This window comes from Candoia aspera, chromosome 1 (genome assembly GCF_035149785.1).
Source record: "Candoia aspera isolate rCanAsp1 chromosome 1, rCanAsp1.hap2, whole genome shotgun sequence".
NCBI lineage: Eukaryota > Metazoa > Chordata > Lepidosauria > Squamata > Boidae > Candoia > Candoia aspera.
In genome coordinates this window covers 73,233,771-73,305,859 of record NC_086153.1, presented here as the reverse complement: position 1 = coordinate 73,305,859, position 72,089 = coordinate 73,233,771, and the positions used below count along the sequence as shown (strand labels likewise).

The 72,089-nt window shown below is 39.9% G+C and overlaps 1 protein-coding gene across 1 annotated transcript; it reads left to right on the top strand.

Moving 5' to 3' along the window:
- The first annotated feature begins 24,907 nt into the window (after positions 1–24,907).
- Positions 24,908–59,317, top strand: KCNK1 (potassium two pore domain channel subfamily K member 1). Its single transcript, XM_063306734.1, has 3 exons — positions 24,908–25,813; positions 50,871–51,266; positions 58,401–59,317. The coding sequence occupies exons 1-3, from the start codon at positions 25,459–25,461 to the stop codon at positions 58,658–58,660; spliced, it is 1,011 nt and encodes a 336-aa protein (XP_063162804.1). The 5' UTR covers positions 24,908–25,458; the 3' UTR covers positions 58,661–59,317.
- The last annotated feature ends 12,772 nt before the right edge of the window (positions 59,318–72,089 follow it).

Genomic DNA, 72,089 nt, shown 5'->3' with positions numbered 1-72,089 from the left:
CTTTGATCAGTCCTAGCACACTAGGTGTCTTATAATGAAGTAATATGTCAGTGCCAGCAGCCACTGCATTCACTGGCTTGAAAGAGAAATATGTCCTTGCAGGCAAGCTGTGCTTGGAGTCATTCTATTCATAGGTGCATTAGGATCAATTAAAATTGGGCCCTATTGTCTTTTCCTGAAAGTAGTATTTTATCAGACCATTTCTGTCTGGAAACATTTATTTGTGTGGAACCTGTTATACAAATATATGCACTGGAGGGTTAAAGTGAAGAATGTTTGTATCACTTCGTTTGGCATGAATATTTGGTGTAAACTGAGGCCACTTGCACATGTCAGTAATTACTTTCCCATGTGGCTTCAGCCCATATTATTTGCAGGTCCATCTATGCCCATACAGACCACTCTACTTTCTTAGATCTTCAGCAATGCACCTTTTGCTGATCCCACCATGATTATGGGGCCTAGATTTAGTAACAACTTGCTGAGTAGCTGAGACTGATCCCCTTCTTGTTACAGTTCAGAAAGGGGGTTGAAGTTTTTTTCCCCTACCCAATACTTTTTCAGTTTTTAAGGGCGAGAGTTTTAGCATTATGGCTTGCCAACATTTAAGTAAGGGTCCACTGGAACCCTCAAAATTTGCGTCTGGATTTTGACTGAAGAACAACTTCTATTTGTGCTCTTAACTTAATAAAAAAACTTAAATTAGCTAGTATTAACTATAACATGTTAATACATTTTACTCATTTATCTATATATTTTGCATTTATAACTGTGACCTACTTTTCCGGTCACAGCATTTATTTAGGTCTCTCTGATGTTCATGTACAGAGAAGCAAAAGAAGATAGGAAGCATGCAGCATGAAGAAATGGTCAAAAACGTACGCTGAAGGTTTTTGTACACCTCTTCATGCAGATCTGTGATAATGTTTACTGTAAAGTTGCTACTGTGCTTGGCAGTGACCAAGAGATGGGTCTGTGATCATATAAAAGAGCTTTTATCTTCTTTTCTCTTCCTCTATTTTTTCTCTTTTTTGTATTTTTGTAATGGTTTTTTTATAACTTTTTATTTGTAAGCCACCCAGAGTCACTTTTATAGTCAGATGGGTGGTATATAAATTAATAAATAAATAAAATACAAATACCTATGAGCACCACACTGGGGATACTAGGCTTCCATGATCCTTCCAACTCATGGGGGACCATAGCAATAAAGGAGGTAGATCTAAGTTGCTCATCTCTGTTCTCCTCTCCTTGTGTGCTGAATAAGCCAATCTATAATGGCTGAATAGGCTACAGTACTAAGCATTCCTCATATATGTACTTCATGGCTGGAATGTGCTTATGTTTAAACTATATATAAGCTAAGGAATGAATGAAATTTAATTCTTATATGAAGGAATTAACACTTATGAAAATAAGTGAAATGTTTTCTACCTAGTTTATATCTACTGTGTTTCTAATTATGGTATAATTTTTTGCAAATGTTTTGTTTTAAAATGTTAATGAAATTGAATCCTTCCTTTGAAATGGTTTTTAACAATTAAAGTTTAAATAATTACATATTAGTTCATTATATTGTAATGAAATAATAATTGTATTTTCATACTTGCATGGAAAAACACAGTAACAAGTAAACGTAAAATGTAACCAATAGATGTAGTTATCTGGATTCAGGCTGCATATCCATCTACTGTATAAGGACAAGGATTATTATGAATAAAACTATTAATATAGTTTAAGTTTATTCTACACTTACACCCAGAAGAGCCCATATTAATTTATAAGAAGACAGATAAAACAATCTTTCAATTCTAGATTAAAAAATAAATAAAATCTACCATAGAATACCTATTGTGTATAAATTTTCTAATATATGTTTTGGCCTAATGATATAAACATCGTGATAAAAAGTGACAAAGGCAATATTGTTCAAGCTCTTGATTTCCTTTTTATGAACTACCATCTTGTTTTGGTCAGAAAAGAAAATGTTGGATTCAGGAATTTTGAGCAAGTTTGCAGTTTCTCAATCACAAGAAAAAAGTAAGAAAACCACTTGGAACTAGAGTTAATGCCCGTTGCAAAAAATAAAAGGATAATAGCATGACATTTTGCTAACACAAAAGTTGAATTACAAAACATTCAACTGAACTGAGTCACATCTGAGACATGGTTTTATATCTTCCATTGATGCCCGTACTTAATCTTGACAGCCTTAAATTTCTGTTCAGTTACTTTCCATTTTTTAAAAATATTATGTAACTCCTGCAGTTTGGTGACCTCTATTGCTCTGATCAATATTAATTCCTCACCAATGGTACTTAGTAAATGCTCCCAAAGTTGAAATTATGGTGGGTCTTTTGTTAACACTTATTAGAGCTGGCCTTCATCACAATTTTTCAATACTGAAATGTATTTACTCTTCTGAGTATATTTTATGTTCTTTCACTACATGCTGTTGATGAAGTATAAAGGGTTATTAGTATTTTAGAAATAAAAAATTAAAGGGCTTCTGGGGGAGGTATGGTGAACTGAAGGTGGCTCTGCAAAAGCGGAGCTGGCTACCATGGCAAAGATCAAGGAACTGGTGAGTAGACTGGTCCCTTGGAACCTTTCTGGATAAGGAGAGGATGGGAGATTGTCCACATGTGCTCTGGATGGCTGCTCCTCACAAGGAGACCGCAGAACAATGGTTTCTGCAGGTCTGAGCACCAGGAGATGACAGGATCAGCCATCTTGCTTGCAACCACAGCGGAGACTTTTAAAGGACACTAAGTTCACAAACCTCACTTTCTACTCACTTTCAGAAATTGTCTATTAACTATTCTAAAGCAATTGCCTATTAACTATTCTAAAGCATTCTGAAGGTTTTTCAAACCTTCAGAATGACAGGTTTGAAAAATCTTCATCAGGTGAATTTATCTTCAACTCTGAACAAAAGAAAGATTAATTACAAGCTTAAGAACTTAAATGGACTTAAGAACTTAAACACCATGGAAAAGAAGGGGCTATTATGTGTGGGAGGTCTCCTGAAGAGAAGTCGGAGTTTTTGAGGGGGGCAGTTGGGCTGTTTGATTTTTTTTAAGAAAAATGCTCTGTGCACATTGTGGGGATATGTAAATGTTCTGGTTTTAAGTGGGATAAAGGTTTGAGAATATTTATCTGGATTGCTTTTAGGGTTTGGCTGATTTCATTTATCTTTAACGATTTGGATTAAGATTATTAAGGTATAATAAAAAAAATTGGTTTGGTCTGGTTTTGGGTTTAATATGGTTAAGATTATTAAAATTGTTCTATTATCAAGTACAATGGCAGACAAAATATATGTTTTTTAGTTCTTTATTATAGTAGACAGGAATGTATAGAATAGTAATAGGAAGGAAATAATTAAATAAATATTATCTTTGGGGGTAAGTTGATTAGGAGGTTTATATTTTTTTATTTTCCTTTAATATAAGGGAAGGGAACAACTGTATTCAGTGATTTTTATAATGTGCCAATGGAATGATTTCTAGAAATAATGTGATTTTGGTTTAATATAGAGTAAGGGATTGATTATGGAAATTTTTGTATATCCTTGCTGTTAAAAGTTGGAAGTCACCTCTTTTTGTAAATTTGAAAAATTTTCTCTTGTGTTTCTACACTTTTTTTTAGTTTTTTTCTTTTTTTCTTTGCAGTTTTTTTGTTTTTCTATAGCTTTTAACTTTGCTTGAAACTTAATAACATTCTGATTAAAAAAATAAGAATTTTGTTTTTCTGTAGCTTTTATCTTTGCTTGAAATTTAATAAAATTCTTATTAAAAAATAAACTTCTTGTGGAAAACAGACTTATTTTGGTTATCCTGGCAATTGCAAGTCATAATAAAACATAAGTGATGATTTTAGAAACTGGACACTAGAGGTGACTAAAGATTTTAAGCAGAAGAAAAAAATACAAGCCTGATGTCAGTTAATACTGGGACTTACAGAATGATACAAAACATTATAACATTGGAAATATTAAAGGAAATCTCTGAAGGGTCAGAACCCACAATCAAAGAAGTGTTAAATCATTTCATTGTGCTCTCTTGTAATGATTGCCTATTCTAATATACATCAGACTCATAAGCAGGAATTCAAAGATATCTGATTTATTAAAGAACAGCATGCAGGATCACAAAGAAAGCTGAGAATGGTGAAAGCGCGGCAAATTCAAACTAAAAACCCTCGGTGCAAACGAAATCCCTCCCCCTGTAGAATCTTCTCAAGTCCACAACCACAGGTGCTCCTAACGGTTTCTGATGGTCTGCGGGAAAAGGCCTTGAACAGAGAAAACAACCCAAACACATTCCATTCTCCTGATTCCACATACAGAGCTTGGTACAAGGTCTCACAGCAGCTCCCTCCCAAACAGAAACATGCATCAGCGCCATGGCATGTGAAACGTTACGATGTTTGAAATACATTAAAACAGTGAACATGACATCTCTGCCATTGAAGCAATGCGTGTCAAGCTCTGGGTGGGAGGGGTAGAGATGCTGAGAGTGAGAAAGAATTATGTTTCGTCTAATGGCAGGGTCCAAGGTCATATCAGGTGGAGATGGCCAGAGCTGGAATGCTGAACTGTTGAAGGAAAGGGGGGATGGAATGTGAAGGGGTTCTGATGTGCCTGTGTGCTTTTAATTAGGTAGTTCACATGGGAACTTTTTAGTCGTGGCTTTTTGCTTTAATCTGTACACATCATCAATAAATCTGAAATCTGCATTTCACCTGGATGCATGAGTCAGAACCTTATTGAGTCAACTGTGTCAGATCCTTACATGAAGAATGGAGCCAGAAGTTAGTAATTGCAATATCAACACTGTCAGTAATGGTGTCCACTTCTATGGATAAACTATGTTTAAAAGATGTTAATGAAGGAATGACAGATGTGGAACAAATTTTATCTGATAAGATAGAGAAAGTACAAAATGTGAACTACAAGTGACAGACCAAGAGAATGATTTGGAAAAGGACGCTTTACTGAATATACAAAAAAGAAAAACAAAAAACTGGCTGAAGTTTTAAAAATTAAAAGGGAAATACAAATGATAAACCAAGAGAATGATGTGGAAAATGTTTTCTTATTGGAGCTACAAAAGAGGCTTGTAAAAGCCTTGAAGAAATCTGTGTGATGGGATAAAGAAGAATTGAAAAGAAATCAAATCCTCTAACAATATTTAATTGAATTAAAGATTCAGACTGTTAGAAGTAAAAGGGAGGAATATAAAGTTGCTTTATTTGATCAAGGTTAAAATAAGATATTTTTTGCAATGTTCTGGCAACACTTTATGGACATTTTGCTGACACCAGGATTGAAAAGTTGTTTTATGGATTTGCTTATAGATAAGGGATGGGATCTGGGATGAACCTGTTTAACCTTATAGGGGGTGAAGAGTTATTAAATTTGTTTATACTTGTGATGAAGGTTGGAAGTAACTTCTTTATATATTTCTTTTCTTTTTCTTTATTATATTGATTCTTTTCTTCTTCTTTCTTTTTCTTTTTTCCTGCACTTTTTCCTCTTTCTTTCCATTCTTTTATCTTTTTTTAAAGTTTATTTTATTAGTTTTACTATTATAATTAAATTTCTTAATAAAATTATTTTTTAAAAAATTAAAGATTAAAGACTGAGATGAGCCATAGATATTCTTGATGTAGTTCTCTCATTTGTACTGTATGACTAGAAAGGCCATGAAATCTAATTATACAGACAAAGAGAGTACAGCTAGATTGAAGACAGAGTAGTGTGATAATTGGAACCAGTGGTGTCCATGGCAAGATGATAGACAGAGTGTTGCAATGCAAGTCCTATCCCTTTAGAGTCATGTACTTACACTGAGAGCCTCTGTCCACCATCTTGCTGATTTTGACCCCCTTGGGATGCCATTGGGTGAAATGGTAAAAATCACAATGTTCATTGGATTACTTTGACTTATACTAACCTACATTGCAAGGCTTTTAAGAGAATGGAGTGGGTGTTGAAGGAAGGAAGGAAAAGTTGAATAAAGTATAAAAATAACCATTTATTTCTGAAACTCAGTTCTGCTTTATTTATACCTCATTAAAAGTATTTCTTTCCTACTGTCATGGACTGCATGGCAGTTTATGCAAGGTTCATTCCATTCAACAGAGGAATACATTATAGATTTTTGGTTATAAAGCCTTATGTTTATCAATTCAAAACCTTATGCCACAATAAATGTCCTACCCCTGGATTCAGAGTTAACCATATGCAGAGTCAATCAACTGAAATATTTTCTTAAGGTTTCAGAACTGAAATGCAATCTCAATAATTTAGGGAGATCTCTAAGATATTATCTCTAAGATAAGACGCGGTGGCGCTGCGGGTTAAACCGCTGAGCTGTCGATCGGAAGGTCGGCGGTTCGAAACCGCGCGACGGGGTGAGCTCCCGTTGCTCGTCCCAGTTTCTGCACACCAAGCAGTTCGAAAACATGCAAATGTGAGTAGATTAATTGGTACCGCTTCGGCGGGAAGGTAACGGCGTTCCGTGAGTCATGCTGGCCACATGACCCGGAAGTGTCCTATGGACAACGCCGGCTCCAAGGCTTTGAAATGGAGATGAGCACCGCCCCCTAGAGTCGGACACGACTGGACTTTACGTCAAGGGAAACCTTTACCTTTTACTAAGATATTCATTGGGTTTGCTATCACCACCAAACCCTTTCCTAATTTAGACATTCTTTTATTTTTCTTCTTTATTTCTCTCTATATGTCAGGTAACTTGACTTGGCAGAAGATGGGGACGGTATAGAACCTGTTGATTTATTTGCCCTAGTTTCTTAGCTCTCACAGGAAGATGACTCCTGGTGACTTACATTGGGCACAATATTTATAGGTGTAATGGGCAGTAGGAATAACCTTGAGGAACAGGAGGAAGACCTGCAACCAAGCCAATAGTCAGATAAAAGAAATCTGAGTCCAGGGCAGAAATGTAATTTGAGAAAGCATCTCAGACACGACCCTCCCTAGTTCTCATGAAGATAAAGGAGGGAGGCAGGAAGCACATTCAGATTTGCAAGATTCTGTTACTGCCACCTTATAATAAAGTAGTATTAGCATTCCTAACTCTGGTATCCTATCCTGGTCTACCGTGAAGGGCTGACAATAGGCTGGTCATCTTTACCTTCCCTGGCAATAAAGAGCTATATATTCTCAAGGCTGTCGTTCAGACAGTTGGAGGATTTCCTTGGGCAGGACTCCAAACTTGTACTTCTATAATTCCCAAATCTCTCTCTCTTCAGCTCCCCTCCCTCTGGAATTTAAACTGGAAGGTGGTGCCTTATGTTACCATTCTTTGAATGACAGTTCTAAGAGCCAGTCATCATCACAAGAGGACTTCCTATGCAGTCATTTGAGAATCCCTGTTCATAATACAGGAAACAAAACTCCTGCAGGAAACAAACTCCCTTCCCTCTCAGTTCCAGATGAAAAACAACTTCTTTCTCCATACCTTTAGTAAAATGTGTGCTGCTGTGACTTTTTGTTCATGTTGCCTTGATCTTATGATACTCTGATTTTATTATTTTGATCCAATTTTTCATTCCCATGCTAATGTTATTGTGTTTACAATGCAAAGCCTGCACATGAATAGGGAAGGGCACACTTTGAAAGTTATTTGGAAAACATGCCTCAGATCTTGCACACATATGAGCATAGCACTTCTTTGTTGTTCATTAAAGTAGCCCATCTTTTTTCAGGCTCCTGTGCAGGCTTTTATATGTGCATTGAGGCACTGCACACACACAAACACAGGACGGAGCTTGCATTGCAATGCCATTTTAATGAAACCAGCAGATTCAGTGGATGCCTCTGGATGCAGTTGCATTAAGAGTCATCTTCAGTCAACTCCTTATGACGTGGTTGGGGATTTGAATTCAGCAGGAGACCTTGTGAACATAAGCAGAGCACTTGAAAGAATACTGAGTAAGTAATGTTCGTAATATAGTTGTCTTGGATGCAGAATATGGATTTGACTACTAAATGCTAGCAGATGTTTGTTGTATTTGAAGAGAAAGCTACATTCATTTAAAAAGACATGAGTACAGAAAGAAAAACCTCACTTCTATCCAAACTACATTTGAAATGAGAGAGAGAGAGAGATAGGAGGAGGAGGAAGAGGAGGAGGAGGGGTTCCCTTTGCATCTTAAACACACAGAAACTCATTTAACAAGCAACAGGCCAGGTAAGAAGTAGATGCAGAGACTCCATTTGCCCTAGCAGTCAAAAAGTCTCATAGGTACAAAGAGATGTTGCACAGCGGCACCTCTTTCTGGCTCATGCAGAAGGCTAGAAAATGGCAGCTGCTTTAAGCAAGTGAACAGAGGTGTTGAACTTGTGCTTGATTGAGGACTGAGACACTTCTTTTGAATCATCTGCAAAGGTTGTTGAAACCTAACAATAAATATAATAAATCTTTGAAATCTGCAATATTTCAGATTGTATTGTTTGCTTGCTGCTATTACAGATGAATAGGATGAACCCTCTTAAATACATAGAAGCAGAGAGATAGAAGTTGTATCCTCAACACTCTTGGCCCAATTACAGGTCATTGTACAGGAGCTGTACAAGTCAATCTTCAATCATTTTCAACTCATTAGGTAAGAAATTGAGGATGAAGGAAATCTAGCCCTCTGGTTTCTACTGTGAAATCATGAATGTGCTCAGAGAAACTGTTACTTCAACATACCTTAAAGCTTTTTGAGTTTCTTCTGCACCCTCCACATATTAAAAATCCCATACCGTGAAGGGGAAAACTAGCTCATTTAAAACTCCAAGGCCCATCTGGAGGCCCATCTTGACTTTTTTTACCCCCACCCAATGGACATCTCTGTCTGAGGGGTGGGCTTTTTACAACAAACCCAACCCTCCTGGGGCTGTGGGTTGCGTGTTGATGAAATAGTGTCATCACCAGTAGGGGTAGCTCTGAAATTGATAGTTCTTTGGGGGGAATTTCTGGAGAATTCATATATTCATATATTCATATATTCTCATATATGAATATCATTCAGAATATATATGGCCTGGAAATTGATAAAAGGGGGTGATCAACTAAAGGCAGAGGTCCCTGCAGAACAGGTGATACCATGGATGAAAGGCTGGTTTAGCGAAATGGGGCTGACAATACTGAAAAGCTAAGCAGAATCTGACCTGGTTAGTATTTGGATGGGTGACAAGATCCTAGACCTGTATGTTAGACTGGACGGCAACAACCACCAACCCAGAAAAGACAATGACAAGCCATCTCTATATTATCACCAAGAAGACCTCATGGATGTTCCATATACTCATCAAGAGACCAACACTGACTTTACTTCCTATGTTTTGTTTCTTAAAATGAAAAATCCTGCCACTCAGTTCAAAATCTTGTTACCTGATTTCAATAACACTCCACGGGGATCCAAGATTAAGCCATGACATGCCCATTCCTGGTCTCGGGAAAGGTTTCCCTCAGATCACTTTCCCTTCTCTATTGCTACCTGTCCTGTAAATTCCTACTATATTTTACTACCAAAGAAATGTACTGTTTTGCTCTTATTTCATGCTATAATTGCTTCTGATATTTTTGTCATCAGTCTATTTTAAAATGCCTTGTAAACTGGACCGTGCAAGTGCCTTTTAGTCAGGAATCTGGAGAGCCTTTTCTTATTTCAACGACTAGCCCTAGCAATCTTACCTTTTTAGTTGCTTTCACAGTGGCAGATTCACAGTAGATTGCTTTTTCCTCTTCTCCAAGGCCAAAAGAGAGAGATGGGGAGAATGAAATAGAAAACAATTGCTTTCATTATTGAGCTTGGCAATGTAAGTGCTGCTGAATCCTAATCTCTGGCTAGGATTTTTTTTTAGTGATAAAAGCATCTATTTTTTTAAAAATCTTTAACTGTAGCTTTATTTCTGTGTTTGCTTACTGTATTTCTATTTTTAGAGTATAGAATGCCAATAATAATATAGCTTAAGCTTCTGCTCCCATCAATATTTAATTGGCTCTTTCTGTATGAAGTTTCTATCAACTGTATATCAAATCAGATTTTCCCGAATGTAATGCATGTCTTCTTGAGATTGTATGCATTACTAATTGAGGGCATACATTCATATTTCAAAAGCTACATCTTGCTCTTCTAGGAGAGATTATAAATATCCAAGTATTCGGGAGGAAGCATAATCCTGTGGTAGAACTCAAATGTGTAACCTGGTTATCTAAACCATCTAAACCAGTGTTCCTCAACCTTGGCAACTTTAAGATGGGTGGACTTCAACTCCCAGAATTCCCCAGCCATCCTTAAAGATGCCAAGTTGGAGAAACATTGGGCTAGACCAAGTGTTAGGTAGCACATTGGAAATTTTCAAATTGGTTACTTTCTGAGGATCTGCCATTTTGCTAATTTTGCAATTATAAAATGAGTGCATGTTCTTTTAGTGTGTATTTGGCCTCCAAAGGACTGGATGCCAGAATCAGCTGAAACATATTCTGGACAAAATGAAGCTGCTAATGATTCTGAGGACTGTACAGGGGTGTCCACAGGGTATCATCTTAAAAGTCACCATAGAAGAAGACATTTGGCAGGGAAGTCAATGGCAGTGGTCAGCGCAGTGGTCACGACACCTTTCTTTAGGTGGTCACTAAATCTCCTCTGTAGCTCAGAGCAGCTGGTGGGTGAGTGGCAGAAGTAATGAGGAGGACAAAGAACTCCTGTGGTCACTTGCTTGTATCCTCTTCTTTCACTCTGAGTATCTAATTCCTGATGCCAGAAGGCAGTCAGTAGATGGGCTGCAGTGAGAAGGAATAGCAGTCAGCGGATGGGCTAATTCCCATTGTGGCATGCAAAACACCAAGGAGTAGATCCTATAGGAAACAGGTCAAAAGCTATTGGGTTGCAAGCCCTACCCCTTTAGGACATAAATGCAACACTGATGCATGAACAGAAGAGGTGGGGGTTGCACTGTGACATTCTGTCTGCTGTCTTGGGGATTATCACTTTCTTCTGCAGAGGCTCCTGATCAACGGAATTTTAGAATGGTAATAGGAGAAGAGTATGCCTAGCCTGGAAGCAAAGAGTTAAACTAGTAAGTGCAAAGTGTTTCCTAGCAACAAGGATAGAGAGCCATCATGTTTCCTTAGTGAATTAGTGAACTTTAGACAGTTTTTCTTTCCTTAGGAAGTTGCTCAGCAATGTTGTGTATATATGTTTGTTTTCCTTTTTACAAAATTAAAGAGAACTCTGCTTGTTTCAATAAAGGCCTTTGGCTTGCTCTGTTGGGACATCTCTATTTATTCTGTTCGCTTGTTTCTGCTAAAATAGAGGGCAATTTTCAGAACAGTCTCCTCCAAAAACTAGATCTAATATAGCAACTACTTACTTTTCTAATGTTGTAATGTCCTCAATTGTCACAATGCACAAGATAGGCAGACTTTACAGGAGACAACCAGTTCTTCAGACATGGAGGCTGTATGCCCTGTAGGGTTTTATAATTAATAACCAGCAACTTGAATTGTAATCAGAAGCCAACTGGTAACCAATACAGCTCATGAAGCAGGGGTATTACATGGGCATAGTGAGGCTTGCCCATCATTGCTTGTGCCATCACATTCTGGACCAGCTGTAGATTCCAATGGTGTTCAAGGGCAGCCCCAGGTACAGCACATTGCAATCCTCCAACCACAAGATAACCAAAGCATGAGTGACTGTGAGGAGGGCCTCTAATCCAGGAACAGGCACAACTGGCACACAAACTGTACCTGTCCAAAGGCCTTCTTGGCCACAGCTGCCACTTTTTCCTCAGGTAGGAACTAAGACTGCAGGAAGACCTCCAGATTATGCACCATGCCCAGGCAGGGCAGTGACACCCCTTTCAGAGCCAGAGATGGAAAGTCCCCAGCATTGGGAGGACCAAAAACTCACAGCTACTTGGTCTTACTAGGGTTGAGCGTGAGCCTGTTCCTCCCCATCCAAACTCTTACAGAATCCAGGTATTGGGAAAAGATTTCACAGTATTGCTTGGTCAACTAGGGGTCAAAATGTACATACTGATGATACCTGAACTCAAACCAATAGAAGACTTCTCCTAGTGATCTTGCACTGTCCTAACAGGCAGGAACCATGCTGAGACAAGGAATAAGTCTCTAGTGTTTTATTACTGCTACATTAGATAGAAAATCCTAGCAAACTGAAGAAGCGTGAGAAAACCCATACAGATAAACCCCAAAAGTCAAGGCGGGTCTGTTCTGTGTCTCTTTGAATGACTGCTCAATTCCTCACTACTACGCATGCATTTCCCCCCCCCCCTGGATAGGGGCCCCCTCCTGCTCAGAATCAGTGCTCATGACATGCACAGATGTTAAATAGGAAGGGAGAGAGCATGGAGCCCTGAGGCACCCCACAGATCAATGACTTCAGTCTTGACCTCTACCCTCCAAGCAACACCAAGTAGAACCTGCAATGGAAAAAGAAGAACCACTGCAACACTATGCCCCCCACTCCTAGTCCCACAGCCATTCCAGAAAATACCATGATCAATGGTATCGAAAGCAGCTGAGAGATCAAGGAAGACCAGGATATCCATACTATCCCCATCCTGGCTCCACCATAGGTCATTAACAAGTGCAACCAATGCCATCTCCATACTATCTCCTGATCTGAAACCTGACTAAAAAGGGTCCTCAATCCGAAAAGTTCAAGGAATCCATTTTGTGTTTTAGTTTCTTCTAATCCTCCAAAATGGAAAATAGGCCAGACATTATAGCTCTGCTTCCTCAAGGGGTGTTCTGAGGGCCATTAAAGGACACTGTGAAGTTCATATGGAGTCCATAGATTGCCATTCCAGCTGGAGAATATAAACAAAAGAAAAGATGATGTGGTGAGCAGTGTCAGTCTCAATCATATTATTTGCCCAGATATTGATAACAGACTTGTCAGCTGAAGCCCAGCTCACCCTTTCATGTTCTCTATTTGGAGATCTACCCTTAATTTGCAGGCCTTGGACTTTTTCCCTGGGATCCAGCATACCTACATACCAGCTGACCAACATCTTGGTCTGTCCTTGAAGCTGAGAATTAGGTGACTATGATTATTTTAGTCACTGGGTTTTTTTAATGGACACTTCTCAGAATATATCTGAGGACCTGTAGTAAATTTGTTCCACAACTCATATCTGAAAGCAATATGCCAGAAGAATATGAATATGTAATTCAGTGTTATTCCTGATTAAACAAGAATAATGCAAAAGGTATTAGCTATTAGCTATTCAAGGAAGTGTGAGGAATAAGTCATTCCTTGGTTGCCACAGCAACACTTTTTGAAAGTTTGACTCATATGATTACATCATGGTTACCTGCTAGAAAAGAAAAATCATGAAGCAGGAGGTGATACAGTATACATTTCACACTTACTAGTGAATATTTGTATAAAAACCATGATTAGGCCCACTGTTTGCACTCCTGATCTTCACATATTCAGTGAGTGAACAGAAGCATGTAAAGTCAGAAGCATAGGATTTTCTTCATCTAACCAGCAATCTGTATTGAAATGAGTAAGTACATAAATAGAACAAAAGTTGGGAAAGATGGATTGAAGATTTTTTTTCAGAGATGCAGAAGTGCTAAGCACCTAGCAACTCCAGTGACAGAATTCAGGGCTTAGAATTCTTCATTGATTAGAACTGAATGTTTCTGAAATATTCCTTAGCTTTGGTGAGAATTAAATCTTCTCTTTATTGGTGAATTCATACCTAAAATCCTACGCTGTGGCTTGTTTCAATTATCATGTGCTGAATGGGCAAAAGTAGTCTGGTTTACATATAACACTAAATCATGAAACATGGTTTACAAACCAGAATAGCTGGGTTCACATTACATGCTAAGCTAAATCAACAAATCACTCTCTCTGCTGCTGGCCCATTTCCCTTTGTTTTTAATGTGTTTCTAGTTGTTCTTTCCAGCTCAAATTTAAAGAAAGCTTTACTTTCACATCTTCTTCCCGATAACTAATTGACAGTGAACAGCCTCCTACCATGCCCCACAAAGAAATGTTAAATGTGTGGGAGAAATATTAAACAGCCTACAGCTGCATTAAAAATAGAAGAGGAAAATCACAACAAATAATTTCTAATTACAGTCAAATCTGTACAGTATCGTCTTGCTCGACTTCTTACAATTTGTTCACTTTATATGTAACGTTCTGACTTCTGCTCCAAGTCACTACATGTCTTTGTTTATAGATTCTGTTTTCTGATTTTCAACTCCTAACTTGTCCTTGCCATGAGTTAGTCCATGCGCTCTATTTTTCCCGTGTGATTGACACCTAATGCTCAGTGCCATCTCAAGCATTTTTGGCACCCCAGCCCACAATGACTGATGGCAACACCTCTGGATAATGCAAAGATTTGCATTTTTAGAATGTTTCAGGGGAAGGGGCAGCATTGGAGCCCTCAAGCTTTGGTGCCCTAGGCTAGTGCCTACTCAGCCTTTGCCTAAAGCCAACCCTGCTTACCCTGATAGAGGATAATACCTCTTTCCCTTTGTATTAATAACTTTTCCATTCTGCACCCAGACTATAAAAGGAGTTTGACAGGGGAAAAGGGATTTCTCACCCTCTCCTGTTGCTTTCAGGCAATGTTGATAAAACTGTGGGCAAGAACTATGCCCAAATTCAAGAAAAGAGATGTAAGTGCTTTGGAATGAGACTCCTTTAAATTTCTTTTTTAAAAAAAAGCATCGGTGACTTTGTTGGTTTGGGACAACATTAAGTGAAAAGTTCAGGCATTGTTGCTCCTGTGATGGAGATACAGTATATCACACTGAATTTCAGATGGATTGGTGGCAAGACTCTCCTCAAAAGGTGTCTTTATAATTCGGAAGGAAAGATTTATTCAGCTGCAGATCCATCTGTTAAGGGAGAGGGCCGGTGAGCTTGGAAGGAGACCGAAGATGGTGGAGAAGGCAGGAAGATCCCAAAGGCTGCAGCCTATGGACATGTTCTGCTGCATAGGTGCCGTCCTGTCTTCTCCTGGGGAGAAATGCTGGATGATTTAATATCTGGATTAGAATATAGATCTGTCAGTCATTTTACTCCACTCCTTCCTTTCTTTCCCTTCCTCCTCCCTCAACCTTGGAGTTCTATGGTGTTCTATGGAGAAATGGAAAGGCACAGGGTCAGCCTTTCTATCATGTCACAAATTTAGTTTTGGTCCTGATACACTGAAAATGTGCTGCAAATGATCTTATTCCTGCTAATGTGTCAGCTTGCCTGAGCCACTCTGAAGTAAATTGTCAACTGGAAGCATTGGAGATTTATGGAGCCATTTTTCCCATTGAGGGGGTTCTTGCTTGACCTTTCCTCCTGGATCCCGAGCTTCAGAGGATTTGGCAAGTCTTGTAACAGCTCTGTTATTCCTCAGTAGTAGCCCAGACCTGGATCCCGAGCTTCAGAGGACTGCCAGCTTAACAGCTCTGTTATTCCTCAGTAGTAGCCCAGACAAAGTGAACAGATTGACAAGATTCTTTCAGATTTACTTTCTGCATAGCATGAGACTAGTCTCATGCAAAGTGCCCAGCTGCTTGTTTTTTTTTCCTGTTTTGCTTTATTCCTTTTTATGTGGGGAAGGGGGGATGGAGTTATGCTGCTGCAGAATGTGCAACTCCTTGTTGATATGGCAATGATTTCCATGCCTTGTTCTCTGAAGCTCAGAGAAAACCCAAATGTCGGTTGGAAATGGTCACAGATCATTTCCAACCCACTTTTGATGCGCTGGGAAATGGAAAATGTTGATAGTGTGGAAATGAAACATTTTGCTAATTTTACTTGCAGATACTAGCTGTATGTGTCATTTCTGGCATTTATTGCATAGTTTTTTCACATTGGCTAAAAAAAATACTGGTGTTCACATAATCAAAGTCAGGATTTGAGAATATTCCCACTTCTCTCTAGCAAGAGCCACAATACTGTCCACAGATTCAGCTGAACTTTTCTTCATAGATCAGTTATTTTCATCTCTGCTTCCTCAGCTTTTTATATTCCAGATGCCTTTATCAAAGTGAGATCTTTAATTACTCACAAGTTAATTCACACTTTGCAACCATATATTCTCATGGGGCAGTTTATTTTGTCATTCAACAGTCCTTAAGCTTTCCAAAATTACGGTATGTCTTATGTCCTGGCTTGGGAAGCCCTTCGATCAGTCACTCATGCCCTTGTTATCTCCCACATAGACTATTGCAGTGCACTCTACATGGGGCTACCCTTGAAGAGTATCTGGAAGCTACAGCTGTTCCAGAATGCAGCTGCATGGGTGATCTGTGGTGCCCCTAGATTGGCACATATAACACCTCAATTAAGCAAGCTGCATTGGGTGCCAGTTTGCTTCCGGGTCCAATTCAAGGTGTTGGTTATCACCTTTAAAGCCCTACATGGCATGGGGCCAGGTTACCTAAGGGACCGCCTCTTCCCCATCACATCAACCCATCCCACCCGATCATGCAGAGAGGGCATGTTACGGACCCCGTCAGTAAGACAATTCCGTTTGGCGGGGTCCAGGAGGCGGGCCTCCTCTGCAGTAGCTCCTGCCCTCTGGAACATGCTGCCCCTGGAGGTGAGGTTAGCCCCAATGCTCCTGGCCTTCTGGAGGAACTTGAAGACCTGGCTTTGCCACCTGGCTTGGGATGGGGAGGGGAGTAGTTCCGCTTGGGGATGGCTGGTGCCTTTGAGTGCTCCACACACACGTGGACTGAATTAGACCTTTTGTCATGTTCACTGATTCAATGTAGTTTATACATCGTAACGTTTCACATGCCATGGTGCTGACACGTGTTTCTGTTTGGGAGGGAGCTGCTGTGAGACCTTGTACCAAGCTATGTATGTGAAATCAGTACAATGGAATGTGTTTGGGTTATGTTATCTGTTCAAGGCCTTTTCCCGCGGACCATCAGAAACCGTTAGGAGCACCTGGGATTGTGAACTTGAGAAGATTCTACAGGGGGAGGGATTTCATTTGCACCGAGGGGTTTTAGTTTGAATTTGGCGCGCTTTCATCATTCTCAGCTTTCTCTGTGATCCTGCATACTATTCTTTAATAAATCAGATATCTTTGAATTCCTGCTCATGAGTCTGATGGTGTTTTAGAATAGGCAACCATTACACCTTTCTGCCACTTGAATTTTATTCTTATTTTTATATTTATTTATTAACTGTAATTATATTTTTATATAATGTATTTATATTTTATACTTCGTGTTTTAATTGACTTTTATTGTAAACCATCCAGAGTCCCTCTGGTGGGAGCAGATTGGCAGTGACAAATTTGATGATGATGATGATGCTGTCTGACTAGCCTTTCACAGGTAAGAGGAAAATTTGCCATAAAACCTATAATAAATATTTATTATTGAAAGTTAAGGTAATTTTACAGATTAAAAAAAAGTTATTGGTTAATAATTCTGAATATTTATTCCAGTGCAAACACTTTCTGAACAATTTTATTGTTCTCTTTTAGAAATAATTTTATTAATCTCCTGTCACACATCCAGTACAGAATATATTAACTTGAATTCTATAACATTTCATGAGCATAGATTTTACTTGTATTGAACTGACAAAGAAGCATTTATAATACAATTCTATTTTTCCTGCTTTGGATGAAGGAACGAATAACTCTGAAGAACAGGAAGTTACTGCAACCTGAAGGACATGAATTGAGATGTGGGTGGCACGCCTATTTGTGGTATGACAAACTTAAAGTTAATAAAGATTTTAAAAATCATTTTGTTAGGAGCGCTATATTGAGAGTTTGGAATAAATATAAAGCAAGATTGTCTCCTAATGTACCATTATGGTTGTCACCTCATGAAGCATTTGTTAGAAGAGAAAATGTGGGAGGAACAAGTTGGTTAAATTATAAAAAATTGTTAAACTCTGAAGAGGGTGAACCGAAGCTTAAAACAAGGGAAATGTTAGAGTTGGAAGGTTCTACATGTCACTGGTTTACTTATGTGCAGCTGTTAGAACATTTTAAAGTGGATTAAAAGGATTTTAACTTTGTTAATGAAACAACTCAATTTGAATGGAACCCTTTACAAATGATGAACATGTCATTACAAAGATGCATAAACTGTTGTTACAGATGAATTTAGAAGATGAACAAGTTAAAGAATGGGCTAAGAATTTTGGATACAATATTATGTTGGAGCAATGGGACAACATGTGGAACAAAGGTTTGAAATTTACTTTGAATTCTAACTTAAAAGAGAATTTTCATAAAATGATGTACTGCTGGTATTTAACTCCTGATAAGTTGTCAAAAATGTATAATGGAGTAACGAATGTCTGTTGGAACTGTTCTCTTGATGAAGGAACTTTTTGTCATCTTTGGTAGACTTGTGAGAAGGCCAAAAAATTTTGGGATCAAATATGTGCTAATATTCAAAAGATTCTTAAAGTGGACTTACCAAAAAACTCAGAACTGTTCCTTTTGGGTTTGATGGAGACTTTGCTTTTATATATGATTACAGCAGCAAGACTCTTGTATGCACAATGATGGAAAGATCCACAAATACCTACAGTGGAAAATTGGATTATTGAACTGATAGAGCTGGCCCAAATGGCTAAGTTAACAGCATTAATAAGAGAAAATACTGTTTCTGGATTTATTTTTACTTGGCAACCACTTTTAGACTACTTGCTTATGTCAGAAAAAAATGAAGCTTTGATTTTGGGTTTTAGTGATTAAATGGTTTGTTTTGATAGAAATAATGTTACTAAGGTTTAACTAATGGTAAGAGATCGTATTTGTAAACTTATTTATATCTGTATTGGAGAAAGTTGGAAGTCACTTTTTGTTTCTGTTTTCTGTCTGTTTTGCACTTTTATAGTTCTTTCCTTTTTTCTTTAGCTCTATATTCTAGCTTTTCTATATTCTATATTTTGTATTTTAATTATATTTTGAAAATTAATAAAATTCTTATAAAAATAATGCAATTCTATTTTTCCCTAAAACACAAGAGATGCCCTTTGAGGCATAATTTATTATCCACAGCAGCATATTCAGCAGAGCTGGGGATACACATGGTATTGTTATATTGTAATACATATTAACCAGTATTTTTATTCTTTCCACTGCCCCAGAATGTTGGAAAGAAATTATGTAAAGGGGCTTGGGACTCTATCTGACTTTCTGTTTGCAGGATAACTCCTAAACACTGATGTATGTCATTCATCCAGTACATCCAGAGTCCTCCAGTGCATCCAGTTCTTCCAGAATGATGCTGACTGCTCCATTCTAAGCCCCCCTCTCTACTTCCTCCTGGTCATGTGATCCAGAGCAAAGCGCATGCAGTCCACACTGTGCTTCCCAGTGCACATGTAATCATGAAAGGACACCAGAAACAGACACATGCATAAAGGCAGCACATACGAACCCAACTTGAATAAGCCAATCTAAGCATAACGACGCATGGCAGATCCTCCCACTTTATGTTCTAGAGTGAAAGGGGAACTGTGGAAAGAGGGATTTGGGAGGTATGCTATGGGTAGGACAAGTCTGAGGGAAGTTCAGAGTCCTAGACCGAGGAAAACCTCCATCTGTCAAGAGTGGCATGTTTATTTAGTACCAGGGAAGGCAAGGATTAATAGCCTATAGATATACTGTAATATTAACTCAACCTTTTTATAACCAATTTAAATTATTTAGCAAAAGTTAATTTGATTCCTTGTTTAAACATTAACAAAGTGGCTAGGCTGTTCTACATCTTTCCCACATTCTGCCTAGTTATATTGCATCTGGTGGTGGTAGCAAAACTAATAGATCCTTTAGAGATATTCCTGGATTATGCTTTAATTTTGAAGAACAAAAGTATAATTAGAAAATGGCATCAACAACAGGGAGAGTGCATAACAATCAATCCTTAAATAAAGGTGAGGTCTCTCTTGAGTTGAATCTTAGCAATATATATGGATATGTCCATACAGTTTTCTAAGGAACAAGAATAAGGTGGTTTGCTATTGCCTGCTGGGATTGTTTATCTTCCCAGTCTAGCCCAGAACTTTGGTTTGGTGGTCTCTCATCCAAATTTTACCAATATAAGACCTTGATTAGCTTTTCTGAGGTCAGTCAAGGTTAGTTATGAGGTGCGGCCACCTAGCTGGGTATGATCAGTCCTTGGAAGCCCTTAGTACATCCTTTGAATTATTATCTTCGCTTTTCTTTTATGAATCAAGTCTACCGAATTGGTATAAAGTGCAGAGCTAGAAGATTTAAAGGTCTATTTTGGAGGTAAAAGAACTGTTTTTGGATATGGAAGATAAAGAGGTCAAGGAGTTTCCAATCTGAGTTGACTTTCAGCTTCACCATTTTTCTTTGGCATTTGAAAATAAGATGAATGAGGTGTAACACAGAACAAGAAATGAAAGAATAAATCCAGTTGAATATTTTTGATAGAAAAGGAAAAACTCAGGTTGCAAAGGATGTCCAACTCAGTTTAGAAGCTCAACCCAGAGTTGTAATAATTGGTCAGGTCCAAGTCACTCTGCAGCTAAGCTGATCTGATTTGATACTTCAGAAAATACTTCCATTCTCTTAGGGGGGAAAACAGAAGTTGCTGAACTTTAAAAAATACTAAGAACACAATGAGATTTGTTGATAAGCTAGAGCTTTACAAGGGATAAAGCTTGCCAAGTTCATAGAAATCAGTACAGAGATTTTGAAACTACATTACTTCTGCTCCAATGGAAGTAGAATAATTTTGGAAGAGATAATGGATCTACAGAACCTTATGGACAATTGCTGTCCTGGTACTCCAAAGAGTAAATGTTACTATGGCAAACTTCCCTTTGATTGATATGAACAGTAAACTAGCTTTATCTCTCTGTCTCTCTCTCTCACCCACACAGGGAAGGAACTTGTACACACACAACCTTTTACCAACTTGACTCAGCAGGACTAAGGAAATGATCATCTCAAAGATAAGTAAAGGTTCAGCCAGACCATGAGTAAGTTCCTTCAGTGCCCTAGGATACAATTAAAATGGTCCTGGAGATTTAAAATATCAAAGTAGATATTCCCTGACCATATTCTATCATTCTCAAGCTTTAATCCTGACCCTTCCCCTGTTTTTCATAGTTGCCTGGTAGAACCCATACCCTTTTCTCAGAATAGTCTGAACCAAAATAGAAATAAAGTACCTCAGCCTTTGTTGCCTGCAGTGGCACCTGCAGCAAACCACAATGATGCCAAAATAATGACATATACTGTACATTCAACCATAATGATGTCATCATCCCAGTGTCTGATGCAAGTACATGTCATGGTATTTGCATAAGGATGTTGTCATGTATCTGTCATCACTTTTCCCCGCTTGCCCCACTGCAGACACCCCATGGTGCCTGCTAATCATTGTGAAGTCTTCATTGAACAGCTAGTTTTGTATACTGTACTGATTTTCTCCCCTCCTCCTTTGAACCTGAATGTATCTGAAGAAGCCCTATTTGTTGTTCCTAGCACCCTGTGCCAATGTCAGTTCATCTGAGCTTTAGCCTTCCTGATACCATCACTATAATTCCAGGCTACTTTTACATACTCTTCCTTAGTGATCTGTCTCTCTTTCCATCTCCCACATGTGCTGTTTATTCATTTACTTACAGATTTTTAATACTTACCTGTACAGCCATACCAGCTTGTTCTGAATTCTTCCTTTTTTCTGCATTGGACTGGTTTGTCACTGTGTTGTTGGTATTTTCTTTGTTAAGAATTCCCACTTCTCTTGAATTCCTTTTCCCATTCACTTGGAAAGCTTGTTTATCATTGCTCTAAGTTTATTTTTATTTATTTTCTATCCCGCCTTTATTATTTTTATAAATTACTCAAGGGGGTGAACGTACCTAATCCTCCTTCCTCCTCCTACTTTCCCCACAACAGCAACCCTGTGAGGTGAGTTGGGCTGAGAGAGAGTGACTGGCCCAAAGTCACCCAGCCGGCTTTTATGTCTAAGGCGGGACTAGAACTCACAGACTCCTGGTTTCCAGCCCATTGCCTTAACCACTGGACCAAACTGGCTCTGTTTATTCAGATCTTTATGCAGATCTTTCTAGGAATTCAGCTACTCAGCTACAATCAGCTTTAATTTCATTTAAATTCAAGAACTCCATAATTACACGATTGCTTTCTCCGAATATTCTTGTGACTTTCACGTCCTCATCTATTGGATATTTTAGCTCAAAGAAGGCTGGTTGTTTTGAATCTTTTTTCCCACCCTTGAAAGGGAAAATTGGCAACAAGACAGGAATTCAGGGAATCAGGGAATTCCTGTCAGGACCATGGTTGGCAGATTTTGATTCCAACCAGATGTTGTTAAAATTTTAATCCAGGCAATTAGTTGCCGGAAGAGGAGTTGAGCTAAATTGGGAAAGTGGGAAGACCCCACTCCTAGTCTATCCTCAACCATGAAAGCTCATCCTCATTCATGCTCTCTCAGCCCAATTTCTCCACAGGGTTGTTATTGCAGAGAAAAAAATATGGGGAAGGAGCACAATGTACATTGCCTTGAGCTCCTAGAGAGTCAGGATATGAGAGTCAGGATATAAATCCAACCAAAACATTAAAGCATTTTGAAATGATATATTAATGTTTGCTTATTTTTTGGTGCATTTGAGTCAATTTTTGACTCCTGGCAAGGTTTTGACTTTTGACTTTCTTGGCAAGGTTTTTTGGATGTGGTTTACTATTGCCTCCTCCTTAGGGCTGAGACTGACTGGCCCAAGTTCACCAGGTTGGCTTTGTGCCTAAGGCAGGACTAGAACTCACGGCCTCAGGGTTTCTAGCCTGACCACTACACCAAACTGGCTCTCTATATTAAAAATACACTACCATTAATATTTCATTTTGTTTCATTTTCCATTTATTCAATTTACAAACTCATGGGAATTCTCTGTGACTTCTGTATCCCACTGAATCTTTCCATTCCATCATTTTCAAATGCTGACTCTGTGAATCTTTTTGTAATGCCAATCCATCTCAGATTACTGTTGCAGAAAGGATCTTATAAGAAAGATCTTACGCTCTTAAGAACATTCAGACAGGATGATAGGGTGCATTCAAGGGCTATGCAGAGCAAATAGTCAAATGTGGAGCTATTACTAGCCCATAAATGTCTTTCTGCAACAAATTTGGAAATTAAGGATGAAATGTTTAGGTATAGTTGTATGTTTCTAAAATATCTTCATTTCTCTCACATATTTTAACCATTACTCATGACTGACATGCACTATGAAAATGAAGGCAAGTTTTGGTCAGAGATTTTTTTTAATGTGAATTATTTGATTTCTTGCTTGTCCATTTTTCTGCAATATACACAGTTATACATCTAGATAACTTCACAGCATGGACATAATGATCATAGTGAGAAGACAGCATTTTAGACAGTCATATTTATTCTCCCAGTTGTGAAGCACAAAACTAACATTTCACTTCTTTCCATTCCATTTGTATCTGTATTGTTGATGTGTTAAAGAGCAAACAAATAAACAGAACCCTGTAGTTCAACCACGGTCTTAAAAATGCACTCTCAGAATGATATTGCTGGGATGGCAGCAAAGCCAGAGGAGAAAAACTGTCACATTGCCTATAACAAGTGGCACACTCCCCAGTCAGCTCAGAATCGTTGCAACAGAGACAGCGTAGGGATTAGTATGGAGTACAGCAAATGTCATACCAGCCATGTTTTTTGTTAACTTAAGAATGGAAGATGGGAAAGGCCCTGCAGTGTGTAACAGGACAGAATGCTGTTAATGACTGGCCTTTTTTTACAGCATTTTGCTTCCTAAAGATCACCTGGCAATGCAGAAGGGTAGGCCCACACCTCTTTCCTCTCTTCCATTTAAGATGTTTTTCCACAATTGGAGCAGGCAGCCTTTCAATGGCTGGGAAGCACGCTTTTTCTTTTTTCAGTCTTTGAGAGCTGCAGTACCTGGTACTTCCGGAGAGGGAGGGACCTCTTTGTATTTTGGAAGTGGTTAAGGCAAAATAGATACCTTTATCATAGTGAAGACTAAGCATACTAACTTTAACTTACTTTTATTGCTTAAAAAGATGGAAAAGTAAAGCTGCCCAAAATCAATAATTTGTTTATCCGTGACTAGATTTCAGCAGGGTAGGCTCTGGAAGCAACCAAATAGAGGGCTTGTGGGTTGTTAAATGTCAGATTGCAGAACTGGGAAAGGGGATGGCTTGCCTCTGATGTTACTGGTGGACTTAGTGACTCTTCAGGGCTGAGCTGAATAGTCCACAGTACCAAAGAATCCTGAGCAGTACGTTATGGCACTGTATCAAGGTTCTCCCATCCATTCACACTGACGGTGCAACTGCAAATAAAAGGAGCATGAAAGGAGGATGTACAGAACGTAGTCATGTCAGAACCATTCTAACCTATACAAATGGAACACAACCATTGCCATACATTATTCAGGCAGCATAGCAGGATAGCCAGATTCCCCTCCTTTCCTTGTGCTTGTGTTTCCACAACAGTTAACCATGTACACCCCTGCTGCTCTCTTCTCTGGGTAAAAAGGTAGCTCCCATTTTCGGTGTGCAATTCTGCTAAATAAAAACCACATCTTGGAGTTTCTAATTTATGGAAGCAGGTGTGCAGTTTTCATTCATTTAAAACCTTCTGTAGAAGTTCCCGCTCCTCTCCTTTCTGTTTTCTATGATTGCAGTGAGACTATATGGGCTGCTGATACCCATATGGGTTGGCTCTTGGCCAGTAAGGCTGAGATGCCCCCAACCTCTTGCCTTCAGGCTGGGGGAGCATGGACGGTTAATGCCAGCAACTTAATCTGAAGCTGACATAGCCATGTGGCTCTATCAGGGCGAAACTCAAGATTTCGAATTTAAAAGCGACGGGATAATCCAAGAGGCAGGCAAATGAATGGGAGAAGCTCTCCTATTTCGCCCGAACGGGTCATTCCAGAATATACGGGATTTTTTTTTTTTTTTGTGCGTGCCCGTTTCCTTTTCGTTTTGTTAGCAAGCTCCCCGCTGGAACCAGTTCAGCAGCTTCTGGTGACGCGCGGCCCATTGCCGGTTACCTGAGCTGGCCACGTGAGCACCACATCATCGGCGCTTTTGATACTGAAAGTCACCGAAAGAAGGAAACAGGAAAAGAGCGAGGCACAGCCCGGGACGAGGCGACGGAGAGAGGCACCTTTGCATTTGGGGCGGGGGCGCACCGAGGCTGAGGACGCGCGGCGCAGCAGCAGCGAGAGCCTTCGGAGCCCCCTCCCTGGCCTTCCCTCGCCCTGCTTCACCGCTCTCCGAGGCCCCGGTTCCCGCGCTGAGCAGCCCGGGTCACTCAGGGACACGAGTCTTCCGCGAGCTCAGGGCACGGCGGCAGCGGTGGCGGGCTGGCGCTCGGAAGGACTGCGCGGCGCTGGCGGGGGAAGATGCTGCCGTCGCTAGCGGGCAGCTCGTGCGTGCGGCTGGTGGAAAGGCATCGCTCCGCCTGGTGCTTCGGCTTGCTGGTGCTGGGCTACCTGCTGTACCTGGTCTTCGGCGCTGTGGTCTTCTCGTCGGTCGAGCTGCCCTACGAAGACCTGCTGCGCCAAGAGCTGCGCAAACTGAAGCAGCGCTTCGTGGAGGAGCACCAGTGCCTCTCAGAGCAGCAGCTCGAGAGCTTCTTGGCGCGCGTCCTGCAGGCCAGCAACTACGGCGTCTCGGTGCTGAGCAACGCTTCGGGCAGCTGGAACTGGGACTTCACCTCGGCGCTTTTCTTCGCCAGCACGGTGCTCTCTACCACAGGTAAGCAGGAGGCGGCGGCGGCGCGGGCCTTAGCCTGGGCCTGGCCTTTGCTTTGGGAGCCTGCTTTTCCCTTCCTGGGCAGGCTCGGGCCTGCCAAGCCGCGCGGAAGGGTCGAGTCCGCAACGGTGGGAGAAAGTGGCGGCAGCTGCGGAGAGGGCTCCCCGCCCCGCCAATGGAGAAAGAGGCCGCCCCGCTGGGAAAAGAAGAAGGCTGAGACCGAGATTGCCCCCCGGCTGCTTGCTTTCCAAAGAAAGTGGCTGCGTTCACACAACACGCTTAACACGGTTACTGAAATAATACACGTCTGGATTCGTTCAACACATTGAACCATAAAATGGCTAAATAGGCTGTGTTAACACAATGCGCCACAAACAACCCATAACCAAGGTTAGAGGGGCATGAATGCAACTGCTAAGTTTACTTGACCTGGTTGATCGAGCTCTGTGGGCACAGCAGTGTCTTTCCCTCTGGTCCCTTTATCCCCTTCAGGCAATCCCACTTTTGCCCCCAGTCCTCTGCTGCTGCTTGGTCTCTGCATGCAGGACTCCAGTAGCACTTTCATAACAGAGAGGATTCAGTTTTCAGTACCTGGGAGGCAAGTACTCATATCTATTGTGAAGTGGTAATACAACTGCAAAGTTTCCTTTCTTTCTCCCATCATCCCGTCATCCTGAGCTCCCGTCTCCTTCCCCCAGTTAATAGGTCCAGTTCTTCTTCCTTTAGTAATAAACACAGGGACAGGTTCTCTCTTGCAATATAAGTAAGAAGCCAAGACAAGGAAGAAGGAACCCTTTTTGGGTTCATACATGACATTTAAGTTGGATAACACTGTGTAAGTATTATACCTGTCAGGGCTGTTCATCTAGTTTTAAAAATGGTAAATGTATACAAATGCACGGTTTGAGAACATGCCTTTTGGCATGTCATTGTAATGGCATTCCGTTACAGTGGGTTTTTGCTTACCTCTGCTTGTAGGATCATAAAGTCTTAAATATTCCCAGCAAGAACCTGTTTCTAAATGTCTAAACTTTTAGACTTAAGTCACATGTGGTGCTAAATCAGTATATGAGCTGCTTAGCTTTGGCTAGTTTGTTGTTTGAATCCAAATACTTACATATTTATTATTAGTTTTATATTTATTAGATTTATATCCCACTTTTCATACAGGAGTTCACGCTGGCATATACAGCCTTACTCTGATGTTTCCCCACATCAACATCCTTGTGAAGTAGGTTAGGCTGAGAGAAAGTGATTGGCTCAAAGTCACTCCATGGACTGCTGTGGCTGACAGGGGTGTCCTGGGTGTCCCTGCTCCTGCTGATAAGTGTATTATGGGTCAACCAAGTTGATGACTTCTGGCCATAATAGTTTTTATCAAACGAGACCACTCTGGCTTGTTTAACAGTCTGAGCTTAAAACAAGTCATAGCTTAATGTGTGATGTCTTTGTTGAATTCATGAAAATCCTCTTGTACTGTCAGCATTCTAAATGATTAATACAAAGATCTGTACATTTCCTGCAATAGTTATTTTTAAAAAATGAAATCCAGATTAGTGGGAATGTTATTTTGTTGTTGTTGTTTTGATAATGAATCGTGCCTGCTTTTTGACTAACCTTAATAGCATGTCTGGTGAACATGATCTTATGGAATGCAGCCATCCATCATCACCATCACCATCTTCATCGACCAGTTCAGCACCCATCAAATTTGTCATTCATAATGGTTTGCCTAGAGAAATGTGGCAAACATTACATGTAACAACAGAGAAACTCCTGGGGTATCTTTAGTTAAAATGCCTTTTTAGCCAGTAAAACTTGAAAATTAAGGAGTTTTTCAAGTCTTCTCAAATGCAGGAAGCACATCCCACTGCTAAAGAGAAGGTCAAAAAGATGCAAGTTTGTTACTGTGTTTCTTTTCCAATAAGGTGACCTGGTGAGGACAAGACAGTATTATATTTCCTGATACGATGGAAAAAACGATTGCTCATCACGTATGACTGAGGAGGGGAAAGCACACCCATAACTAATTCATCATTTAGCTTGTGTCTCTGCAACTGATTTATTGTGTACACAAATATGTGCCATCCTAAACCATCCAGTTAAGTTTGAATCCTTTAATGCTTCATCTACATTTTTTCCTGAGTTCTAAATAAAGATCCTTTTTATGGATAGGATATATATATATATCAATATATCCTTAAAAATAGTTTAGAGGTCTTGCTGATTCAACAGTTACGACTGCATAAAGGTGGTGTGAGATACTGTCATCATGATACTCAGTATCATGTCCCATATTCTGATCAGTCTGGATGATACTGAAAAACTTGTATTAAGTATTATACATAAAGCCCAAAGTGTTTTCAAAGCTAATGTTTGATTCTGAAAATTGCTATGGTATTATGTGTCCTTTTGGAAGGTGATATTTTTGATGGACAGATTTTATGTTTTTATTAGGATTGTGCGTGCTCCAAAAAAGATACAGAATTCAGAAGAAGTCTTTCAGAGTTTGCATAAGCAGCTACAACTATTAAAGCAGCCACATCTTTTTCTTCAAGCTTGAAAATAGATAAGCTACTTTAATGCATAGCAGAGAGAGACTATGCTCATGAGAGATCCAAAGTGCTTTTTTGAAGCATGCACAATCTTAATTTAGGCCTACTATATTTGGTTGGAAAAATCCAGATGACCACAAAATGACAGGAAAGAATTAAGATTGTCTGCCTACTAGAGATTGTCCAGAATTTTTCCATCCCCCATATATTAGGCCTACTATTTAAAGCTTATCACTTTCAGTTTTAGTCATTTCTTTCCAAATGAATATCCCATTATAATTTAAGGTATCCCAGGATTAGTTAGTTTGTTGCAGTGTTTTTTAAAGCAGTACGAGTAATCCTCACTTAGGGATGGTAATTGGGACCAGGAACTCCGTCGCTATGTGATGCGGTTGTAAAGAATGACGTCATGTAACCGTGCTGACAGCAGTTCTGGCAGTCCCAGTTGCTGTTGTTAGGTAATCTCATGCAGTCGCAGCATCCCACAGTCACATGATCACCATTTGCAACCTCCTGCCAGCTTCCCCATTGACTTTGCTTCTCGGAAGCCGGCAGTGAAGGTTGCAAATGGTGATCGTGTGGCCGCAGGATGCTGAGATGTCATAATTGTGAACTGGTCGCCAACCGCCTGAATCACGATTGTGGAGATTCTGTGATGGCCACAACTACGAAGACTGGTCATAAGTCCCCCTTGTTCAGCGCTGTTGGAACTTTGAACGAGTGGTCATTAAATGAGGACTACCTGTATAATGTTTTTAATGTGGGAATGCTACTAAGGGAGAAAATGTTCTCAGTTTTACTAATAGAGTTCACATTGCTTTTGTTCTTAATTATCAAGTAGAAGTGGGACTTAGAATAAAATATTGCAGTGTTCTTCCTTTCCCAGAGAGGAGTTGCTCCTGCTCAGGTTTCCAACTAACATAGGACAAAAGTCTGGTAGGTCTGTTCTAGACTCAAAGAGTTTCAAGAAGAAGAAGAAGAAGAAGAAAAGCTATGTAATGAATGAAAACTCCTAGCCAACCTTGTTTGATTTCCAAATGCTAAGCAGGGTTGGACTGGTTAGTATTGGTGTAGGAAATGACTAGGAGATTCTAGAGTTGTAGGCTAGTCTGGGAAGTTGAAAAGATATATTGGAAGAAAACAGTGGCAAAATACTTAACATATTGTTGCCAAGAAGAATATAGGGACATACTAATAGAGTCACGAGGAATCAAACTTGACTGCAGGGAGACTTTACCTTTTAAAGATAACCGTATCTCTGTATTGTGCCAGGAAATAAATTCATTTCTCCAACACTAATCCCAGTAGATTTAGTATAAATAGCTAATTTGTAGCAGATCATTTCCTTCTTCCCCTTTCCTCACTATTCCCTCAACAGACATCTTTGGTAATTTCTGGAAGTTCACATATTCTTCCCAGACTATTTTGGTTTTTTAGAAGTATTTTCTTTTAACTTAAAACTCTACCTCTGTCTCTCATCACACCTAAGATACCATCTTAGGACAACCATGATTCAATTTTAGAAGGCTGAATTTTTCCAAGAAATTTGAATTTTTATTTCAGGTTAATAGGCATTGGTGCAATGGCTAAGGCACCAGGCTAGAAACTGGGAGACCATAGTCCTAGTCCTGCCTTGGGCACAAAGCCAACTGGGTGACCTTGGACCAGTCACTCTCAGCCCAGGAAGCAGGCAATGGCAAACCACTTCTGAAATCTTGCCAAGAAAACCACAAGGACATGTCCAGGCAGTCGCCAGGAGTCAACACTAACTTGAAGACACCAAAAAAAAAAAAAAAGCATTGAATGACAAGGATTTGCCATTACTATAGATTATGATGACAATATTAATGACAGAATAATTTGAACTCAAAATACTGTTCAATAAACAAACTCAAAATTGTGAACCAAGAACATAGACTTCTTGGTAGTCCAAATGATTTAAGCGAATCATAGAATATTTCCACACCAGTTTTTGATAGTTTCACATTATTGTGACGATATAAAGTCCATCAATATCAGATTTATGACTGGATAAAACTATAAATTATTTGTGTAGAAAGCCTCTGGAGCTTATGTGATATCAGTGAACTTTTCTCATGCAATAGAAGCTTCCCTTCCCATCCTGACCTAGCCTCCAAATCTACCCTTCAGGGTCCCTCAACATTCAGAAGCAGATTTGGGAGACACATCACAGGGAATTCCACAGGGAATGTTAGTGGGTAGTGGTACCCTTTTGATGGAAGAATCCTGAACAATAAAACCCTGTCCTTTGCCATTGGCAAGACAACCCTTGTGCCGTGGCAACAGCCCTCTGCTGAAGCAGATTTTCAGTAGGAGTTTTTTGTGGTAGGGCATTTTAATGCCTATTAAAAATGGAGCATGGAGCAGAATGGATTTCAGCTTTAAGGACAAGAAGCACCTAGCTATGATGATTTCCAGGTGGGATTAACATATGTAATGTATACAACAGGGTTATATTCTAGCAGACTAAGAAAAAAGGAATTCAAGGGTTTTCTTGAAGCAAACAAGGGAAGGATGGTAGTTTTGTTCCATTTTGCCTACGTAAGATGCTGTTTTACACATAGTTTTCTGACTATCATTGATTGGTAGTTTCACAGCTTTATGTGCTTTTTAAAAAAATAAAAGTTTTAGGTTGTATATTTAATATAAATTTCCAAAGTTAAAATAGTAAAAAGAAAAGATTGAAATTAAAATAGTAGAATTACAATATATGGAACAACTTCATCAGATTTTTCAAAAGAGATATATCCTTTGTACAAAACAGGAATGTTGGCAACACTGCTTTAAAGGAAGGGGTGGAGGGAAGCTAGAAATGATTGTAATCAAAGCATTAATTAAATGTTAAGCAGAAAGGGAGTAATTGAGACATTTTAACAAGATTTATTTTCATGAACACATGAGAGATGCTTTAAAAAACCAATACAAAAATATCTCAATTGAGAATAATTGACTTTCAAATTGCACTTAGCATGCCTTTTGATGTTCTAAAATCTTCTTAAAAAGCAATTCACATTCTCCATTGCATTCCTACTGATAATAAGAATTATATTTTATAAATGTGGGAATTCAAATTTCTTAGAAACAGTTCTTCAAATCCTTTTATTAGAATATGATGAATAACATTACTTGTTTTTTTAAAATGCAGTGACTTAGATAGTTGTGCTGACCATAGTTATAAGTAAGCTCTAAGAGCCACATTTTGCTTGACAGCTCTTCTTAGTTTAAAACAATGAATGTTTAGTAATGGGCTAGATGGAGACTAAATCAGCTGAAGTAAAGGAGATGCTATAGATAGGTAACTCCCAAGGAAGTTTCCTTGATGATATTGAGAATCCATTACCAGCTCTGGATGATTTGCTAACTGTGACCTTTCCTGTACCAGAAAAGCTGAGCTGTGATGATTTCCAGGTGGGATTAGCATATATACTATGGCATATTACAGTATGTCCATAAAGGTGGTCCAAAAGTATCACATAGTGCTGAATTCCACAGCTGGACTTTTAGCTGGCATTCTGCATCAAACTACATTAGATCACTTTCTGAAATTGGAATGCACAAATTGGTAATCCTTCAGGTGGTGAGGGTGACACAGTCTATTTCACAAGGCATTGAGGCAGGGACATTTCTCTTCGGCCATTAGCCTCACTTTGAAGAAAGTGGATTCCACATGGTAGAGAAGCCACTTCTGACCAAACAATAACAACTAGACCATTCTGCTGCTTACAAGGGGGAGGGAAGGCTTTGTATCCCAGTTTTGTTTCAAGCGGTTGCTTTGCTCAAAGCTTCATCAACATAAAGAGCATCATCAAAGCTGCGCACATCTCTGTTCTCTCAGCCCAATTCAGGGAGCTGATACTGAGTTTAAATCACTTAGCAGTTTGAGAGTCAAATATAACAAGGAGCACCTCTTCTCATGCTAGTATAGCCATGAATTAGATTAAATGTCAGAGGACATTTGATAAGAGACATAAAGGAGGGAGCCTTTTCAGCTCCAGAATGCTTGAGAGAACTTTGATCAACTTTGCATTATTTTATTACCAGATTAAAGCATTTTATACTGAGGTATTTTAGTGTTTACAGCTGAATATTGTTTCTATGGATTTTAGCTAGTTGGTTTGTTTTAGTTTACTCACTGCATGGGCTGATATTCTGTAATATCCAAATGTACTTTGGAAATGTGTTTCATTATTTATTTATTACACTTATATCCCTCTACTCTGGCAATTTTACTCCTAAATAATATAAACAATTTAGAAACCTTTAAAGTAAAGACAGGACATATTTCATTGTAGTTGATGAAATTCACTGAATCTTCTTTTGTTTGCCTGAGCATTTTACAACTTCATGAAATATTCAGTGCAAATATGTTTAGAAAGGCTATTCATATAACAGAGACACAGTTAATTATTTCATAGGCTACTTACATTCATTTCTGAAAGAGGCTAATTGTAGTTACTGTTGTATTTAAGGTTTCATTTGAAATGAAAAGATAATTTGACTGACTTAGTGCTTTAGCGTACTGACTTCATAGAACTCCAAATTAGAAAGGGCTCTTGAGATGATTGAGTCCAACCTCCTGTTCAGTTCAGGAGTCCCTGGACATGGCTACCTAGCCTCTACTTGAATGTTTCCACTGAGGGAAACACATCACATCTCTTGGTAATTCCTTCTATTGTCAAATAGATCTGATCATTAGAATTTTTTTCCTAATGTTCTATAAGAATTCATCTTCCTGTAATTGAAATCCCTTATTCGGTGTCTGGTGCTCTAGAATTATAGACTGTAGGCTTTAACTTCTGTGTGACATTGTTTCAGGTATTTGAAGAATGCTATCATAACCCCATCAATATTTTTTTCTCAACACTGAACATTTTCAGTTCCTCCAGTCTCTTTTCATAGGACTTAGCTCATAGTCCCCTGATTATCCTCACTGCCCTTTTCTGAAATCGTTCCAGTTTGTCTCCAGGTGGTGTGGTGCCCAGATTTTATATCATCTTGTGAAATGTAATGACGGTGTGAGACAAACATCACAGAAATGCAGTTGTTGTGAACCCCAACCTAAGGACTTAACTGTGTTAACTTGTAGTACATTTTAAAGTTTGGGCATCTCTAGTTGAGGAGACATGTAAGCCAAGCTGATAAAGATCTTCTGGAACAATACAACATATTTATGTTACTGCAATTTTTTGGTGTCCTCTCATGAAAATACTAACTAGGTCTGAGCCTAATCTTTTTTGAGACTGACCATAGTTGCTAGCACTGCCATCTGTTGTAGGATCAAGTCAAATATGCAAACTTTGATTCAGGTTTACAATACCATGTGTGAAGATTACATGTCAGTTAACTGCCTCCTACTGGTTTAAGTCAGTAGCTTGGAAAGTCCTAGCAGTAGTAAACATAGATGAACTTAAAGCACTATTTATCATTCTGTGATATATAAAGAAGCTGCACAAATTTAGTAATTAAGCTTACTGAGTTCTTTCTTCCACTTGCATTCAATTTCTCACTGTATGACAGTTACACACCTGCAGTCTACCTCAAGTTTTTTATATGACAGGTAGTTCAAAGAGTATCTTTCCTGTTTGTATTACCTCTATCAGGAGTTCTGAGTCATATGAATTCCTAAATATGACTACAATATTTCCTGCTGTATAAAAATGTTACCCAACTTATTACTCAGTGATATAACTTGAGGCATAAGACATGCTGTTTTCTCAAACTCTTCATGGTAAGGGAGACATAAGGTGAAAATAACATGATGATGACATTGTCTTGGAACTCATGCAGCACAACCCTGTGAATGTTTCCTCAGAAGTAAGTCAGTGGCCTGACTCCCAACTAAGAATATTGCAGCCTTAATACACCTAGCCAGAGTCTCAGAAATTAAACAGGCTATTGTTGCAGGAGAATTAGCCAGACTCAAGTAAATGTTCCTCTGTAAAAAAAAAAAGAAATTCAGAAGAAGACCTGAATCCAAACATTGTGGATAAGAGTTGTTGACTATTAACCAATAAGAAAGCCATTTTAAAATCTATTTATTCTTTAAGTGTAGTCTTAAAGTTGAAAGGCAATATTGCAATACAGTATATGCTAATATTGTAATATAAGTTAAAAATGCAGAATGAGATAACATCACTGCCCAGAAGAAAATTATGTTGACTGCTGGCTGTATTAAGGAAACTATGCTATTAGCCTCTTAATAAGACAGGTAGTTTACCTAACAGGGACTGTATTTAAAATTCAGAGAGAAGGATCAGTAATGTCAATTTCAAGCACTGATTCATTCACAAACATACTGGCCAGAGGGCAGACATTGAGTGTTCTGTAATACCGATGGCTGTGCACTGCTTTGGATCTGTAGGGAAAAAATTACTTTGGTTCATGCACAAGCATACACATAGCTATCTGCTACTTCTTCAATTACATATTTTCCCAGAATCGAACTGCAGCTGCAGCGGACAGCCTCATGATCCTGGGAAAAAATGTGTCTGATTTAAGGAGTTACAAATAGATGCTACATGAGCAACCTTTTGTTGTTTAGGAGTCAGGGTGGGGGGTGTTATTGTTTACTTTTGTTGTATACTGCCCAGAGCCACATTGTTTGAGTTGGGCAGCCTTACAAATAAATAAGAAGATGGATTGATCTTGTGGACTGCATTAATATTATACATTATTACCAGATAACTTTAGTGTGAAAATGTAAAAACCAAACATACGTTTGGGAAAAAAATGGACAACCTGAATATGAATTCATGAATACAATCCAGGGGAAAAATATTCTTTTAGGTGACATGGATGGATGGATAGGAATGAGAAGAAAAAGTACAGAAAAAGTGATTGGGCCATTTGGAGACCCAAGTATGAATGAGAATGGCGTTTGTTTGGTGAGTATCTCTGTGTCTCTCTGTGTGTGTATTTTTCATATGTATGTATGTATGTATATTGAATTAATGGTTTAAGCAAGACTGTTAATAGAATCAATGGCAAAATATTGATTATAAATAAATAAAAAACGTAATTGATTTGATTGCTTATAACAAATGAGATATCAAAATAAGAGTCCTGTATGAAAGTATATTAGAAGATTAAGATCCCATAAGAATGAGTGGAAAGTGGGTATAAAGAGAACATGGAAACTGCTTGGAATAGAGTGAAAAGAATTATGATGTAAAGTGTGGGGAATGGGAAGTAAGAAAAATAATGCTTGCTTGTATGATGAAATGGAAGAGGCTGTAGATGAGGAACATGCATTTAACAGAACAATTGCTACAGAAAAATGAGGATGAAGGGAAACATTATATAATGTATAGAAACAAAAGAAATAGTTGCAAAGAATAGGGTAGTCAAATCAATCAAGGAACAAAAGATTAAAAGAGGCAGAAAAAATGTAGAGCAACTTTGATGGAATTAAAAAAATTGAGTGGATGACTAGGGCTAAACAAGAAATTAATTAAATGGAATTAAAATACACATGTTGAAATTATTTGGGATGAAACTTGAAAAGGGAATATTTTAGACGAATATGAAAATGGTAGTAATGTGCTGAAGAATGGATTTGAAATGAATACTGTAAATGTTAGTGTCTAGGAAAAAACTGATGAGAAGGAAGTTATGCATGCTGTGATGCTGAAGAATTGTAAGGTTGCAGGTGTAGATTCTTGATATATTCAGAAACATCAAAGTAGTTTGCTTATTGAATGGCTGTGGCACTCTTTTAACATAGGTGAAGACTGCATCTATGCCTGACAATTGAAAGAATGTGGTTATTGTTCCCTTAGACAAAGGAAGGTTAGTAAAAATGAATGCAAAACTACTGGGATATGGTTTATTAAGTGTACCTGGGGAGAGGTTTGCCAAAATTCTGAATAAAAGGGTAGAAGAGGTTGTAACTGTAACATTTTGGGAAGTACAGTGTGACTTTATGCTGGGCAGAAATTAACCAGATTTTTGTTCTTCAGCAAGTCATTGAGAAATGTATGAACCTAAGAAAATTTAACCTGTGTTTAGAGAAAGCACTTGATAAAATGAGTAGGCGTAAACTATTTCTTTGCAAAAGTTGAAGATTGGTTGCTGAATGTGACAAATGTGGTATATGATGGAAGTAAAGCATATGTGAAAATAAATGGAATGCTTAGCAAAATAGTTCAACATTCAAAAAAGAATAAAACAAGGATGTGTAATGTTCCTTTGGTTATTTAATGCATTTATAATAAATGTGTAAGAAATGCTTATGGTGACATTAGGTGATGCTTGGGATGTGAATACACATGCACTTTTATATGTAAAAGATGCTGTCTTGCTGGCTGAGAAACTGAATGGTCTGCAGTAAGTTTTATATAAATAGTATGATAGAGTTGGGTGGATCTAAAATTAATGTATCAAAGACCAAGGTAGCTATTTTGATAGGAAAATAGAATGAACAATTCCAAGTTATACATAAATAGCAAAAAAGATGCAAGGAGCTGAATACTGTGAATATTGAATACTGTGATAGAATGTTTACTAAAGATGGAAAAAAGATGTAGAAGTCTAACAATGTGCTGCAAAAGGTGACAGAAACAGACTAGTATTTTTTTTGTTGTGAGGAATGAATGTTTGTTGAAAGAAGGCAAAATGGATGTAAGAGCATGCTTCTGCCCATTTTATTACATAGAAGTGAGAGCATGGTATCTACAGGAGGGAGGCAAGAAGTGAAAAAAGTATGTCATGATATTGCAATACAAAGTCTGTCTTTAATGTACTTACAAAGTTTGTATCAAGTTTTTGTAATGCACATTTGATGATTTCAGCCATTGTGGATGGCAATGAGTTTGAGTTGGGTATACTAGGAGAACTTCAGCAAAGGATCGTTACCTTGTCGTGGTGCTGGAGCTTGAGCACCTCAATGATGCCATGAGCTAAACCGTGAGGGGCCACCCAAGATGGGAAGGTCATGACAGAGAGGTCAGACTAAATGTGATCCCTGGGGAAGGTAATGGCAGCCCACCCCAGGATTCTTGCCGTGAAAACTCAGTGGATCAGTACAGCCAGAGATATGTTGGTATACCATCAGAAGATGAGACTCCCAGGTCGGAAGATGGTCAAAATGCTACTGGAGAGGAACAGAGGATGAGTTCAACTAGCCCCAGATGTGATGATGCAGCTAGCTCAAAGCCGAAAGGACGGCTAGCGGCCGACGGTGCTGGTGGTGAACGGCGAATCCGATGTTCTAAGGATCAACACACCATTGGAACCTGGAATGTAAGATCTATGAGGCAGGGCAAACTGGATGTGGTTATTGGTGAGATGTCAAGATTAAAGATAGACATTTTGGGCATCAGTGAACTGAAATGGACTGGAATGGGCCACTTCACATCAAATGACCACCAGATCTACTACTGTGGACAAGAGGACCACAGAAGAAATGGAGTAGCCTTCATAATTAATCGTAAAGTGGCTAAAGCAGTGCTTGGATACAATCCAAAAAACGATAGAATGATCTCAATTTGAATTCAGGGCAAGCCATCTAACATCACAGTGATTCAAATGTATGCCCCAACCACAGATGCTAAAGAAGCTGAAGTAGAGCAGTTCTATGAGGATCTGCAGCACCTACTGGACAACATGCCTAAAAGAGATGTTATTTTCATCACAGGAGACTGGAATGCTAAGGTGGGCAGTCAAATGACACCTGGAATTACAGGTAAGCATGGCCTGGGAAAACAAAATGAAGCAGGACATAGGCTGATAGAATTTTGCCAAGACAACTCACTCTGCATAACAAACACTCTCTTCCAACAACCTAAGAGACGGCTTTATACATGGACTTTACCAGATGGACAACACCAAAATCAGATTGACTACATCCTTTGCAGCCAGAGGTGGCGGACATCTATACAGTCGGTAAAAACAAGACCTGGAGCTGACTGTAGTTCAGATCACGAACTTCTTATTGCACAACTTAGGATCAGACTAAAGAGATTAGGGAAGAACCACAGATCAGCTAGATATGAGCTCACTAATATTCCTAAGGAATATGCAGTGGAGGTGAAGAATAGATTTAAGGGACTGGACTTAGTAGATAGGGTCCCGGAAGAGCTCTGGACAGAAGTTTGCAACATTGTTCAGGAGGCAGCAACAAAATACATCCCGAAGAAAGAGCAAACCAAGAAGGCAAAATGGCTGTCTGCTGAGACACTAGAAGTAGCCCAAGAAAGAAGGAAAGCAAAAGGCAACAGTGATAGGGGGAGATATGCCCAATTAAATGCAAAATTCCAGAGGTTAGCCAGAAGAGATAAGGAATTCATTTTAAACAAGCAAGGCGTGGAAGTGGAAGAAGACAATAGAATAGGAAGGACAAGAGACCTTTTCCAGAAAATTAGAAATATCGGAGGTAAATTCCAAGCAAAAATGGGTATGATCAAAAACAAAGATGGCAAGGACCTAACAGAAGAAGAAGAGATCAAGAAAAGGTGGCAAGAATATATGGAACACCTGTATAAGAAGGATAACAATATCGGGGATAGCTTTGATGTTGTGGTCAGTGAGCTAGAGCCAGACATCCTGAAGAGTGAGGTTGAGTGGGCCTTAAGAAGCATTGCTAACAACAAGGCAGCAGGAGACGACGGTATCCCAGCTGAACTGTTCAAAATCTTGCAAGATGATGCTGTCAAGGTAATGAATGCTATATGCCAGCAAATTTGGAAAACACAAGAATGGCCATCAGATTGGAAAAAATCAACTTATATCCCCATATCAAAAAAGGGGAACACTAAAGAATGTTCAAACTATCGAACAGTGGCACTCATTTCACATGCCAGTAAGGTAATGCTCAAGATCCTGCAAGGTAGACTTCAGCAATTCACGGAGCGAGAATTGCCAGATGTACAAGCTGGGTTTAGAAAAGGCAGAGGAACTGGGGAATCAAATTGCCAATATCCGCTGGATAATGGAAAAAGCCAGGGAGTTTCAGAAAAACATCTATTTCTGTTTTATTGACTATTCTAAAGCCTTTGACTGTGTGGACCATAACAAACTGTGGCAAGTTCTTAGCAGTATGGGGATACCAAGTCATCTTGTATGCCTCCTGAGGAATCTGTATAACGACCAAGTAGCAACGGTAAGAACAGACCATGGAACAACGGACTGGTTTAAGATTGGGAAAGGGGTACGGCAGGGCTGTATACTCTCAGCCTACCTATTCAACTTGTACGCAGAACACATCATGCGACGTGCTGAGCTTGAGGAATCCAAGGCTGGAGTTAAAATCACTGGAAGAAACATTCAGAATCTCAGATATGCAGATGATACCACATTGATGGCTGAAAGCAAAGAGCAACTGAGGAGCCTTTTGATGAAGGTGAAAGAAGAAAGTGCAAAAGCTGGCTTGCAGCTAAACCTCAAAAAAACCAAGATTATGGCAACCAGCTTGATTGATAACTGGCAAATAGAGGGAGAAAATGTAGAGGGAGTGAAAGACTTTGTATTTCTAGGTGTGAAGATTACTGCAGGCGCTGACTGCAGTCAGGAAGTCAGAAGATGCTTAATCCTTGGGAGAAGAGCAATGACAAATCTCGATAGAATAGTTAAGAGCAGAGACATCACACTGACAACAAAGGTCCGCATAGTTAAAGCAATGGTGTTCCCCATAGTAACATATGGCTGTGAGAGCTGGACCATAAGGAAGGCTGAGCGAAGGAAGATCGATGCTTTTGAACTGTGGTGTTGGAGGAAAATTCTGAGAGTGCCTTGGACTGCAGGAAGATCAAACCAGTCCATCCTCCAGGAAATAAAGCCAGACTGCTCACTTGAGGGAATAATATTAAAGGCAAAACTGAAATACTTTGGCCACATAATGAGAAGACGCTAGGGAGAGTGGAAGGCAAAAGGAAGAGGGGCCGACCAAGGGAATAATGGATGGAAGATATTCTAGAGGTGACGGAATTCGTCCCTGGGGGAGCTGGGGGTGTTGACGACCAACAGGAAGCTCTGGTGTGGGCTGGTCCACGAAGTCACGAAGAGTCGGAAGCGACTGAATGAATAACAACAAAACAAACACCAGCAATCTTGACAATATACAGTGTTTCCTTGTAGTCTCCTCCAATAAGCGCTTACTAACATACTAGGAGAAACATAGAGATTATTTCAATTTGTTGGGAACCGCGTGTGGTAAAACAGAAAGAGATATAATTAAGAATGAATGGCTGCCAAATGAACATGGGTTCAATGCAAAAGGGAGTGACCAGTACAAAAGAAGTACATTGAGGTGGTTTGGTCATGTAGAAAGAATGAATTGAGGATCATGTTGCAAAAGAAATATATGAAGGAAGGATGAATGAGTTGAGAAGAAGGGAAAGACTGAAAAAATTGTAGTTGGATGGAGCTGGTGAGATCCTCAAAAAGAGAGAGAGGTGTGAAGGTTAAAGAATAAAATATAATATGTGAAACAATAGTTTGCAACTTTAGAAAAGCATGGAGAAGTGTCATGTTAGTATAAACTAGTTCTAGCTATGTTTACTTTCCTTATCTCAAATCTTTATTTTGGCTTACTATTTCTAATTCACCTCCTGCACTTTGCAATTTGTTTTTATCATGTGTTTCTGTCTGTCTGTGTGTGTATGTGTAAATAGGTGTAAATCTGTTGGGATTAATATATATACATTGGCTTTTAAAACAAAACAAAACCCAATGAAACAATTCAGTGAGGGCTGAAAATGTTGGCCTTTCCTCTCCAATGATGTCAGCATATATCCCAAGAGGTTAAAAAACATTTTTAAACCTGCCAGCCACAAAAAAAGTGCCTGGGTCTTCCATGTTCTAAAGTTTACAGAACACAATGAGTGGGTTTATTCAGTACACTGAGCCAAACCAAACAAATCATATTATGGCTTAGATTGTTAGCTAAATCCAATAATTAAGGAATTATCTCCATCTTTCCCTTATTATTTTGATAGTAAGTAAGAAAAGAGATAGAAGAAATGTTGGGAAAGTATGGGAGACAGTATTTGCTTGGATTCCTCATACAATTAAGTGAATGAAATAGAGTAATTGCAGAATAAAAGATTCACAGTCTATGGCAATGCACGGAGATAAAATCCTTGAGAATTTTGTTGCACTAGTAATGAAATGAGTTCTTGGAGAGAGATTAAAAGGGGAAACTGGATAAGGATAATGGACAAAAAACTACATTGAGATAAAAACAAATGTCCATTTACCAAGGCCCCCTTTATCTATCAATATTGCTGAAAGGATCAAATATCTGTATGTTGAAATATATTGAAAAACATAAAAAATTCAATGGCGTGTATTTACTTTTTCACATGATGTACTTCTGGCCTTCACTTCTGCCTGTTAGACGTAGTGTGATTTATACGTCACGCCAAGCCCTCCTATGGCTAAATACAAAGGCTCTGAGTCTGTAAGTTGCAGCTCCAGGGGGTTGGTGAGCAAGTTTGAGGGGGTTCACACTCACTCCCATGCGGCCTGGATGCACGTACCCTTTCGTGAGCTGCTGTTGCTGGACCAGACTGCTCAGAAGAACCCAGGCACCAAGACTATCCTTTGGCAGCCTCTGCATTCACAGCAGCAGCTCCTGCAAGAGTCCCCTCCGATTCCTGAGCAAATTGAGGCTCTCTTGTCTAGTTTCAGCTCCCTTCTCTTTTGCATTAAGGCGCTGCGGCTTTGGCATTGTTTCTTTTCCATGACAATAAATCAAAGTACTCCTGGTTAGAGGAGAAAATATGTAACCTATTTTTCTGTTCTATTCTCCTCTTATTCTTCTACACATTTGATTCACTTTATTTCCCTCAGGATTCCTGCTGCTCATTTTACAGGAAGAAATAACTTTCCCAGGCTACAGAACATTTTCCTGACTTGTTAGATACTTGATTTATTAAATACATCAGTGGATGCCAATGTATTACTGTCAAGCTGTAGCCCAAATCCTACTACTCATTTGCTGCTGACAAATACCATATAACACTGTTAGACTCCTGGGCTGGATTAATTGCTCCTGACATTTGTTCCTCCTAGGCTGAGTCACAGTTCTGCACAGGTGCAGCAGGCAGCAGGCATCTCTTGTGCGGGTACTGCTGGCTACTAGCCAACCTGAGAGCAAGCTGGATGCCTGCCACCATCCAGTGATATGCAAACTCAGGCAGAACTTTTAAAAGAAAATGTCCTTTTTACCAGTATCTGAAGGTGGCAACTGTAAATGTAGACACAGGCTTGTGCCAAGAATCCAATAAACAAGCAACAAATCCAAGAGAAAAGACAAGAAACACAGGGAGGTGGGATCCAGAATTCCAGAGATAATGCAACATAGCAAGGTGAATGCAACAGAGATGAGGTTTGAAAAATTGTTCTCCACTTTGTCTCCCACAGAGGGAAGCCACTAATTAAGCCAAGCTGGGCCTCTACCCAAATGTCCAGCTGAAGCTCTGTTAGAGTCTACTCTCCTGCTGACCTGATTTTTGGCCAGTGTGGCTGACCTGCAGAGTTCAGCCTTCTGTTGTTGGATCTTTAAAGCAGGCCTCTGCTTAGGACTGGAAGGCTGAAGTTCAGAGTCTGAGAGGCCATCAGAGGGTGTAGGCAGGGAGTGCTGGATTTGCCTCAGCCAGCATCATTGGTTTCACCCACTCCAGCATTATTATCCCTAGATGTCCCTGGCTCCACTTCCCACTCATCAGAAGGCAGGTCAAGCAGGGCCATAAAAAGGCACTAGTTCCACAGCTGGCAATTGCCACGGTGTTTTAGGAATAAACCATGTTTTTCAAGAGCTTGGATTAATGAGGGTGACCATTAAAAATCGATGCACATTTGTAAATGCCACAGCTGAAGATGAAAAAGCATAGCATTAAACTGATTTTCTTGTTTCAAAGAAACCCTTGAATTATTCTGTTTCTGAATATTCTATACTTGGCAGAATAAATACTGCTATTTAATAGCTTCCTGTTAATACAGCCATGCCAAGTTTTGTAGCCCGTTAGAAGCATAACTAGAATAGGGGCCTAATGCAATTGATTGAGATCCAACAGCATTTTCAAGAACCATCTTTAAAAATAAACTCACGATATAGCAGGCAACTGCTGGAAAGAAAGAATTACTCAACACTTTTTAATTGAAAGTTCTATACATCCCACCCAAGCTGGAGCATTTTATCCTTTGTGTAAATATGTTTGCTAACTCTTTTTATTGATTTAGCTGTTGTGCTAGGAGGGAGCTCTAACTTGTAAATGGTTGCCTCACCCTGATTACATTTATTAATAGTTCGTTGCATGGCAGGTTAAACAAGTGACCTGTGAGTTTTCCACCAAGAGGTCTTAAAGTAGCCTTCAAGCCTGACCACTTTTTTGTGGTCAAAAAAAGTGTTGGTTATTAGTTTTTATTGGCCAGAAACCTTTGGGTTGTTTCTTTTCCAATCGGTCTGTAATATTAGAACATCAACTTGATTTTGCAATGAACTTGCAAGGAACTTATACCAGTTTTCAGTTTAGTTATTCAGCATTTGGATGCCCAGAAACAAAGTAAGTAATACATTGTGGTTGGAGTGCATATTTGTTATTTAGGCCCCCATGTTTCATTCATAGTTCTATAATTCATTCTGAGTTGATTTTATTTAAACAGCTTTATTTGAAAGATTTATATGGTCACCCAACTCAGAAGCTGATATTGTGTGGTTGCTTATATACTATATATTGCAAGCTGAACCACAAGTGTAAGTCTGGAACTGCACTTTTTTAAGGAGTGGGCTAATATTCCTCTACCCTAATTTGTGATTTCTAATTTGGATAAAAGAGACTATTAATTTCTCTCTGGTACGTTAGCATGTTGGAAGCATGTTGTCTGTCTGTCTATCTGTCACAAATAGATAACTGAATATGGAACACCTTTTCTGAATTGTCTGATATCACAGAACTACAAAGCAGTGCAAAACACTTTTAGACACTTTGTTCTGCCAATTTTTGGTGCAAAAAAGCAGAAATAAAATAGCCATGTAAGTTTTTCACAAGGCCTAAACAACCTTTTAAAAACCCCAGACACTTTCAAAACCTTCCTGTCCATTTGTGTAACATCTTAACCATATTGCCTCCCCCCTGTAGCACTCAGTATCCCCCATTTTGAAAAAAGAATTGTATAATCCTCAGACACCAAAAGGTTCTTTACCTCCAAGATGTGCAAATAGGTTTTGGTAGTTTGGCTGTATAGTAAACCAGAGAGGAAGAGGAAAAAAACCCACAGTTGACTGCAGTTAGTTCAATGATACTATCAAGAATAGGAAAGGATTATTTTGGGGAGAAGCAGGAAAAAAAGCAAACAGTTCTTTATATTTATTGCATCTAATAAATTAACATTGGTGTTAGAATTTCCCATTGCCCATGTTGAATTGACTGCATTGTCTTCAGTAGCTGTTTTTGTTGGCATTTCTTTGTTTTTGCATGGACCAAGCCACTAGGTTACCATGGTAATTGAGTACCTTCTTAATTATCAGCAGGGTGAAGAGGTCGAACTTAATTGTCCTCAATTTGGGTGTTAAAACTGCATTGCCTGGGGGAGGAACTTGCCTGGACTTGTTTTAGTTTCGCTTTTGTAGCCTTCCAGCCCAGTCCTCTCTGAGCGCGTGTGAATGCACAGCTTGTAAATATGTTTTTGTGCTTTCTGTAAATAAATTTATTTTTATAGAAATGCCTGGTGTGTGATTTTTCTGATCTCTTGGGCCAAACACTTTCCAGCACTCTGCCAAGAGGTTATGGACCCAGTAAGCAGCCCAATAAACCCTCAGAGAGAGCAGAGAGATCAGCTCCACACCTCATGCACATTTTTAAAGGCGGGCAGCAAAGACCTGTGAAGATTTTCTTTGGAGCAGCCTGGAGATTTTCCAGCTACTGCCAGTCTGCAGGACAAAGAAACCAACTGAGGTGACTTGCAAACAGAAGGAACAAGCCATGGCTACCTCCCAGCCCTCAGCGATGCCTCTGGAGCACCTATCAGAGACCAACTACTTGAAGTGGGCCCTGAAGATGGAAATCTATCTTCCCAGAGAGAATCTTTGGCTGCCAATTGGTGGGGAAACCCCCCAAAATCCCAGTGCTGAATGGCTTAGACAGGATGAGCGGGCTAGAGCCACCATTATCCTGGGAGTTGAGGACAATCAGCTAGTGCACGTGCGAGGCATGCAGTCTGCAAAGCAACTTTGGGACGCTTTGAGAGACTTGTATGTAAAGACAACAGCAGGGAGTAAAGTTACCCTGACAAAAAAGCTGTACAAATCCTACCTAGCAGAAGGAGATAACCTTCCTGAGCACCTGTATTATATTCAGCAGCTGTTTGTTGAGTTGCAGGAGAGAGGAATGGAATTTACACCTCTCACAAAATCCTATATTCTGCTGTCCTCATTGAATGAAATGTACATACTGATTTGTACCCTGGAGGCTATGCCTGAAGCAGACCTCACCCCATCGTATGTAACACAGCACCTACTCACTGAATGGGAGAAGAGAGAGGAAAGATCCCCCCCCCCAACTCTTCTGGAAAGCTGCAGCACCAGAAAGCAAGCGAAAAGAAAGGAAAAGAAGCTGAGGCAACAGCACTAGCCAGCCAGTGATGCTTCAATTGTGGTTCAGCTGGACATTTGCAAAGACTGTGCCTTAAGACCCAAGAGTAGAAAGACAAGAAGAACACAAGGGCAACACAGAAGAAGGCTCTTCAGACAACCCAAATTGCACAGGTTGCTGAGAAGGGTAATTCTGATGTATGGGTGTTTGATTCTGGGGCCAATTGTCATTTATGTAATTGTAAAAGCTCTTTTGTGTCACTGTCTAAAACTGACAAAGTGTATCTTTGGCTGATGGGTCTTGTATTTATCCTGCTTGGGAGAAACTGTGAAAGGTGTGCTGTATGTGCCAAATCTACAGTCAAACCTTTTATCTGTGGCACAATTAGCTGCAACAGGGTATGTCATAACATTTAAGAAAAATGGTTGTGAGATATGTAAAAATGGGAAATTGTGTGCTACTGCTATGTTGAAAGACTTCTTGTGCATTGTGCAAAATGCAAGGAAGCCAAGCTGCAGGGCTGCAGTTGGCAACACGCCATATCATGACCTATGTGTACACCTGATGCACAGGAGATTTGGTCATGCTAATTTCAAGTATATAGCACAAATGCCACAGCTGTGTGCTGACCTAAAGATAAAACCCTGTGACAAATACTTAGATTGTGTAGTTTGCAAGGAGTGCAAAACACATAAAGTTCCTGTGAGTAAGCACAGTGACAGAGTTACAACTAGACCTTTGGAAATTGTACACTCTGACATTATTGGTCCTTTTGCTCCAAGTCTTGGACAAGCAAGGTATGCAATGACCATCATTGATGATTTCTCAAGATACACATTTATCTATATCTTAAAACACAAAGATGAGGCATTTGAGAAATTTAAAGGTTTTGTGACATGGGCAAATGGAAAATTCCCTAGGCCTGTATCTGCACTCCAATGTGATAGAGGAGGAGAGTACCTTTCTCACAATTCAAAAGGTTCCTAGTGGAAAAGGGGATAGAACAAATTCTTTCTAACCCTTACACCCCTCAGCAAAATGGTGTTGCTGAAAGAAAGGGCAGAACTTTGCAAAATGCGATGGAATGCATGCTTAAAGAATCGCATTTATCGTTCAGATTTTGGGCAGAGGCAATGTCTACTGCCTGTTATGTGCAAAACAGACTGTATAACTCTGTGATTCTGGACACTCCATTCCACTTGTTTCATGGTGTGAAACCAAAGGTAAACCATCTTAGAGTGTTTGGTAGCACTGCTTGGGTTCATATTCCAAAACAACAGAGAAGGAAAGGAGGCCCCACAACAAAGAAAGCCACCTTTGCTGGATATGAACAAAGCCAAAGGAGCTACAGGTTCATAGTGGGAGAGAAATTAATAATTAGCAAACGCGCTGCTTTTGCTGAGCAAAACTGGGGGTGATTAAATTCTAGCTCTCCGGTTGATCTGACAACAGAACAGCAAGGACTTGCTGATAGTGATCTTTTGCCTAGTGAGGACATTAAACCAGAAAAGCAAACTGAAGATCTGTCTGATGAGACAGATGCTTCTCAGGAAAGTGATAGGAGTCAAAGCCCTGTATTACCTCGCAGATCTCAGAGAAGTAATAAAGGCGTTCCTCCATCACGTTTTCAGGCTGAAACAGTAAAGGCCTTTCACATATTCACAGAACCTGAGTCCTTAGAACAAGTGAATGCTTTACCACCTGAGATTGCACAAAATTGGCATTCTGCCATGCAACAGGAATTAGCATCCTTGAAAGAAAAGAAAATATGGAAACTGGTAAATCTACCTCCCAATGAATGCTGTCTGGGTTGTAGGTGGGTTTTCAAACTGAAAAGGGATGCTGATGGCAAAATCCAAAAATATAAAGCAAGGTTGGTTGCAAAAGGGTTCACTCAGAGGAAAGATTTAGACTTTGACAAGACTTTTGCACCAGTTACTAAAGGTGAATCAATTAGATTACTGTTAAAAGTTGCTGCACTCAAGGGAATGTCAGTTAACCACTATGACATTCAAACTGCATTTCTCTATGGTGATTTAGACCACAAATTATATATGCAGCAAACCTCTGGCTGTGAAAAAGGGGAGAATCTGGTCTGTGAACTGCAGAAGTCAATCTATGGGTTAAAACAGGCTGCTAGATCCTGGAACCAAAAATTAGATGAAAAACTTCAGAATTTTGGTTTTGAAAAAGGAAAAGCAGATCCATGTGTATATGTGAAGAAAGACAAACAAGGCTGTATGTATCTGTGCATTTATGTTGATGATTTGCTGCTGTTCACATCAACAGAAAAACAAAGGCTTGATTAACAGATTACCTAGGCTTGGAAATAACACAGGGAGAAGGATGGTAGCTTTCTGTTAAGCCAACATAGTAAAATTCAGAAGCTCCTAGAGGATTTTAACATGCAAGACTGTAAACCAGTCTCTACTCCTATGATACCAGATTTTCAGAAAGAAATAGGAGAAACTTAATTAACTGAGGCAGAGAAATATAGATCTGCAATTGGAAGTTTACTGTACATTGCAAATCTCTCTCGCCCAAATATCTCAAATTCTGTGGCCATTTTAAGTAGACAGGTAGAGAAGCCTACATCTACTAGAAAAGCAGCATTGAAGAGGTTAGTAAGGTATTTGCAAGGAACAAAGAATTATTGCCTGAAGCTAAATGTCTGTGGAACAGAGAAATTGCAGGCTTTTGCTGATTCTGACTGGGGAGCAGATGTCAGTGACAGAAAATCCACTTCTGGGATTTTAATTCAATTTGCTGGGTCAAGCTTAGGCTGGCATTCTAGAAAGCAAACACTTGTTGCTCTTTCCACTGCAGAAGCAGAGTTTTATTCTCTAGCACAAACCTGTAACTAGGTTATATGGTTTAAACAGTTGTTAAAAGACATAGGCATGGAAGCAAACCAGCCTATAACTGTTTATAAGGATAATCAAGCTTGCATTGCAATGGCAAAATCTGAAGCTTTCAAGAATAGGACAAAACATATAGATATTAGATATCAGTATATCAAAGACATGATAACTAAAGGGGAAATAAGGTTAAAATATTGTGAATCAAAAGGCATGATTGTTGATATTTTAACCAAACCTCTTGCTCTACCAAGACATACAGAGTTGACAAAGAAAATTGGTTTGTGTCTTATTTCTTAGCAAAACAAAGGGGACTGTTGGCATTTCTTTGTTTTTGCACGGACTAAGCCACTAGGTTAGCATGGTAATTGAGTACTTTCTTAAGTATCAGCAGGGTGAAGAGGTCGAACTTAATTGTCCTCAGTTTGGGTGTTAAAGCTGCATTGCCTGGGGGAGGAACTTGCCTGGACTTGTTTTAGCTTCGCTTTTGTAGCCTTCCAGCCCAGTCCTCTCTGAGTGCGTGTGAATGCACAGCTTGTAAATATATTTTTGTGCTTTCTGTAAATAAATTTATTTTTATAGAAATGCCTGGTGTGTGATTTTTCTGATCTCTCAGGCCAAATGCTTTCCAGCACTCTGACAGTTTTTTTGTTCGCAGATGCACATTACTTTCCCAATATCCATATTAACAAATGGAAACTAAATTTCAGAGTGGAAATAGTCCCATTGGAAAGAGTGACTAGCATAGATAGTATCTGTAAGTGCTTTCTTCATGCCCGCTCCAGAGATGAGAGAAATACTCTTCAGTTTCTAATGGAGCTTCCCCCCCACCCCCATTTCTTTCAGTATGAAGGTTTTGCTTAGAAGCTCCAGATAAATATTGGAGTCTGATAGAAGAGAGTATCTGTAGCACAGAGTTGAACTGTGTAGTCCTTGGTGCTCTCTGAGCTTGGTGGTTTGCTTGCAGACTTTTCATTACCCGACTAGGTAACATCATCAGTGCGAGTGAGTGTGGGGTTTGCTCCCTGTTTATATGCAGTAGCTTGCCCTGCCAGTGTTGGTGGGGGTGTGCTTTTCTCCTTGGTAGTTCTTTGATTAGGGTATTGTTTCCTGCTTGATTGTTTGTCCTGGTGTTAATCCCTGCTTATCTGGGTGTAGGCTGCTGGAGAGGATGTGTTCTGGTCTTTTTGCTTCCTTCTTAGCTTTTTTATTGTCTCTCTTGAATGGTGTGTAAATGTGGTTTATCTCTATGTGTCTATTGATGGCTGATGTATCTGAGTGCCAAGCTTCCAGGAATTCCCTAGCGGGTTTGGATTTAGCTTGGTCTGGGATGTTCACAGTTCCCCAGTTGAAACTGTGGTTGAGTCTGTCCATGTGTTGTGAGATTAAGGAGTTTTCATTGTGTCTTCTGACGGCTAGTTAATGTTCATGGATGTGCTCTGCTAGTCTTCTGCCTGTCTGTCCTACATAGGCTGTTACAGTCCTTACACTGTATGTTGTAGATGACTCCTGTTTTTTTTTCTTCTTGGGCTACTGGGTCTTTTGGTTTACTTAAAATGTTTTGGAGGGCTTTAGTTGGTTTTCTGTGCTACGGTGATACTGTGTGGTTGTAATAATCTGCTGGTTGTTTCTGAGATGATTCTGATGTATGATAGTGTTATTCTTTTCGTAGCTTGTGTTGGTTGTGCTGTAGTGGGTTGGGTAGTGTATCAATAGGTGGAACTAAGTGGTAGAGTCAGGAGAACAAAGGTTGCATGAATGTCCATTTTGTTGGAAGATGTTTCCTGAGCTTAGTTCTCACTTTCCTTGCACAGAAATACTGTAGATAAGAATTGTAATTGTTGAATGAACAGTTACAAGATGGCTTTCCATATTTCAAAATGCAGCTTTTCTTTCTCTTTGCTTTTTGTTCTGTGTTTCACATGAATGATCTTTAACAAAGTACAGACAGTGATATAAAATGTTGTAAATATGCTCTGCACTTCAACTGCAAGTTGAGGTAGCCCATTCTACCAATTTAACTCTGCTCCTTGACAGTTCATTCAAACTTAGCAGCTCTCCAATTCTCACTCCTATCTTTGTGCTTATGTTACAGGTTATGGTCACACTGTGCCTTTGTCAGATGGAGGAAAGGCCTTCTGCATCATCTATTCAGTCATTGGGATCCCCTTCACTCTGCTTTTCCTGACAGCAGTGGTCCAGCGCATCATAGTCTATGTCACCAGGCGGCCTGTGCTGTACTTCCACATCCACTGGGGTTTTTCAAAGCAAATTGTGGCCATCATCCATGCAGTGACTTTGGGCTTTGTGACCGTCTCATGCTTTTTCTTTATCCCAGCAATAATATTTTCTGTCCTGGAAGATGATTGGAACTTCCTGGAATCTTTTTATTTTTGCTTCATTTCTCTGAGCACCATTGGCCTTGGCGACTACGTTCCAGGAGAAGGTTATAACCAAAAATTCAGAGAGCTGTATAAAATAGGAATTACATGTGAGTAGCAAACTAACATGCTAACAAGAAAGAGGCATATTTTCCCTTAATGGCCTTTTATATTATATAACTGCAGATACAGAAAAAAAGGTCATTGGGTTTTTGAAACTCTTACCAAGTTTTTGCTTTTTGTTTAATGTGTAATTTACATTTTATAACTAGTTCCTACAGAAGGTATACATTCTCATTCTGACAAGCAGAGTTCACTAGTCAGATGTTACTAAATGCAACAAGCTCTTATAGAATGGCTGTAAATTGGCTCTTTATAGTAACCAAAAATTAACAATTAAATGGAGCCACCGTATTCAGGAAAGTATGTCTATCAGATCCTTATTTTCTAGGGCAGAAGGGCACAAGCCGCAACCACCTCAAAGTTAAATGTACCATCAGAGTTCCTCCAAACATTTCTGTCAAATTCTAATTCTTAATATGACAAAAAGCAACTGGATATTCAATTCTTTGGTTTTATTCCTTCTCTTAAAGGAATTTTTCTTATATGTGCTTATATTCTTAGTATTTACAAGGTTAATAGAGTCTGGCAGGGGGCAGAGTAAGTCACGCCAAACACTCCTGATTTCCTACCACTCTTTTTAATGCCATCTTCCCAACACAATTTTAAATCTTTTATTACATGTGTTTGTGTTTATATGTAGCTTATATCTCTTAGTTTTCAGCAGGTGTTATATACTTAGAATCTATCTCAAAAGTGTGTAGACAGTTTGGCAGTGAAGCCCAGGCTTTTGTTAATTGCAAGGGTTGTTGTTGTTTATTTGTTTAGTCACTTCCGACTCTTCGTGACTTCATGGACCAGCCCACGCCAGAGCTTCCTGTCGGTCATCAACACCCCCAGCTCCCCCAGGGACAAGTCCATCACCTCTAGAATATCATCCATCCACCTTGCCCTTGGTCAGCCCCTCTTCCTTTTGCCCTCCACTCTCCCTAGCATCAGCATCTTCTCCAGGGTGTCCTGTCTTCTCATTATGTGGCCAAAGTATTTCAGTTTTGCCTTTAATACCATTCCCTCAAGTGAGCAGTCTGGCTTTATTTCCTGGAGGATGGACTGGTTTGATCTTCTTGCAGTCCAAGGCACTCTCAGAATTTTCCTCCAACACCACAGTTCCAAAGCATCAATCTTCCTTCTCTCAGCCTTCCTTATGGTCCAGCTCTCGCAGCCATATGTTACTACGGGGAACACCATTGCTTTAACTATGCGGACCTTTGTGTCAGTGTGATGTCTCTGCTCTTAACTATTTTATCGAGATTTGTCATTGCTCTTCTCCCAAGCGTCTTCTGGCTTCCTGACTGCAGTCAGCATCTGCAGTAATCTTTGCACCTAGAAATACAAAGTCTTTCACTGCTTCTACATTTTCTCCCTCTATTTGCCAGTTATCAATCAAGCTGGTTGCCATAATCTTGGTTTTTTTGAGGTTTAGCTGCAAGCCAGCTTTTGCACTTTCTTCTTTCACCTTCATCAAAAGGCTCCTCAGTTGCTCTTCGCTTTCAGCTATCAAAGTGGTATCATCTGCATATCTGAGATTGTTAATGTTTCTTCCAGTGATTTTAACTCCAGCCTTGGATTCCTCAAGCCCAGCATGTTGCATGATGTGTTCTGAGTACAAGTTGAATAGGTAAGGTGAGAGTATACAGCCCTGCCGTACTCCTTTCCCAATCTTAAACCAGTCCGTTGTTCCGTGGTCTGTTCTTACTGTTGCTACTTGGTCGTTATACAGATTCCTCAGGAGGCAGACAAGATGACTTGGTATCCCCATGCCACTAAGAACATGCCACAATTTGTTATGGTCCACACAGTCAAAGGCTTTAGAATAGTCAATAAAACAGAAATAGATGTTTTTCTGAAACTCCCTGGCCTTTTCCATTATCCATCGGATATTGGCAATTTGGTCCCTAGTTCCTCTGCCTTTTCTAAACCCAGCTTGTACATCTGGCAATTCTCGCTCCATGAACTGCTGAAGTCTGCCTTGCAGGATCTTGAGCATTACCTTACTGGCATGTGAAATGAGTGCCACTGTTCGATAGTTTGAACATTCTTTAGTGTTCCCCTTTTTTTGGTATGGGGATATAAGTTGATTTTTTCCAGTCTGATGGCCATTCTTGTGTTTTCCAAATTTGCTGGCATATAGCATGCATTACCTTGACAGCATCATCTTGCAAGATTTTGAACAGTTCAGCTGGGATGCCGTCGTCTCCTGCTGCCTTGTTATTAGCAATGCTTCTTAAGGCCCATTCAACCTCACTCTTCAGGATGTCTGGCTCTAGCTCACTGACCACACCATCAAAGCTATCCCCGATATTGTTATCCTTCCTATACAGGTCTTCTGTATATTCTTGCCACCTTTTCCTGATCTCTTCTTCTACTGTTAGGTCCTTGCCATCTTTGTTTTTGATCATACCCATTTTTGCTTGGAATTTACCTCCAATGTTTCTAATTTTCTGGAAGAGGTCTCTTGTCCTTCCTATTCTATTGTCTTCTTCCACTTCCACGCCTTGCTTGTTTAAAAATAATTCCTTATCTCTTCTGGCTAGCCTCTGGAATTTTGCATTTAATTGGGCATATCTCCCCCTATCACTGTTGCCTTTTGCTTTCCTTCTTTCTTGGGCTACTTCTAGTGTCTCAGCAGACAGCCATTTTGCCTTCTTGGTTTTCTCTTTCTTCGGGATGTATTTTGTTGCCGCCTCCTGAACAATGTTGTGAACTTCTGTCCATAGTTCCGGGACCCTATCTACTAAGTCCAGTCCCTTAAATCTATTCTTCACCTCCACTGCATATTCCTTAGGAATATTAGTGAGCTCATATCTAGCTGATCTGTGGGTCTTCCCTAATCTCTTTAGTCTGATCCTAAATTGTGCAATAAGAAGTTCGTGATCGGAACTACAGTCAGCTCTAGGTCTTGTTTTTACCGACTGTATATTTGTCCGCCACCTCTGGAGCACCCTGGGTCAATCAGAGCCCAAACTTCGGCAGTTCTGGTACGTGAGCCCAACTTGACCTTCACAGCTAAAATGGGGCAGTTAGCACTCACCAGGTCGTTCTCACACCCATCCTCCACCATCTGCCCATCGGCGCTGCTTAAGGCAAGTGGAAGTCGTTTCCCGCCGGTTGTTTGGAGGTAGTTTGTGCGTCTCCTGTCATATAGACATCCTCCTCCTCGTACACCGCTGCCTTGGCCGCAGTTAGTCGATGGGGGGGGGTAGGCGCCTTTGGCGGGTGCTCCCCAGGCTTGCCCTTCTGGCAGTCTGCGGCCCGGTGTCCTGCTTTGCCACATCTGATGCATTGCCCACGGGCATACCGGCATTGTTTCTCATTGTCCCACACTTCTGTGGCTCCCTGTCGGGGTCCCTTCCCCATGGAAGGTGGTCTGTCGTGCTGTGTGGCTTGCATGTAGGTCCGCTGGGCATGTTCAGCCTTACCAGCTAGACAGATCCAATCATGTAGCGATTCCGGATCATCTCTGCCCAGCGCCCACTTCAGAACATCTCGATTGAGCCCGTCTTTAAATCTGTCTACCAAATTCGCTTGCGACCACTCGGGCACTTTTCCCGCCAAGACTTTAAACTCTAGGGCATAGTCAGCAACTGACTTTTGGCCCTGAACAAGATCTTTCAGAGCCTCCTTGGCTCTAGCCTTAGCAAGCGGATCTTGAAAATATCTCCTTAAGGCGGTCAAAAAATTGTTAAAAGAGCCAAGTTTAAGGGCTTTCGCCTGAGTTAACTGTACATACCAGTCGGCTGCCCTGCCCTTAAGCTTCGTGGCCACTGCCATGATTTTAGCCTTTTCTGACACGAAGCAATGCTTGAATTGTTCCATGTAGCTCGTGGCATTCATGAGGAAGAAAGATAACTTTGTAGGGTCACCATCAAACTTAACGGAAAAGTCCTTCGCGGCCCCTACGGCTGGCGCGGGTCCGGCCGTGGGACGGGCAGGCGCCCCCCCCCCCATGGGACGAGCAGGTGCCCCCCAGGACACTGACGGTGGACCCCTCCGTGGCGGGGATGTGTCCCGTGCCCGTCCTCGGCCCCGCAGCTTCTGCGGTGGGGGAGGGAGGACGGGGGATGGTTGATTGGGATCCAGACTCCCATCGCCTCTCACCTGGCCACCCATTGCCAAAGAAATCGATTTCAACATGAATTCTATCGAGTCCAGCTTCACCTCTATCACTCTTATCCTTTCGGGCTTGACAGCTTCTTCTGGCTGTGGAGCCTCGGGCTGTCGTCCTGCCGCCACCGTCGACTCCACTTCAGGAGTCAGGGGGTAACGGAGTCTCCAAGACATGTGAGACGTCCCCGGTCGGGGTTCCCCCATCATATCCCACATCATCTCCGGAGGAGGGGAGCCAGTTGTTGCGGGTTGTTCCATTTCTCCCCCCTCCACCGATCCACCCAACTCCGAGCTGGAGCTGGAATCCCCCGGGTAGTGGGCGAGGTGAGAAGGGAGGGGGCTCAGGTCCCAGCTTGGGAATGCCGACTCGAGGAGCTGTCTAGTCGCCTCTCCGAACCCCGTGGACTCTTGTTTCGATTCTGCCATCGCTAACTTCTTCTTTCGCAAGAAAATTCCTTGGTAGAGACTAGCGAGGTATTTTTAAAGTGATTCTCAGCTTTATGTAATGAATGCCTTTCCCAATAAATTGCTCAGACTCAAAAACGAAGTTTAAGTTCTGATTTTATTAAGGAATGAGTGCAAACACAAAGAAAGCTGAGAATGAGAAAAGCGCGCCTAAAATCAAACTAAATAGCCCCGTTACACACAGAGTCCCACCCCCCCCTTCAATCATCTCAAATTCACATTCCCAGGTGCTCCTAACGAGTTCTGCTGATCAACGGGCAAAAAGACCTTGACACAAAAAGATAACCCAAACACATTCCTGCTTAGCGCAGAGAGATATAGCACTCGGTGCAAGGTTTATTAGCAGCTCCCTCCCAGCTAGGAATGCGCGTCAGCGCTCTGGCATGTGAACCGTTACGATGTACAGACACATCGAAACGATGAACATGACACTTTGGCTGCAAAGGATGTAGTCAATCTGATTTCGGTGTCCATCTGGTGAAGTCCATGTATAAAGCCGTCTCTTAGGTTGTTGGAAGAGAGTGTGTGTTATGCAGAGTGAGTTGTCTTGGCAAAATTCTATCAGCCTATGTCCTGCTTTGTTTTGTTCTCTAAGGTGTCGTTTGACTGCCCACCTTAGCATTCCAGTCTCCCATGATGAAAATAACATCTCTTTTAGGCGTGTTGTCCAGTAGGTGCTGCAGATCCTCATAGAACTGCTCTACTTCAGGTTCTTCAGCATCTGTGGTTGGGGTGTATGTTTGGATCACTGTGATGTTAGATGGCTTGCCCTGAATTCGAATTGAGATCATTCTATCATTTTTTGGATTGTATCCAAGCACTGCTTTAGCCACTTGACTATTAATTATGAAGGCTACTCCATTTCTTCTGTGGTCCTCTTGTCCACAGTAGTAGATCTGGTGGTCATTTGATGTGAAGTGGCCCATTCCAGTCCATTTCAGTTCACTGATGCCCAAAATGTCTATCTTTAATCTTGACATCTCACCAATAACCACATCCAGTTTGCCCTGGCTCATAGATCTTATATTCCAGGTTCAAGGGTAGTGTAATGATTAGAGTGAAATTTTCAAGCATAGATAAATTCAGCTCCTAATTTCTGTTTAATTAGCAAGAATATTATTGTTGACTCTGGCTGTATTACTAATAGTCTAGAACTCCATTTTGATCTACGTGCAGAAAGGACAGGATGCAAATATAAATACAGGTAGACCTCATTTGGCAACTGCCTCATTAAGCAACCGTTCACAAATAAACAGTAGTAGTAAACAGGTAATAAACAGTAGTAAATGGTAGTAAAAAATCATTTTCCAACCAATGAGTGCACTTATGCCCAAATTTTTGCACCTGACAACAACACATGCCAGAGAGTAATGCTGGTGTTGCTTCATGATAGAACTTTATCTAAATGAGGCAGCAGCAACCAGTGATCTTTGCAGCATCTCTCTTTCTCAGTCATATGGTTTGCTTAGTGACTGTGTCGCTTAGTGCCCATTTTACTGAAAAAATTGCAGTTGCTAAATGAGGACTACCTCTATATTGCAAATAATTATATATGCAAACAAGCTCTATAATTATATATAAATAATTATATATATGCTGAATCCTTATGACACCTCCAGTGCTACTTCTTTTTATCACTACTAAGGATACATAAAAACAAATACAGGTTAAGAAATGTTATTCAGCTAAAACTATACCCATGCATATCACCTGAGCTCAAAGTCTAGCTGGTTAAGTTTGAGAGCCGTAAGAATTGGATATCCACCATGTGAAGTATCTCATTGTGCAATGGCTCCAAAGTACTACAGTGTCTCATGCAGTGTTCTAATCTCCAACAAGGCTTGACCAGTCCATCAACGCTTAGCCAATCTCATCTTGGCATTTTTTGCCCATTTCCTGGTACTTTTACCATTGTTTCAGGATCCATCTTTTTTTTTTTTTAGAAAATCATACCTTTTTGTGCCTTTCTTCTTCATAAGTATCATTCTTTACTTACTGCATAATCTGAAATCTTCCAGAACAAACCATCTTGCTTCTATGGCTTTGAGTGGGCCTGTGTACTCCATCCTTCAGACAGGTCCATTTACACCTTCACACAAATACATGGCATAAGGCTACACATTTATCAGCGAACCATGGCATTGGTACTGTATGCTACAGACAACATACTATCATTAATATGGTTATATATAGTTAAAATATTCTGTTGCCCATACTGATACCTTTATATATAGTGGTTTCACCTTATACATTAATAAAAGTACATTCTCGTTATATGCCATCCCATAAATTATAAACACATGCTTTACTCTAATATAGCTATAACTCCAGCACATAATTATAAAACAGGATGTTTTACCATATTTAAAACTAAGTGACAGAGGTAAACCAATTATATATATGCAAAAGGTGTCTGTGCATGGCACAGGCACTAAGAGATTCTGGATCAAAGCAACTAGTCCTTTCCACTTTGGAGATTTGCAGTACTTCAGAATGGTATGACATATGTCCAGTCAACTCATATTTCATGTACTGTGATAATTATTTTCTAGGTTACCTGTTGTTGGGCCTGATTGCAATGCTGGTGGTTCTTGAGACTTTCTGTGAACTTCATGAACTCAAAAAATTTAGAAAAATATTCTACGTGAAGAAAAACAAGGAAGAAGACCAAGTGCACATTACAGAACATGACCAACTGTCCTTCTCTTCAATTTCAGACCAGGCAGCGTCCATGAAGGAAGACCAGAAAGTAGATGAGCCTTTTGTGACTCCCCAACCTGCAGTTAATTGTGATGGCTTTGTAAACAATTAACCAAGGGCTTCCATTCCAGTATCAACAACAGTGCACTTAACATTCTTGCAGTTAGAACTAGTACTATTAATGAAACTATAGAGGCAGGAATGCTATGCTATACTATTCATATACTCATAATGCTTTGGGATCTTTTACAATTTATGGGCCAAACAGTGTTTTTTTATCACTGGCTCTACATACCGGGAATGTTGGCTGAAACCTAGTGTGCAGTTGAGAACCTCAGGATTCATGATGTATGCACAGTATATAAGATAAGACTACCCTGTTCAGTCTCTTCTCCTCTTCCACTCCAAAATAAACAAAATACTTTTTAACAAAGATGAGACTTTCTAATGCCAACTTTATGCATGACAAGAAATCTTTGGAAAGCAGAGTTAGTAAATACACTTTCCAAGTAGTGCTGAACTGTAAGGGAATATTGTAGCCACGGCATCACCTGGAAAATAGGATACTCTTCCAGATGTCAGTCACTAAGGTATGTGGCAGTGCATATGGCTGTCCCTTTGCATTTATCCCTACAGAGCCTAAAAGTGAGAACCAAGTTTATTGTATCTGTTATGGGTAGTCTCAATCACTCTAATTCTGTGTTCAGCTGTGCACATGTTTAGAGTTTGTCTTAGTATGAATAAGGCAGATAGGCAGATTTTGAAACATCTATCCGCAGTCTATGTCCTACTGTGACTGATCACCTCTACCCTGTGCAGCCTGGAGAGGAAAGTTTGGAGAAGGGTGTTTTATGTGTGACAGAGTGTCGTTTGGAGTTATATTTGCTACAACCTAAGTCTCCTTCAAGTAATTTCACCCTTAAATGTATTCCAGACTGAAGACTTTACTAAGCACGAATGTGATCTTTGGGTGCTTTCCTTCTGGCCTTAAATATAACAAAAGGGTGTTAAGCAACTGATTTAAGTGGGTGTAGGATCAGGGACCCATGAATACCAGCATATACAGAATTGAAGGCATAATACAGGGGAATGCCATCTTCCTTAGCATTTTCATCCTCGCGTTGGGCTCCAATTTTACCTGATAGGCTGTGATTCTCAAACCATTCATAGCCACGCAATTCTAGAGCTATGATCTTATTTATTCAGTGGAATAGCAATCAAGCTGAATATTGAAGTAATGATGAAAAGAGAAAAATACTTGAAAGCTCTTATCACCTAAAAGCACTGTATATGAATTTAGTGTTTATTAATAGATTTTATACCTTTACTAGGGAATTTGACTTTCTTGATAAATCTGCTTCACAATCTAAAAGAACTGAAATTTATTTTTAAGAGACCACAACTCAGAGATGCTTCTTAAATTTGATTTGAAGCTTAGTGTATTTGCATGCTCATCAAAGTTGCTATTTTTGTACCACCTGTGTTAGTTTTGATTGTAAAGTTTGACTTTTATTTATGTACATAAACATATTTATATATTGTACATATTATGTAGATTGCCAGAAATGAAGTGTCATATTTGAAGTTTTAAAGGTTCTTTTCCCCACAGATTTCTTTTTATGAAGAAGAAATCATTCAAACTATGGCACTGAAAACAATGACTTAAATTCTGACCAAATGAATGTGGAAGGGTAAGTCATTATGCCTGCAATGTTAACATTCTTGTTTTGGTTTTTTAAATATGCCTAGACTACTCATCTTAATGACAGTATTTCCAAGAAGCTTGAGTGCTGCTGCATCCTTCATAATGCACTGTACTACAAAATTCAGAGTTTATTGACAGTGGTTGCCTGGAAACAGGTGAAGTTCCATAATCGCAGAAGGTTGTTTTGTAGTTTTTTTAAGTAAGGGAAGATAATAAAGCTTAGTTAGAATAAGGGTAGACACTACAAAAAAACTGTAGAGATAAACAGAATTATTATGCTAACAATTAGTATTTCAGACTTTTAAAATAAATCATGTGTGGTTCCAATTCTCTCTCTCTCTCTCTTTTTTTTTGCTGTCCTAATATTTAACTGTGTGTTGGTGAATTTACTTGTCATATGAAACAGGAAATATATATTACCATTACACTAGCTGTGCTGCTAGCTTCTTCAGGGAGGATGTGAAAGTGAACTTGGCCACAGATGTTCAATTGCCTGTGTTCAACAGAGTGGAATGCAAAACTCTGCATTATTATTGTTTCCACTTTAGAGAACAAACAGTAGTTAATAACATTTAAGCTGAAGTACATGACTGTTTATTACCCATCAGTTAAAACTGACTTCAGGAAAAACTTTCATTAAACATCAGAAGCCTGCCTGATTAGAAAGGCATTGCCTTTCAACAAAAGGGTAAGTTCCAGAGGCTCAGAAAAGTACCTCTGATACTCTTACTAAAAAGCACTTCTGATTATGGTGAGGTAGAAAAAAGGATGTTTTCTAAGGACCTTAAAACCCAGACAGGTTCATATATGTGAATGCAGTACTTTACACATTTTATAGGACACAAGAACTTTGATTGGTGCCTCGAAATGACCTAATACTCAGTAAAGCTGTACCCACTCCCATAACTAGTCCTAATCAATAGTTTGGCTGCATCATTCTTGACCAGTTGAAGTTTCCAACACTTTTAATAGGCAGCCCCACGTAAAAAGCATTAAGATAATCCAAACAGGAATTTCATCATGTGGAACTATTATCAGATCCGACAAGGGAACAGTTAACACGCTGGCCTGAGCTGTGCAGATGCACTACTGTCTACAGGTAGTCCTCTGTTAACAAAGGTAATTGGGACTGGACTTGTTGCTAAGCAATGTGGTCATAAAGTGAGATGTCACGTGGCTGCATCGCTTAGTGATGGCAATCTCTGCAGTTCCTGTTGTCATCATTAAGTGAGTTTTGCGGGTCATTAAGTGAGGACCTTGCAACTTCCTGCCAGCTTCCAACAACAAAGTCAGTGGGGAAGCTGGCAGTAAGTGGCAAGTGCCAGGCAACTTGTGAGCAGACCACCAGGCAGATAAGTGGCTGCTGCCTGGTGGGGAAGGGTGTGCAAGGTTGTATGGGTGGCCAGGCAAGTGCTGTGTGAGTGCAGCGAGGCTTAGGGAGGGTGAGCAAGTGGAAGCGAGGCTAGGGAAGGGTGCGGGGAGGGTGTGTGAGAGTGCATGCATGTCCAGGGAGGCACAGTGTGAGTGCAGCAAGGCCTAGGGTGGCTGCTGCCAGGCAGGGAAGGGTGTGCATGGGTGTGGCATGGCGCAAGTGCAGTGAGGCTTGGGGTGGCTACTGCCAGGCCCAGGAGACTTTCCTGAGCGACTTGCGACCTTCCCTGCCAGCTTCCCCATTGGTTTTGCTTGTGGGAAGCTGGCAGGGAAGGTCACAAATGGTGATCACGTGAGTGTGGGACACTGCAACCATTGTAAGTGTGAGCCAGTTGCCAAGCACCCAAATCACAATCACATGACCGCAGGGTGCTAGGATGGCCAGAACTTTGAGGACTGGTTGTAAGTACTATTTGTTCAGCACTGTTGTTACTTTGAACTGTCGCTGAACAAATGGTCATTAACTGAGGATTACCTATACTTCCGATTCCTGGGTATCAGGTTGAAGACATCATTCTGGAAGGTATGCCAACTATGAATTTGATTCTTCAAGGAGAGGATGGACCTCATTTACTTTTCTCATAGAAATACTAATTTGTATTGTCTGGATTTATTTACAACCAATATCAAACACGTATTTAGAAACTGATATTTTCCTTAGATTTAAATGGAGAAGTTAAATTACAGTTTATCGGCCTACAGATGACATTTGCCCCAAATTTGGTGGTTGACCACTTCCACTAATTTTATATGTATTAGGGATATGTGAGGCAATGGTGATGCATTTGCTTTATCAAAAGTAGTTCATATCACACCTTATGGGTGTTTTCAGGGGCTGATTAGAAGACGCTTCTGTATAGCTACTGGAACTGTTAAAAAGGCTTGAAACTATATAAAGTAAAACAATATTGTTTTTTCACTTTTAGAAGTGTGCGGTGTTGCTTAGTATGCACCTTTGAAGCTTTGCACAGCCCTAGTGTGTGTGTGTGTGTATTATGTACAGTATATATTAAATAAGATGGAAGCATTGAATAGAGACCTCTCTCCAGCATTACCTTCTGAAATCTTTCTTAAAAAAGAATTGGAGTCAGCCATGAACAGGCCACATTCCAGCTACTGAAAAACCACAGACTATTCATAATAATTCAGAGGTACCTGATGGCAGCAAATATTGTATATTCACACCAAGTTTAAGGAGCCTTCACTTTCACCCTGCCAAACAGAACAACAGAACAGTTTTATTAATCATCCTTTCAGCGTCAGTCTATTATTTCTTTTAATGAAACATCCACATCAGATTACAGGAAAAAAAAGTAATTTAAAACATCTGGGAGAAATAGGTGTGCAGAGAGCATAATTCAAAGCAAAATTAATTATGCTTAGACAATTGACTTAGTGTGCTTCAGGCTAGTAATATATTTTTGTCAGAAAAGCTAAACCTACAGAAAACATTTACATTTTTCAAAGGGTATTTCTGTAGCTCTTGCCAATCCGGAAAAATATACTTAATTTCATTCACGTTTAAAAATCTATCTCATGGTTCCACTACTCAGCAGATTATTAATGTTTGCCCTCTGGTGGCCAGTTGGATGGTGCTGATGTGCTCTAGTTGCAGTTTGTTTGTTTGTTTGTTTATCAAATTTATCACCGCCCATCTCCCAAAAGGGACTCTGGGCGGTTTACAATAAAACATAAATAGAAATATAAAACTGTAAAACACTATAATACATAATAAAATATAATAAAAACCTCGATGGCTGGAAGTTCTTTATGATTTGCAGGCAGAGCAGGGTCCTTCTAAGAAACTAACCATCCCCAGGAATGGCTAATCTCTCTCCCGCCCCAGGCATAATTGCAGAACCAGGTCTTTAGCTGTTTCCTAAAGTCCAGGAGGGAGGGAGCCAATCTCACTTCCGGAGGAAGGATATTCCAAAGGGCAGGGGCTATTGCAGAGAAGGCCTGCCTCCTGGACCCCACCAGATGGAATTCTCTTGCAGACGGGGTCCGTAGCATGCCCTCTCTGCACGACTGGGTGGGACGGGTTGATGTGATGGGGAGGAGACAGTCCCTCAGGTAACCTGGACCCGTGCCATGTAGGGCTTTAAAGGTGATAACTGTCCTAACAGTGAGACACACACTGAGACGAGGAGTAGTTCTCTAGTGTTTATTACTGCTACATAAACAGAATCCTAACAAACTGAATAAGCGTGGGAAAACCCAGACATATAAACCCCAAAAGCTAAGGCGGGCCTGATCTGTGTCTCTCTGAATGGCTGCTTAATTCCTCAGTACTACGCATGCGTTTTCCCCCCTGGATAGAGGCCCCCTCCTGCTCACCATCATTACTCATGACAATAACCAACACCTTGAATTGGACCCAGAAGCATACTGGCAACCAATGCAGCTCGTGGAGCAAAGGGGTGACATGTGCTGATCTTGGGAAACCCAAGATCGCCCGCGTGGCTGCATTTTGCACCAGCTATAGCTTCTGAATACTCTTCAAGGGTAGCCCCATGTAAAGCGCATTGCAGTAGTCTATATGGGAGATAACCAGGGCATTAGTGACCATTCGAAGGGCCTCTTGCTCCAGGGAGGGGTGTAACTGGCACACAACACAAAGATAGATATAGGGGAACCCCTTGAGTTAATTTTGGTGGGATTTCTTTCATCCCAGGAATGCTTTGAGGTTTTCATGTATCTGCCAGCTTCCAGGCCATCTTGACTACTCTGCTCTATGTTCTTTGGCTCCTTTAGGAAGATGATTGTAAAGCTAGTCAGACAGTTCAAATCAATTATTTCTTTGACCATACTGGCTCCCATGCATTTGGGCCAAATAGTATATGCCCTTTTCACTTTGTGGGTGAAGAAACCATCTGCCTTCCAGATACGGATTTCCATAAAGTCCTGAAGTTCCTTTTGGCACTTTCTGTCATGAGTACGGATGGTGAGCAGGAGGGGGCCCCTATCAAGGGGGGAAAATGCATGCGTAGTAGTGAGGATTTGAGTAGTCATTCAAAGAGACACAGAACAGACCCGCCTTGACTTTTGGGGTTTATGAGTTTTCTCACGCTTCTTCAGTTTGGTAGGATTTTCTGTCTAATGTAGCAGTAATAAAACACTAGACACTTATTCCTCATCTCTGTGTGGTTCCTGCTTGTTAGGACACTTTCTGATGACAGTTCTGAGTGCCAGTTTGGTGTAGTGGTTAAGGCATCAGGCTAGAAACTGGTAGACCATGATTTCTAGTCCCGCCTTAGGCACAAAGCCAGCTGGGTGACCTTGGGCCAGTCACTCTTTCTCAGCCCTAGGAAGGAAGCAGTGGCAAACCACTTCTGAAAAACCTTGTCAAGAAAACTGCAGGGACTTGTCCAGGCAGTTGCTCCTCTGGGGGGAGATGGGTGGTAGCAAAAACTGATAAATAAATAAATAAATAAAACACTGACTCAAAGGCACACATGCACACAGTGACAGTTCTAGGCCTTCACCATGGTCTTAAGTAGTAGTTGACCATATTTATTTATTTAATTTAATTTATTATGGACACCCACTCCAGAAGACTGAGTGGCTTACAATATCAAATAAGCAATTAAAAACAGTTTAGAAAACATGATACAAAAGATGACAGGAACTTCACAGACACACTACCCCCAGGTCTGGAGGAGAGACACTAGCCACAGGACACTTCGTAGGCCATTGACAATAGGAAAATTGCATGTATTGTTCCACCCCACCTGCCAGTTATAGACATAGGGAGTCCTTTCAAAATTGGCCAAGAACTGATCAGAATCTTCACCCTACCTGTATTCTGGAAAATTGTACTGTTGCACTGCTGGGAGTGTTGGATTGGGTTCAGGAGAAGGCATTCTGCTGTTCAACCTCTCCATTTCTAATTGATTAGTCTATTCCTCCCACCCCCCAACCTCATTTTTTTCCATTTCCTCCTCCTAGCGTTGCAGCTCCATTAAAATGTACATACATACATACATACATACATAAAACATATTGGCTTGGAATTCCAATTTCATGAGCTCAAGTGGATTGGTTAATCCCATCAGGGTGACTGGGCTGCTGCCCCAATGCCCCAATGTACAAAACGTGAATCAGAAGCTGTGGGAAGATGGTCAACCTCACTCTTTTTCTAGCCTTGGTCCAGCTACTTCTTCAGCAGTCATTCTTCCCTTAGTTTTAAAAGGACCAATGTTTTCCCATCTCCAGCAGAGGGAAGATGGGGTCATCTGACTGTGCATATACATGACATCTCACCCTCATGGCATTGTATATTCTCTGTCTGGCCATCAGCCTACAGGATTGCAGATGTCTGGCAAGCACAATATCCTCTTTGTCAGGAAAAGCTAAATGCACAAAAAACATACAAGTATTTCAACAATTACTTCTGTAGTGCTCTTTAGCCTAGAAAAAATATTTTTAATTTTATTTGTTTTTTAAAATATGTGATGTGGTCCCACGATTATTCAGTAAATTAACAATGCTTGTGTGAGATTTACTACAGACTGCTAGCAGTATCTAAGTTTATTCTTTAGTTTCTTCATATTGTAAGAGGTCTTTATTTTTCTCCTCATAAAGAAATTATTTCTACCTTACAGCAAAGTCGCACTGATGATTGTAGGAGCCCTCTGGCTCAGTTATATATTCTAGGCAGTTAATTAGTGAGATCTTATGATGAAGTACTGGTCCAAGACATTTTGCCAATTTGTGCTGGAACCATCAGCAAAAATGTCAGAATTGTGCCCAGAAATTGCTTTGCTATAGAAAAGGTAGACAATAACATTGAAGACTGGCATAACTGTTCCCCTTTTATCAATAGACTTTTCTTGTGCAGCTTCACCCACTGATTTTCTACGCTAATTTATTTTCAGAAAACCACATGTTCACCATTTATTCACTGTTTTAAGCAACGAACACTTTTCTACAATGCTCTCATACAATTGCTACAACTGTTAATGGATTCCTGTGTAATGTAATACGAAAGAACTTTCTTCATACTTAATAGGATATTTGTGGAGGACATTCATGAATGGCCACATTGACTTTTTTTTTTGGCACCAAAAATACACATGTACATAGGGATTGGATTTTGTGGATAATAAATGTAGGACTTGAAAATCATAAAGCATACAGTGGTGAACATTTGTTATGACAGAAATTCAGAGTGGAGTATTCATCTAGATTGGATAAGGATTGCTCAAGTCCAATCCTTTATTTATTTATTGATCTTGCTAACATGCTCAAAGTGGTCTAACAAAAATAAATGAGATTCTCATAATAACAGCAGACAGGCAATCAAATAATATTTTGTATATTTCTTCAAAGCAGAGCTAAAATTCTTAATTTTCATTAACTTATGTTAATAAACTCCAAGTCCTGACATTTTAAAACGTTCCTTTGAAGTCAGAGGTGCAATAACGCATGGCATCAACAAATTGATGTTAGTCTCAAAATTATAGGAGAAAGGAAAGATTACTTTGCAGAAAATTGGCCTGTCTAAATGGGAATGGTATCGTGTGTTGCTGAAACTAATCAGAAGTTAAGGTGACAGCTGTAAATTGAAATGGTGGCCAAAGGCATCAGAACCAAGGAGGGGGATCTGGGGAAACTGAGCTTTTTCATTCAGGCTTTTTGCAGAAAACTCTTAAGTGATAGCTTCACATAACATTATGTTCCATCCCTGCCATCTTTTTTTCCTCCTTGTGCAGTTGGAAGGGGACTCAATGGATTATCTAGCTCTTCTAATATCTGCCTCATGTATCCAGTGAGTATTTCAAGAAAAGACTATGTCCCAATAACCCTTAACAAATCATTACGTGGCCAACATGTTCTAATACAATAGGAATTTTATTTTGATGATTAATCCCAACTGTTATAGACAGTAGTGGTTGCTTAAAGAAAAAAATGCTATATACCTTACTAAAAATAGGCAACATATTGTTGAGATCACAAAATATTTTCTGTCGCTACCCAATCAGTACCAGTCAGAAACAGGCAGTATTTCTGAAAAAAGCAAACCAGTGAGTTTAAATACATTAAATCCTTCATAGATTTTGGCTACAGTATTGTCTTTTTTGATACCTCCATGCACATGAGAATTTCTTAGAACATTTTTAGAAAAATTCCATCAGGGTGCTGCAAATGTGAGCATTTGAACAGTTTGAGGAAGATCAATTTTTTAACAGCTAAAAGCCATAGTTAACTGAAGGAGAAAAGATCAAGGATGAGTGGGATAATGATGAGTAATAAACGGAGCCAGTGAGAAACTCAATCTTTCTAGATTTTTCAGTGGCATTGGGATTGTCCTTATTTTATAAACTATGATAAACATTTTTTAGAGTTTAACATACCGTTGTGTGCCTCAAAATCTTTTGGTTTCTTTTATACTACAATTACAATGAATACCAGTACTACAAATACAGTGAATAATAAAACAGTCATTGCTATATTCATATTTACACATGCATCATTTATTCTTAAAAGAAGATGAAACATTTCATTGAATGATTAATTGATTACATTTTAAATACTATAAACAGTAGAAGGATCATTTAATCAAGTTTCCAGTCATAGAAAAGAGCCTTTAATTCATTATTGTGTTTGATGCTTCCAGAACAAATAATCTCCCCAAATGTATTGGGTTACCAATTTACTTAAAAAGAATGCTATTTTTTAAAAAAAGACTTTGAGCAATTTCAGTCAAAACCATGAGTTCTTAAATTTAAATTTTAAATTTTAAACTTTAACCTTGGGGAGGGTGCATGAATAGCCAGCATGGCATGAGTGCAGAGGGGCTGGGGGAGGGTGTGCGGGTGGGGGAGGCTTACCCCAGTGACTTGCAACCTTCCCTGCTGGCTTCCCCATTGACTTTCTGGGGCAGCTGGCAGGGAAGTTTGCAAATGGCAATCATGTGATTGTAGGGTACTGCAACCAGACATAAGTGCAAGCTGGGTGCCAAGCACCCAGATAATGATCACGTGATTGCGAAGGTGCTGGGATGGCCAGAACTGCGAGGACTGGTTGTAACCTCCATTTGTTCAGTGCTGTCGTAACTTTGAGAGGTTGCTAACCGAATGGTCATAGGTCGAGGACTATCTGTACACTAGAGCGGTATTCGCCAACCTGACTCCATTCAGATATATTAGACTGCAGTTCCCATGGTGCCCAAACAGCATGAATAATGGCTGACAATTACACAGCTGAAAGCTGACACATCTGGAAGTACCTGATTGACAAAGATTGCACTAGAACCATTGCTCTAAGGACAGGATGAAACTACCCTGACTGCTGTGAATGTTGGGAAGGTGAAAAGATCTGATAATGAAGGGGCAAATGTGGTGAGGTGTTGACAGTCCATCTGGCCATGTGACATTTTGTAAAGGCTCCCTATGAAGAGGTTATAAGTTGGGTTAATAATGAATGCATGTGTCTCTGGGAAACCTTGCTGACATTTTAAATGCTGCAGGGATATGAGGAATGGCTGTAAAGCTTTTCTGTGAAAGGAGAAAGGAAAATAAGTTCATGAAGTAAGAAGTTCTTCAGGTGACAGTTCTGCATAGTAATAGGATATAATATTACTATATATAGTAATATTCTGTAAGGGTTAGAAGTCCTTGGAGATCATCTAGTTCAATCCCTTGTCCAGAGTATCCCCAACAGAAAGCAATCTGGCCTCAACAGATGACCATCAGTGAAGGAGATTCTACTACTTCCTGAGGCATTTGCTCTGTAGTTGAATAAGTCTTACCGTTAGAAATTTTTTCCTGATATCCAACTTAAATTTATTTCCTTGTAATTTTAACCCATCACTTCTTGTCTTGTCCTTTGAATCAATTCTGCTCATTTTCTACAAGACAGCCCTTCAGATATTAGATGACCATGATCATGTTTCCTCACTGCCTCCTCTTCTTTAGGTAAAACATACCTGATGCCTCCAACTGTACCTCTTAAGTGTTTCCATCCAGCCTCTTCCCAGGGTCTCTTCTAGACCCATTTTTGAAATGCTATGCCCAGAATTTGGTGCAATATTCTAGGTGTAGTCTGAGTAATGCAAAACAGAGGGAACAATGACTCTTGAACTTGACATTATATTTTTGTTCATGCAGCCTACACTTTTTTTTTGCAGCTGTCTCATGCTGTTGGCTCATGCTGAGTTTGTGATCCACCAAGACACCCAGATCTATTTTGCATATACTGCCCAGTATTCTCAAGCTTTTGTCTATTGGTATCAAATGTTTGCATTTGTTCCTATTCAAATTTATCTTGATGGTTTTTGTTCAATGTTCCAGCCTGTCAAGATTGTCCAGAACTTTGATAATGTCCCCTAAACTATTTGCTATTCCCCCTAGCTTGCGTTATTTGTATATTTGATAATCACATTTTCTAAATTTTGGTCCAAGTCATTTATAACTACGTTAAACAGCATAGGGCCTACTTCAGATTGACTCGGAGCCATTGATAATTGTTGGGTAACAATTGTTCAACCAACTCTGTATCTATCTAATGGTAGCATAGTCCAGCTCACATTCTCTCATTTTCTCTAGTAGACTCTCATGGGAGTCTTTGTCAAATGATTTACGAAGTTGAGTATTCTGTGACCATCATGCTTCCATGGTCACCTAAATTGATCACTCTATAAAAAGAAAAAGAAGAAAGGAAAGGAAAGGAAGAAAAAGAAAAATTAGGTTGGTTTGGCATGATTTATTTTTCATAAACTTATGCTGACTCTTGCCAGGCAATACATTCTTTGTTAACTGCTCAGACTGACTACCTAATAATTTCTTCTAGAATTTTACCCAGTATTAGTATCAATGGGAATGAAATGTGGAACCCAGAACATCTCATTATCCTCATATGAAACCTCTGTGCAAGTCAGAAAGTACCTGTCTGGATAGAACATGGCAAAAAATAATGGCTCCAGGTTGACGAAGGGGTGAGACATGTCTGCATACTCTCCCCTTGTTTAGTCAATCTATATATTGAGGGAAGCTGGATTGGGGGAAGATAAGCGTGTTTTTAAATTTAGAGAAAGAAACATCAATAACCTGCCCTGTGCTGATGAAAATACTGTGCTGGATGAAAATGCAAAGCTCTTGGAATTAAAGCCAAGGAGCACAGTGAAAAATGGATCTAAGATTAAATATAAAGAAGACCCAACTCACGACTGGTACACCAACCAGCTTTAGAATTGACAATGAAGATACAGTACTGAAGTGATGGATAGCTTCTGCCTTTTAGGATCAACTATCAACTGTAAAGGAAGCAACAGTCAAGAAATACACCATACACTAGCACTTTTTAGAGTACTAGTAAAGGAGCATTGAAAAGACCTAGCTTGGAAAAGATATTCAGATGCCATGAGGTGTCTATACTTAACAAAGATCAGAATGGTGACACTCTATGGAAGTAAAAGCTAGACTTTGAAGAAGCAGGATAGATTTTGAACTTTGATGTTAGAGGCACCATTTTACAGTGGTTCTGCTCCTACCTAAGTGGATAGGTCCAGTTGGAGATGGTGGGGGGTGGGGAGAGAAGTCCGGCTCTCAGATGCTCCAATTTATGGTGCCTCAGGGCTCACTCCTCTTTTCTGTTCTGTTCAACATCTACATGAAGCCACTGGGAGAAGTTATCCATTATTTTGTGGTAAAGTATCATCAATATGCTAGTTGTAAAACTCCAGTACAAATGGGAGCACAACTGTTTCCAATGCTATACCTTCTCTGACTCTCAGTGGGATTGTGCTCCCTCAGAGAGAGGAGGCTTGCAATTTGGAGGTCTTTCTGCTTAGAGGAGCAAGTGGTGGCTATGGCCAGGAAGACTTTTCCTCAGCTTCCCTTAGTGCAACAGATGCAGCCTTGCTTGGAACAGGATGCACTGAAGACAGTAATTCATGCCTTTGTTGTCTCTCATTTAGATTATTGCAATTTGCCCTACATGGGGCTTCTTAATATGTTTTCTACTACAGATTAAGGTTACTATGGTAACTAATCATTTTGGCCGGGTGAAGAGGTTGAATTTAATTGTCCCCTTTTCACGTGTTAATGGTTGCATTGCCTAAGGGAGGAACTTGTTTTAGTTTCAGTTTCCCTTCTGTGTAGCCTTGCAGAGAGTATGCAGCTGAGAGAAATCTCTCCTCTCAGCAAACAGCCTTTAAATATGTTTGCTTTCTGTAAATAAAATTATTTTTATAGAAATGCCTAGTGTGTGGCTCTTCCGATCTCTCCTGGGCCAAATGCTTTCCTAGCACTCTGCCAACAGGGCTTTCCTTGAAGATCACCCAGAAACTTCAGCCAGTCCATAATGTAGCAACCCACATGCTTTCTAGTCAGTTTTAATGCTACCATATTATACTGTTGCAGAAGCTGCATTGGTTACCAGTAGATAGACTGCCTTCCCTGAT

Excerpts from the sequence above, each read along its gene's own strand:
- KCNK1 (XM_063306734.1), top strand. The coding sequence starts at position 25,459 with ATGCTGCCGTCGCTAGCGGGCAGCTCGTGCGTGCGGCTGGTGGAAAGG. Across the intron at positions 25,814-50,870 it reads CACGGTGCTCTCTACCACAG|GTTATGGTCACACTGTGCCT; the intron begins GTAAGCAGGAGG and ends CTTATGTTACAG. Across the intron at positions 51,267-58,400 it reads GTATAAAATAGGAATTACAT|GTTACCTGTTGTTGGGCCTG; the intron begins GTGAGTAGCAAA and ends ATTATTTTCTAG.